This window comes from Psittacula echo, assembly GCF_963264785.1.
Source record: "Psittacula echo genome assembly, chromosome: 3".
NCBI lineage: Eukaryota > Metazoa > Chordata > Aves > Psittaciformes > Psittacidae > Psittacula > Psittacula echo.
The window spans coordinates 116,845,172-116,916,366 of NC_137736.1; the positions used below are offsets into that span (position 1 = coordinate 116,845,172).

Genomic DNA, 71,195 nt, shown 5'->3' on the forward strand with positions numbered 1-71,195 from the left:
ATGTTGTTGGCTCAGGGAAAGAGAGGAACGTCTCACAGTTGGGAAACCTTGAGCGCTGGTGTAGTTAGAAGTGGAGTGAAATACAGTAGTATGAAATGTAAGAGTTATGGGCTTGGCTGTTTGTTACTCATAACTTTTAATAAGAGCAGCTCCTTGGAAGAGGTAAAAGGATGTCGGTGTGCAGGAGGACCGGCAGCTTATTTTCACCCTGCAGGGCAATGCTGGGGGGGAGGAGGGAAACCAGGAAGGAGAGACCCTAATTAAACAGGCTCAGAGGTGAGCTGGGAGAAAGGGAGTATTGATTTTGCGGGACTAGACTAAGAAGAGTTTGCTTTTTTAATCCAGCAGAAACAAAGGCTGAGAGGGGATATGATCCCTGTGTGTAAATACATCCGATGGTAAGAGCCAGCGGGGAGAAATTAGCTCAAGAGAAAATGGATATAAAATGATCATAAATACATTTAGGCTGGAAAATTGAAGTGTCCAGAGGTGTGAGGTTCTGGAAGAGCTTGTTCTAGTTCTGGTGCTGTCATAAAAAGAACTACTTTTAAGATAGAAAAATGGGCAAGTGGCATTAAATGATGCAGTGCTTACAATAGTACTAACCTGAGCTCAGGAGTTGAGGTCATACCCAAAAAAACCCCAAAAAAAGACACACTTTCATTCATTTTATTGTTCTGTGTGGGTGAGTAAGAAAATAACCCAAAAGTGAAGCAAAAATAGTCTAATGTCATGTCTCATAAGCCCGTGTAAGCTAAAATATGTGTCACCATGAGTCATGAAGGTGCATGGAGATGCTGTTACCTGTTCTGTAGAATAAAGAGGCCTTTCAAGGACATCTCAGCTATTTTGAGGAAAGTCAACCTGGTTCAATCTACTCTGAGCATAAGCAGATGAAAATTGCTGTGCCTTTGCTTGGAAAACACCCCAGGTTTTCCACAAGGCAACATCTTCTTATTTGTGAGTTGCATAGTGCAGTTGGGTTTGGAAATCCCAACCAATCTGACTGTCACAGAGAATCTTGTTTTGTAAAATGAAATTATGTCTCCATAGTTTGACCACTCTTAATAATAGTCTCTTCACACTGTACTTGTCTTAATTTACGGCTGCCTAGGTGGCTTTAAATCTCCGATGTGCCTCTTCCTGAAGGAGTTCTCAAAGTGATTTGCAAAGTCTGTCATGAAAACCCAACTGTGTTTGTATTGGTTCTAATTTTAGCAGCTTTCTGTTGTGTAAAACATGGTGTCTGCCTTCAGTGTTTGTGTCTTCCAGTCTCCTGGAGCACTACCATGGTGAATCCAGCTTGGGTTGTTCCTCCATTAACCCCACTTGCGCAGCTGGGGAAGAAAATGAGTATGAGGATCTGAAATCTAAAGCTATAAACCAAAAGCAACAAACCCAGCCTCTTAGGGCAGTTAAGACTGCCTATGGTTTCTGTCCTTCCCCATCTTCTAGAGTCCTGCAGAATATTGTATCTTTTCAGAGATAAAAAGCCTTTTGAAATAATTGTTCTCTCCCCATTCCCCATGTAATTATTGGCTTCGTTACCTGGAATCGGAAGTGTTATTGCTCTTTGCACGTGTGTGATGGTCTTGAGGGTTCCTGGGTTCTTCCACTTTCACCTTAAAAGCTAGTGTAAGATTTTTCCCTTGAACCTTTCTAGTCCTATGGGCTGCAAGTGAGAAGCAGAACTATTACATTTTCATTAGACCTATAATGAGTGGTGTGAGTGAAGCGAACCTCTGGTGAAGGATGCTGTTTTGCAACGGAAAGCTGCAGGATGAGGCCTCATAGGAACCACACTGGTTTAGAATGGTCACCTTTATTTTAAAAAACAAAAGCAAAAAGACAGTCTCCCCTGAATTACAGGCAGGGAGTGGAGGCAAGAAAGGAAAGAAAGTGGAGAGGAGGATTTTCTCCCAAAGAAACTTTGAGGTTTAGCTTTGGGAGTGGGTTCACCAAGCATGGAGGTTGTCCTCTGCTAAGACTGACTGCTGCAGGTAGGAGTGGTGCATTGCATTAGCTGAATCAGAGGCTGTGGTTTGGAGATGTGGACTCTGTGAGCATTTGCTTTAAATGTATGCGTGTTAGTTAATTAGTGCTTCAAATCTCACATCTCTCTAAATGGCGATGTTTTGAAACCTAAAAAAATAGAATATGGTTCGTTGAGCATCCTTGGTTTTTCTTCTCTCGCACATTGGCGAGGGAGCTGTTAATACTTGTTTGGTTATTTGAACCTTTTTATCTGACTAGGGAGATTCCAGCGAGAGAATATAGTGGTAAAATTCTCCCCTGGCTTTGTGTAGCTAAGGGAGTTGATCTGGAGATTTTATGATCATATATCTATTTCCAGGGCTGGAGAATAAGGAGGAATTGCAGTAGTTTGCTTGGCCAGGCTGAATATTGGCGTTTGTCTAAGTGGGTCAGGACAGACTGGGGGGAAAAGGGTTTTTTTCAATAGAAAAAGAAATTCAAATTATCAGGAGAGAGACCTCAGTTAATGAGAAATTGCACCTCATCAGCTTTGGAAAAACCTGTATGGAAATAATTTATGCTGTTTAATTTCTCTGTTCTTTGCAGGTGTTCCTGTTTGTATGCAGAGGTCCTTCCCATTGTTGTCTCTGCTTCCCAGCCTGGTAGTCTGTGTGCTTTAAGCAGAAGCTCTAGGGAGTGTAATGCAGGTGACTCGAATATCTTGTGAAATTCCATTACAGGGAGGTAGGGATATTCTGCACAAACAGTGTTTTTCTGTCTGTGTATCGACCAGTCAGTCCATTTAATGTGTTAGGGGTAGTTTAAGAAATTTTATGAGGTTCTTGGTATGCCACTCTGGGCAAACTGGGGTTATTAATGATAGGGAGGCCATGATCAAGGGGTATTAATTTGAAATGTTTTTCAACCACTGATTTCAAAATTTTATTATAGGATGATCTTAAAGGTTTTTTTTTTTTTTCAAACTAAAAGTTTCTATGATGCTTCTTACTTTTCAGACGTTGGATGACTATCAGTTGGAGCAAAATACCAATGTAGATAGTAGTTAATATTACATGTTTAGAATGCTATTTTGTTCTTGATATAGACTGCATCAACCATTAGTTTGTTCAAGTATCTTCGTTCTCACATCTTATTTAAATTGAAAATAAGGTGTTTTGAAGCAAGTGCTTTCTTCTTCTAGGGTATAGTGCTTGGGACGGCTGAACAGGGTGCAAGTGATGGTGTTCAGGGTAGGAGAGAGAAGTCGGTGCTCTTAATCTAGAAAGATGTCTTAAGTCTTTCCTGAATGTCCCTGGTTACTTGATTTAGAGTAGATAAACAAGCAGATACATCCTCCTGATTGAACAACTACTTTGTTCTTGTTAATGACTTTCATATTTCTCTCAAGGTACGCATCTTGTTTCGTTAGACCAACAAGGGCTATCTCATGGATTCTGAGCTAAGCCTAGTGAACTCGGTAACGGTGTGAGGCTAGCTGCAGTCCCCTTCCTCAGGGGATCAGGTGAATAATAATCATCATGAAGAGGAATATGAAGTATTCCTGGCTTCATGTGTTGTGGGTAGGCTAGAACTGAAGTGATAAGCCTGCGTCACACAAGAAGTTCCTATGAACTTGCTCCATATCGTGTGGTCAGTGTGTAGACCACCCCCTTGCTTGTGGTTTAAGTCTTCCCACATACACAAATGTTAGTTTACCATGTATGGAACCCAGGAGAAATTGCATTCTTGAGCATGTTGTGGAGCCATAGGTCTCTACTGTCTCTTCAAGTGCAGAAGACATTCGGAAGAAAAGCGAAAGGTGACTTTAAAATCATGTTTTCATCTATTCAGAATGAGCAATAAACTCATAAATACAACCAATATGTCACAAATGTGTATCTGTTTTAAAGCATGTTAGATTTTAATTTAGTTTTGACATGAAACTACAAAGAATTGTTAATTGTTTCAGAGTCATTTGATACTTTAAAGGATCCATTAAATTATTCCTTAGGGAGAATGGTTGCTGGTAATGTAACATTTTCACACAAAAAATAACATTAAATGTGACTTGGAGGTTATTTGGGCATGAAGAATTTGTGCTTCTGAGCAATTTCACATAGCCTCAGTAAAACAGAGTTCTGTTGATGATAGTGAAGAAGTACTAGCTGTCTTGGTGTAAGCCATTTGTAGAGCACTACAGAGCTGCTTACTCAAAATCATCTTTCATCTGTCAGGGGCTCTTCATTACTGCGTTGGATTTGATCTGGCTGATACCAACAAACAACTGAATGCCAGCATATGGTCTCTCCTCTGTATGAATTGTGCAGTTAAAAACTACTTAATAAGACAATATCTTAACAGCTTTGAACATAATTTAATAGCATGTGCTTGTAAATATGTTTAATATCTCCTGTTTCAGCATGTGGTGAAGGGAATGTAGTTGCATTATTGGCTAAATGTATCTGGAGGGGTTTGGGCCATATGGTTCTAAATCTGTTTTAATGTAATTATCCCTATTAACTGGAAAAATAAAAACTATTCCCTCTGAGCTGATTGACATTCTCCTCAGTAAAGCACCCTCGTTGCTGATTAGAGGTGTGGAAATAGTAATTTGTTCTAGCATTTGGAAACTTGATTAGACCTCTAGTGAAATGGAGCGCCTACACGCTGTCTAAATATTCTACCTGACACCAGTTGGATCTCATCCAGTGTGGAGGAACACTTGAAATGTTGCTTTACTACATTACGTTTTGTGTCTTGAAATCAGCTGTGCTGCCTGCATGCAAATACCCACTGGCTGCTCAGCGAGCAGAGTGAACCTTGGTCCTCCCTGGAAATCAGCTTCAGGATTTGGTTATTCCACTGAGCACTCATTGCCTGACTGCAATAACTAGCTTAGAGTTAGAAAATCAAGACAGTCATTTATGTGGAAGCACCCATACTCCTCACTCCATAATCTGGACTTTAGAGTGGCTTTGCACATGCATTCTACATAGTATGAAGTGTATATGAGGTAGAAGCATGCTGTTAAAGTTCACAAGTTGTCACTGGTTTTGTGTAGTAATAAGTTGATAACAATGCACTACAAATGAAAATTTAGAGCACCACATTTCTCTCCTTGTCATGAGCTTGTTCTTTCACTCCAAAGGCTAATTGAAACACCCAGTGGATGCCATGGCAGCTGGTTTAGCACCCATGTTCTAAATCCTCTTTAACTCAGTTGGAGCAGTTTTTGCTCAAGAGCACTACTGCTGGAAAACTCTGAATCAGGACTTTCTGTTAGCATCCTGCAGTAGAAACATCCTGCAGTGGAAACTTCCAGGCCCTAGTGGTAGGAAGTGAATTAAAACAACACTTGAGGTGCGTGATGCTCATTAGTCAACAGTTGGTTTTGCTGGTTAGCTTTTCCCTCTGAAACACAGAAGATAAGCTCTAAAGCAGTACTAGAATCCAATGTGGCCTTTTGTCTTCTTCCTCAGAGGATTTTTTATTCTGTTTCTTCACCATATTTGATAATTCTACATTTTGCAGTCACCACATTTAAACAAACAGTGGAAATGCTGAACCAGAAGAACTCTGACTAGTTTATCCTGTATTAACACTCAGGAGAAGTAAGAAATTTTCATCTTCTGTTCCTCCCAGAAAGCTCAAACAAACTGTTCAATAGGATTTGTGTTACTGGGAAGAGATTGGATGAGGCGGTAACATCAGGGCTCATGCAGGTAGAACCTGCTTTGAGATAGGTAACTTTTATGACAGTGGTTTAAGACTTGTCTTGCTTTAATGCTGGTGCTTCACAAGTAGTTAGAAGAAAAGGTGTGTTGGTTGAAAAGGTCAACTCTAACGTAATTAAAGGCTGAAGGAGCCTGCATCCGGCCTTGTAGTTCTTCAGGGGAGACGGAGCTGGGTGCTTGTTACACCTGAGCAGGACAAGTGGAAAGAGAACACTCTGCACGAGGGGAGGGTATGCTGGAGTTGTCTTTCACGCTTTGCTCAGAAGAGCAGACTGGGAGTGGAGGTGGAAGGAAGGTCTCCCACCGTGCCCCTGCTCTTTAGGTCACTCATGCAAAAGGTATTAGATAAAGCTGTAGTTACTTGACCTATTTATCCAACAGAAACTTGCAGTACAAGCAAAAGCAGTTTGACTATCCAGTGCTGCTGCTGTTTTGTATGGGACACTCCTTTGGGTTAAGCTGTGCCTCATGAATACTTCCAGGCAGCATCCAGCCATCCATCATGAGTAATTTGTCTTGTTTGAGGAGCTAGGTCTGCAGCGTTGGTTCTTGTTTCCCAGGAAAGTTGGGATACCCATTGAATGGTCTAACTTCTGTATGTGCAGAGCTAAGATGGGCACAGATAAAGGCTGTAAATGAGTCTCTTAGGAGCTGGGATTACTGTGATGCAAAGGTCTCAGTTTGGGTTTGTGACTTCATTCAGAGAAAGGACAAGTAGACTGGAGCAGCGGAAGGTCTCATTAGACAATGAACATAATCACTCTTCCATAACCACAGAAGTCCTTATTCAGGCAGGGTATAAACTGTATTTATTATTTCTGTAATACTCACTGCTGATTTTTTTGTGGAGTCATTAAGTCACTAAAAGGTAACTAGCAGTCCTCTTAGTAAAAGTGTAGGCATGAATCTAAAGAGACAGTAGTGCCTTCAGCTCCGAGGTTGGAGGTAAATCTGAAGTCCTGCCAGTCTGCTGGCCTGAATGGCTGAAGAGAACAGAAATAGCTGATCTGTCTCTAGACATGTCTATTCACATGCAATAAATCTTCTGTAACAGTTACGAGTCTTCATTTGATAAAATCAGCATCTCTTTTAAGCTCTCTCAGGAAAACACATTTGTACTGTAGGTCTTTGCTGCCACCAGCTCAGCCACATTAAGTCAGTGTGTTTTGGAGATTGTATCTCAGTCGTGACTCACTTTGGTAAGATGTAGTTTAAGAGGCAAAATGTTCTTAAAAAAGAGGAAAAAGAGGAAGAATCTGCCTCACTGCAAGTATTGTTATGGTTGTTCCAGCAAGTTGGTGCTTCCGAGATGAAGCCTTTCCTTCAGCAGTCTCTTGCCCAAACCTCTCCCAGTCTAATCAAACCGGTTAGCATGTCAGCTGCTTGCTCATTGTCAAGCAGTCTCCAGCCTTTGCAAACAAGACTCCTTGGAGGAATAATTTGCTCTAATTGGTGACTATTTTAGGATTTCCTATCAGGTGAAGGATCAAGTGAGCTCACCCGTGGTTTTCCATCTGTGGCCCTAGCACCCATAAGATTTCTCTGGACTTCTTTCAAGGAGACTCTGTATGGAAACTTATTTCAGTAAACTCAGAGGAATGGTGTAGATACCACCTCCTTCTGAAAAATGCTTTTAAAAGTCAACTAATCAAAAAAGGCTTAAACTCCTGGCTTAGACAGCAAGACGCTTGCTCTTGGAAATTGTACCTTTAGGCTAGAGGTAAAAGCGTGTTAGTCAGGGAGATTTTACCTTCTGTCTGGCACGTTATTTCTGTTTGAGTCATCGACCAAAGAAGAACAGTAAAAAAAGGTGCTTCTTTTAAAGCAGGAAGACATTGCTGCTTCTGGATGTCCACAGGGACTGTCCCTTTCCAGGCAGAGCTTTGAGAACAGCATCATCAGCATTCCTTACGTTCTTTGAACTGCAGTAAAGATGCTCAGTGGTCATCAATGATACATGAGCATTTGTCTTAGAAACTTGTGCCAAGGGGGCTTCTCATTTTTTAAAAAGCTTTTCCAATGGATTAATTTTTAAAATTTTAAGTTCCGTTTGCTGCAAACTAGAAACCTTGTATCAGTCTCTTGGTTTAGTATGTTTATGGCAGCTTGAATGTTCATGTGAGCAGCTGAGCTGAAGTTCTTCATGGTGAGGTGGCATAGCCAATGTCTGCTTATATTCTTTCAGGTAGGTACCATCAATCTAAGCAAACATCATCTGCCCATCAGGTAAGTAGGGAGGGTACATATTTATATTGTCTTCGTATTTTAACTCTTAAGAGTTTTTTTGGTCACCTTTTTCAGATCGAAAGTGATGTAACTTCTGATGAGGCACATTCAGAAAGGGAGAAAATAACGTTTCCTTTCTAAAAACAGTATTAGTAAATAATTAAAGTGTAATGAACTCCAGATTAGGAAGTAAATTATATGCTACCTAAATGATATGATAACGCCTGATTTGAACAGAGTGTAGGAATGTGCTCACTCAGGCACTAATGAGCTCCATGATGTGGGCTGCATCTTTTAGCCTGGATTAGCACAATGCTTGTTTCTGCAGTGGTCCAGTTTACATAAAACAGCTCCCTGACTGGGTGATGCCAGTTCCTATCTCTATTAGAAAATAGGGTTCTTTTTTTTAGCATTTATAGACTAAGTAGGATTCTTGAACCAATCTGCTGCAGATATATAGCAGCGATTGAGCAGGTATAGTGGGTCAGATTGCAGCTCAAGTGTCCTGGTCTCTTGACAGTGGCCAAGGGAAGGTATCTAAGGAAAAGGACTTAAAATGGAGCAAGTTCATCATGACACTTCCTCAGCACTGTCTCCCAGTCTTCAAGTATTTGCAACTTGAAAATGTTCTAAGATAGAGGTGTTATATTTAATATGTATACATTTAATAACTGTTATTGCATTCCCCTTCTATAAGCTCCAACAATTAACTTTTAAACACATGCCAGCTTCAGGTGTCCACGGCATCTTACTGCAGGGATTTGCTCAGCATAGTTTCACATTGTGGAAAAGGTTAAGTACCTCTGCTTGAGCTTGTCACCTGCTGGTTGGTTCCTAATCCTTTTATTGGAGGTGGTAAAAGCACACTATGCATGGACTGTGACAGCCAGGAGGCAATCAATTAAAATAGCTTGACATGCTTGTGACAGCAAGCTCAGCAGTTCAGAGCTGCTTTCCAAGACTCAAGCTACTGTGTTTCACAATCCTATGTGAAAAAGATGGCAGAAAGCTGGCTGGGGAAGCTCCAGTACTAAGTTGAGCACATTTCCCTTTCATCTGGGTGAGAGGATTTGATTTTCTGAATTTTGGCAAGTTACTTCCACAACTCTGAAGCTAGTTCCCGCACACGGATTTAAAATAACTGCTATGATCATTGTACATAAATGTGTGGCAAAAGCAGTTTGGAAACCTATGCTTCTGCCATCTGCTTGACTTTCTTATATCTTAGAATAGAATTTGTTTTTATATAGTACCCGGTTAGTGAAAGGTGCTTGGCAGCATGTTTCTGTAGCAGAGTGTTCTGGGACACTATTTATTTGCTCAATAGTAGTTTCTGTTGAGCTGAATACTCTGCAAGGACACAGACTTACCAAGAGGGAGTGTCAGCAGAGACGCGTGGTGAGTTTATTTCTAGAGTCTGGGGCTTCTGTGATTTTGCCTTTTCCTTGAGGTGCAGCAAAGAAGCACCTGTGATATGCTCCAGGTAACAAATGCTCCTGTGCAGCAGATGTGCTGCTTCTCTGCTATAATTCAGACTTTCCTCTTGAACATCCTGGTTCAGTGGTTTTCACCAGTTGGCTGATCAGGGGAGCAGGCAGAGAGCATCGCCTCCTGCATTTTAAGGGAAGGGCTACAAGAAGCGAGCATTGTAACCAGGCAGTGACATTGCACAGTGAAATATTTGGTGACAAGTGGTGGAAGTGCCTGGGAAGCAGGACTGTATGGTCTGAGATCTCATAGCCACAGATCAAACAGCTTTTCACATTGGAAAGTTCCTCAACCTTTGCCACCTGATATTAAACCCTATGGTGGGTTTCCATACTTTGCTAGTAAAACTTTTTCAGTGTTTAGTAGTTAGTAAATGAGTAGTGTTTGACGATAGTTATGAACATGGCTTGACTAACACAGCCAGCAAAATACCTTCAGTATTACTATACATATATATACAATATATGTATATTAATATAGTATATGTATATATACAATATACTATATACCAGGACACCAGTCCAGCCTTGTTGCCTCTGTCATGCAAGTAGTTGAAGCTGGGGAGGAAACAATTTTAGCGAGCTGGTGCAGAGGTCAGAGCCCAGCTTCCTCCCCTGCAACTGCTGTGGAATTGAGATGCTAATCAGAGGAGGATATTGTTATTATTTTTTCCATCAAAGTGCAAAAGTAGGACTCTGTGCCTGCTGTGACCAGATCTCTTCATGCTACTGTTCAGTCTGACCTTTCTAGCTTCATTATTTCAACTGGAAACTCAGCAGTGGCTGGATTAGCGTTTGTCTGGTCTCTCAAGCAGATTGTGCAGCTGAGCTCCATGCTCCCGCCTGACATAGGAACTGTTAACCAAGGACTTCTGTAAAACTCCTGTTAGCCAAGGACTTCTTTAAAGCTAGCTTTCAGTATGTCTAGAAGAGCAGCAGTTGTGCTAGCAGCTATGGTGCAGACGTGACTGTAAAAGTCTTACCCACGGTAAAAGTATAAACCTAAATGTTTTAAGGCATGCTGTGCCTGAATTGTGTCTCTCTCTGCTCTTTGTTATAATGAATATGACAGCAGTGCCAAGGAGGAGAGGTAAGAGAATGTGGCCTCAGTGCCAGTCCCTGGTTAAACAATTCTCCCAGTCTGCTTTTATAGTAACCTGCAGTTAAACGCATCTTCTTCCTATAAACTCTTGGTGATGATGATGTCTGCTGGAATACTGTAGCACTTGAGAATGTTCCAGCATGAATTGCAGTGGAGTCCGTTAAATATATTTATATTTAAATACTCCAAGAATATATTTTAAAGAAAATATATTCTTGGAGTATTTTGCTGTGTACTGCTCTTACATTAATCTAATATTTTGAACATTTACCATTTTGAAATACTTTAAAAAAGCCCCAGAACTAAGCCACTTTCTTCACAGTGAAGGATGCCATTATGCGTTTGCAGCATGCATGAATACCATTCAATTTTCCTTGTTTACAAGGCATGTATTTTCAGACAATACTTCTATTAAAAATTCTGTAGAGCATTCTTGGGAGGCAGTTCTGCCAGAGATACATGATGGATTTACATAACCCTAGGGGGTTTTCTCTCTTTTTTTGTGTGTGTTTTAATATCCACCAGATATGCCTGTCTGATTGGCAGTATGCCCAATAAATCAAATGTGTGTGCCTTTATGAATTGAAGTATTTAACCATTCAATTGCTGTATTGTAAAGAGGCTATGGTCTCAGTAGTTAATACAGGTATTAATTCAGGCCTGTCAAAGCAGCTGCTGGTTTTTCTGTACTTTCTGTCAGATGTTTGTTCTACCTGTTGGCAGTGGTTTGCTGCATGGACCAAATAAGGAAGTTGATACAGTCTCTCTGTAGGAGGATGAAGACCATATGTGTGACCACGGTTGCTGCCCTTCCCATGCTAAGCATGCCTCTGGGCACATGGGACCCTGCTGGCAGAGTGAAACCAGGCTTGGCAAGATGGGCTGTGCTTGGGCAGGATGAAGCAGCTCTCTGCATGGGAAGCTGCGGATTAAAGGATATGCTGTGCTGCTTCAGAGGCTCTTCATTAGCGAGCATTGCTGTCCTGGCTGATGAGGCGGATTAACTCAATGCAGTTTTGCCAATTTAGTGGCTAAAGGCTTATGTTCCCCAAACCAGATAATATAGGTCTGTCTCAGTATGTCAGACTTGGACTAAAGCTGAAGGTGGAAGTGGGCCAAGGTTTGGATAAAACAAGTCCCAGCTTAAACCACTGAAGTTTTCCACTGTAGCTTTTGCTCTTGATACCTGATGCTATTGAAATGTAGAAAACACTCTTCTTCCATGCTTTTGAAGGATTTTAAGTCATCTTGATGATCACAAGATCTCTTGTCCTGAGGGCACTTCTCGGGGACCACGCTAACTTCAGTGTTACTGTTGTGTGTGTGGAGAGGGAAGGAGGTGAGGTTCTCCATGGACTGAGGAGGGAAGCCTTGTTTCTCCCTTTTTCTTTTCCTGAAGGCTGAAGTAGCCCAGAAGACCTTTTGCTGTCTTTTTGGTGTCTTGCCTATCTTCACACCACTGTGTTTGACCTTGTTAGCCATGGATTCCTCTTAGTCTGTGGAGGAAAATGAGGCCTTTCCATGGCACAATTCACAACTGATCTCATCCTGAGTTAGACATCACCTTTCTTTTTCAGTTGTAACCAGGATCCAGCTGGCTAACTGATTTGCACATGTGTGCTTGGTCAGTTGAGTTTCACCCTCAGTATCTGATAAGAACTGGGACATAGAATCATAGAATAGTTGGGGTTGGAAAGGACCTTAAGATCATCTAGTTCCAACCTCCCTGCTGTGAGCAGGGACATGGAGAACTCAGATGTTGAGATTTGGCTTAAATTACATAGAAGTGATTCTCTAGTAATGAGGAAGTAGAAAAGTCACTGTTTGTCTCTCATCCTTTTCATGTTTTAATAATCAATGTCTAGGCTTGACTTAGCATCTGTAGTTGAGGAAAGGTCATCAAGATCTTCCCATTTTTCCAGTCAGAAGTCTCAGCTTTACTTTCTCAGTTAGATGTACTCTGCTTCAGTTACCTTAAGGTTAAGTGTCTTTTACTTGATATATTCAGGACTATTCTGACAAAAACACAAAACACGTTTCAGGCTTCTTGAATAAAGAAGATATCTTTCAAAGATCAAGGAACCGCTGCTGGACTTCTATTGCCTGGTCATCCATCTTGGCTGGGGTAGAAATTGCTGCCCTTTGGTTTCTAATTAGTGTGGATTGTGTTCTTAATAGCTGGTAGAGGGATTGGGAACTTGGGATAGGCTTCCTTTTATTGTGTGAAATCCAAAAGGGCTGTAACCTGTTACCAGAGTAAAAGCTCCCCATCAATTGTACTGTACTGGCTCTCTTCCCAGCTCCTTGCACCACTTCATCAGCTGTTAGGCACAAAGATGCCAGATTCTTCATGTTAAAAGTGACTGGTTTAAGTATTTTGAAATGCTGTTCCATAAAAAAGATTTCCTACTGTTTGACTTCCTCTGCTAATTTTCATCTTTATTGCTTAGTTTGCATCTTTGGAGTTGTACAGTCTGTGAGGAGGAAGAAACCATTGCAAAATCACTTGAAATACCCTTAACAAATGACTGTAGGCTAGGACTTTGCTTTGTGAACTCTTAACATTTTGACATTGTTTGTTCTGAGCATCTCTGTTGCTTCTGGACATAGGTCCTGGGTTTAATTATAAGAATGGGTCAGCCATGAAGTAACTGCACTGTCAGCAAATAAAGTGTTGCGCATCACTCCAGTTATTCCTTTTCACATTTTCTGTTTTGACCTTTGGCTTTTCTTTATGGAAATTGTTTCAAAAAACAGGACACCGAGTTCACCACCCAGTGACAGACTTGACTCAGGTTATTGCCAAAGAAGATAATGTACATTATAAGGAGATAGACCATGAATTTAAATAACAAAGATCCTTCAAGATGCTAGATGGTAGCAAAATTGCTTGTAGATTATAACATAAGAAACAGTGCAATGAATAAGAAATACATACTCATCCCCTTACCCCCCAAAAAAAATCCCTGTTTGTTTAGGAAAAAGAGGTTGTTCCTCAGAAGCAGCTAATTTTGGGATGCCTGTAGGCTTTATAAGTGATCCAGTGCTGTTTATTACCCTGATGTCTTTGTGGTGGTGGCAGGTTTAGTCCGAGTGGTGGCTCTGACCCCCTTTGTGGGTGTTGCCCATTCACTTGCAGCGCTCTGAGAGTTCACAGGGAAGCATTGCCATGGCCACAAAATTCCCTCTTGAGGTGCAAAATGTTTCTTCCCAGTGATTTACACACACACCCCCAAAGTCACAGCCTGACCACCTTGATACTGACTTCAGGATTAAGTAGTTTTTATGTGCCGCGTGTGTTGGAAGCTCCCATACAGAATCACAGAATCACAGAATCCCGAGGGTTGGAAGGGACCTCAAAAGATCATCCAGTCCAACCCCCCTGCAAGAGCAGGGTAACCTAGAGTACATCACACAGGAACTTGTCCAGCCGGGCCTTGAATATCTCCAACATAGGAGACTCCACAACCCCCCTGGGCAACCTCTTCCAGTGCTCTGTCACTCTCACAGTAAAGAAGTTTTTCCTGATGTTCACATGGAACCTCTTATGCTCCAGTTTACACCCATTACCCCTTGTCCTATCACTGGACATCACTGAGAAAAGCCTAGCTCCATCATCCTGACACTCACTCTTTACATATTTGTAAACATTGATGAGGTCACCCCTCAGTCTCCTCTTCTCCAAGCTAAAGAGACCCAGCTCCCTCAGCCTCTCCTCATAAGGGAGATGCTCCACTCCCTTCATCATCTTTGAGGCTCTGCACTGGACTCTCTCCAGCAGGTCCCTGTCCTTCTTGAACTGAGGGGCCCAGAAGTGGACACAATATTCCAGATGCAGCCTCACCAAGGCAGACACCCTCATCAGTGCAACCACTCGCATCTCTCCTGTGCTTTGTGTTCATGGATCCTGAGAAGCACTTCGTAAACCAGCTGTTCCGTCAGCCCCGCCAGCGAGCTGCTCTGTTCTCACATCCAACTGCCTCCTTTTACAGCTCACTAAAAATAGCCATTTCTTTAAAGCCTGAGGACGTGGTGACTCGTGATAGCAAAGAGGAAGAAGAGTTATTTCTTTTGCTGCAGGCTTTGGGAGGAAAGCCACCATGCTGTCCCAGCACCGGCTCATGATTGCTCCCGCTTGTGCTTCATAGCCAAGTGGCTCTGGCATCCCTTCCTTTGCTGCAGCAGCCCGGCAGCTATTTGGGATGCAGGTGCCATGTCCCAGTGCCCGCAGCCTCTTGGCTCTGCAGGGAGGGTGTGCGGTCAGTGCCACAGCTAAATATAAACCCCTGAGATGGCAAGTGGCAGCTTTTGGCTCTCTGGGTTTTGGGCAGAGCTCGCCCAAGGATGAAGGTGTTCCTTGCAAATTATAGACATGCGAATGGGAAATGGTTCTACTTCGTCACTGTTAACGTTCCTACGAAAGCTCCCGACACCATTGCAATTGCAGCTTCAGGACAGAAGGCAAATCACTGATGAAGTGTGCTCAGAGCTGATTCTTCATGGATTCCTGCAGCAGCTCTTCTGTGGTCTGCAAAGGTGTCATTTTGCTGTCCGTCACTGCAGTGTGCTACTGCAAAACCTGCTTCTAGGCTCTTGCTTGCCCTTTTCCCAGTAACCTGCTCAGTTTTCTCTGCTTATCTTTGAAGCTCTTCGTCATCTTTTTCCTTCCAAGGAAGCACCCCCCAAAAAGGCACTAGTCTTAATGTAAATGGAATTGGCTGCAAACCTTTTAAGGTAACTTGCTTATACTCCAACAATGTGTTTCTGGAGGAGTGTGAAGCAGAAGATGGCTGATAATCAGCATTTTAGTTGCTGAGCAACCTGTTTCTTGCTTCAGCCACTTAGCATAAGATCCAATTTCAAATAAGATATTTGGGACCCTGGCTGACTTGGTGGTAGTTAGTGCAACCTGCAAAGACTCGTTGGACAGGAAAACAAACCTGCTTTCTTGTGAAAGAAGCAGCTTTGCAAGAACTTTCTCCATAAAGGACCGTATATCTGCAATGTTACTTTCTAATTCCCATACATAGTTTTTCATATTTGGGTTCTTGGGTAAGCCTTAAATCACTGCTTTAGATAAAGCGTGCCCAGAAACAGTGGTTCTTATCTACAGCTCAACAAAGCCAACGTTATCATTCTTAATGCTTGCAAACTTCCCATGTTTTTATTAATAGCATCCTGAGAACTTGTGCAACCAGATGGCATTTGCTCTTTTTCTTCTGACAAGCTTGTTTTAACCAGTTTTAATAAAATAAAGGCTTTGGCATGAAGGCAAAATAACCTTTTGTGTTGATGGAAGGGAAGAGTATACACTTCTATAATGTAGAATAAAACAGCTCCCTGGAAGTGTGCTGTGATTAGACTCACTGACTTGAATTGCCATGTTTAGGACTTTGGGTGTTTGATTCTTGTTTTGGTGCTTTGCCTGTTTTTTCCAGGTTTGTATTTTTCAGAACTGCCACCACCCAAAAAGAGCTGGGTTTTGTCATTTTTGTAGTTTATTTAACACACCTCATTTTTCATGTCTGACTGGGCTTTCTGTCATCGTTCACAGGAATTGGAGGTACTTGCCTGTGTTCATCCACGCAAGTACCGTTTCCTTCTTTCCTTCTCAGCAGCAGCTTATCTGCACGGTCAATGGCAGTCACGTTGAATGGGGAAACAGCAGAATGGAGCCCAGCTCCTGCTAGAAGTGTATGCACTTTTTTGCCCTGATCTGGCTTTGAGGTTTTCTTTGCAGAGCCTGAAGCAGGGGGGTATAGGTCAGAGAGCAAGATGGGGAAGGCAGTGGTTCAGCTCTGGTTTGGACCTGTGCTCCAGCTAGAGCTGGCAGTCTGCAGCTGTCAAAGTTGCCTCACTCATGCAGGCTGCTTCTTCCAGGTTATTCAGTATGGAATGAAGATTTTAAACTTCATTAAACACATAAAATGCAACCTTAATAGTAATCTTGGAAAGCATTTCTTGTTTTTAATGTTGGCAGGAACGACTGGCTGCTGTCAGGGTTGTGTATTTCAAGCTAGAAGATGTCTTCCTCTGCCTTGTGTAGCTGTGTGAGGAAAGGGTTACATGTGCAGATACTGTTCTCTCTACATCCTGTCTTCTTACCTCAGACTGAGTGCATTTGAAACTTAAGAAGTATTTTATGGGATTTGGGGGCTGCGGCAGCAGGCAGCGATTGCAGTAAGCTGTCTTCTGGCTGCTGGGCTTCATGCAGTAGATCTGGTTTATTTCTGCATCTTTTAGCAGTTAATTATTACAAAGTCACAAATGTAATTGTCCTGCAAGAGTTTGCTTTGGAACATCTTTCCTGAATAATCACTGCTGATTTTTTGCATGTTTTTTCATAATCTAATTTAGAAAGGACAGGATGTTTTTAAAGATGAGGACAATAGTTACGCAGCTCCAATGGCTTCATTTTCCTGTGTGGACATCGGTGGCATGCTCCTTCTGGGACCAGCGCTGCTGTTCGTGCACATGGCAGTTAAGCTTAAGCCCCCCTCATAGAGGTATTTAAGGGCCATTTGTTATGGAAAACCTTGGACTTTTGCATTAGGGGCATGAAATATTTAGTATGCAAGTCCGATACTGCTGTTGATGGATAACTTATTAAGAGTCACGAGTGCTGCAGTGCAGTTAGGGACTTGAGAACGTGTGCAGCCATAGCTCCCAGACAGGTGGAATATAACGGTAAAGAGGAAAAGAAGACGAGAAGCAGCTGCTTTAAATTACCGCAAGGGAAATTCAGGTAGGACATTAGGAAAACTTTCTAACAATCCAAGGAGTTAGTCACTGAAATAAATGACCGAGGGAGATGGAAGAGCCTCTTTAAGAGGAGGTTGGATCAACATTGGTCAGGAATGATATGGAGAGTGCTGGTCCTGCCCCTGGTGAACCAGGGGAGCAGGCAATCTCCCCAGGCCCCCTTCACCTCTCAAGCACAAAATGAAAGCCTCCACAGTTTATCTTAGTTCAGTTTTTTACCACTAATAGATCAAAGAAGTCCTCTGGCCCTTGCTACGCTGTCAGCCTGTTCTGTACTAAATACATTGTTCTCACAGGGCATTTCATGACTTCTAGCTGGGGTTTGCACACCAAGACTTGTGCTGTGGGGGGGGTTCTGGTCTCAGCAGCTAAGCAAGGCAGCTGTTTCAGCAGGTTCCTAGGAGGAGTCTTTAATTTGGTCTTGGGGTTTGCACGGACTGTGATTTTCATGCCAATATCTGGCACGCAAGGTGGTTACACTCTTCTCAACACTGAGGATCTCGTTAGATGCTGATACAAATTCCTGAGTATACCTTTTTTCCCCTTCCACTTTCCAAACTTCCATTCAATCCAGTAAATGACTACTTTTAATATTGTGCCGAATGTTTTATTGCTGCTGCTCATGTATCTTCAAGCTGTCTGTAAACCAGTCAGGATTAGATTTCTGGGGTTTTTTGCCTTACCTTTACCAAAACTGGTGTGCAAAGTACAGAGGTTGCAAAATGGATCTAACCAACGTTGTGTGGTAGCTTCACCTCCTCAGCAGGCTGTAAAACACCCTGGTGGCCTGGGGAAGAGAACCAAATCGAGACCTTGAAGATCATATCTCATGAGATACAGTGAGTTAGTACGTTCTTCCTGACACTGACCCAATTATGTGACTGTTTTGCAGGAAAAAAGAGTACAAGTCTCCCCACCGCTGACAAGAGGACCAAGTGCCTTTATACCAGAGAACGAAGTAAGTTTGCGGTTTAGCTGGGCTGGGCAGGTGGCAACTTTTCAAATAGGAATACTGAAGGGCAGTTTTATGATCCTGCTTGTCCATGGTACTTGGATGAGCTCCTTTGCAAGCAAAAGTGATGGTTTCTCTGGAGCAGGCTCCAGTGGGTAAGAACCACCCTGTCCTTCCACACAAGTAGTGCCAGTTGACATCGTTTCAGTTGCCAGCACTCCTGGCATTGAGAGTGGCTCTGCTATTCTCATGGGGGATGTTCACTTCTCTTAATGCCAGGCTTAAGGGGAGGCCTATCCAGTATGCAGCAATATGATTATATAGCTCTCAGAGCTGTGTCTGACCTTCAGTTTGAGAGAACCTGAAAATATGGCTTAACTCAGACCAAAACTCTGGTTCTTGAGAGAATTTATGGTTGAAAGGTGCAGTTTGACTTCAAATGCAAGATTTCTGCCCACGATTTAATGTTCAGCTTAAGCCTTGGTTTGTAGCTTGCTGCAGTAAGTAGAAGATTTGCTATGGTGCTGTTCTCTGTGATCTCGGTCTTCACAGAATCTTACTTATTGATCAATTAATTATTTGCGATGGCCAGCTGTAAACCTAGGACCTTTTGTTTTGGTTTGAGCAGTTTCTAAAAGCAGATAATTCACATGCTAGAAGGGCCAAAAAGACATTTTGAATGATGGGATAGCTGCTGTTCTCCGAGTCCTTCTCCATTTATACACTGGCAAGTTTTGAGTTTAAAGAAAAACAGAGTGGAAAGGCTGGCAACAAGAAAACATACAGAAGCAAAAAGGAGAAGAGGTCAGAAAGAGTCTTTTAGACTTGGGAAGAGGGGAGCAGAATGAGTTCCAGCCAGCCAAACTTGTGAAGGGGGTTTCTCTCTTGTATGAAATAGGAGATGAAATGGAGAAGTCAAACTTCATAATAACTTAATTTTTTTCAAGAAGTCAATAATTATACAGAAAGTAGAAAAATAAGTGTAGTTAAAATGATAATGTATTATGAAAGAGTTGTTAATGAATTTATTTCATGGCTGATGCACCTGGTGAAGGCACTAGTCAAGGGTGCAGGAGGAATCACTGAGTAGCTCTCAGAAAGGAGTAACCGCAGTAATTACCCAGTACAAGGAGGGAACCTTCACTTGTATGGATAAAAACAGGTATTCAGTGTCACAAACAAATGTGAAATATTGTTTATTAAGCAAAGAAATACCTTTTTCCCCCATTCACTGGCATGAAATAGTACAGTGGAAAGGAAGGATGTAGTTAGAGATTAGTAACACACTGAATATCTCACAAATCTTTATAATAACACTGCTCGTGTCAAAGCCTGCTTTATTGTCATAATGGAAAGAATATGGACAGAGCAATAACAATCTAATTGTAAAGATTCCTGTTAAAGTACCATAAAGCTTTACAAGCTGAATAAAAAAACATGTTTGTAGATCCATGGATGGTAATAAATCCGGAGGAAGTATATACACAGCATGAAGAGGACAGTAATATAGGTGGAGATAAATCTCAGAAGCAATAATGCGGCATATTGCTATACCTAAATAGCAACAATGCAGTCCTACAGGATTATATTTCAATTTTGTCAGCAAAATTTCTTTTTCATAACTTGTACTGTTACAAGAAAGACTCCTGGCAAGCTGGAGAAGATTAGAAACCTTACCAGGGACACTAAAAGTATGATTTCCCCAAGAAACTATGAAATGAGACAAAGATCTCTTAAATACATGGGAGATACACTTGCTGAAGAAGAAGGAGGATTCCTTGGAGTGGAGCAAGGGATGTACAGTGGTGAGATAAAATGATCTCTCATGTGTGACTAAATTTCCAATGGTAAAAAAATTCTTAAGGAAAACTGAGAGGGAATCATTTTGGATACAGAACGAAGAAAAGCTGCCATAGGAAGAGCTAAATGATGGAGCTGCCTAAGTGCATAGCTGCTTCTTCCCTTTCTTTCTGGGCTCACAGATTAAACCAGGCAGCTAAAGTGGTGAGAAATGAAGAAGGTGGCATGTTTCTCATGTTTCTTTGTATGTAACTTCCATATAAGATTTAATGGGAAAATATTTGAGATACGGTCCATTCATCAGCCCATCATAAAGAAGGAAAATACATTGTAAGTAGAATATTTCAGCGAAAGCATTTTGTCTTCTTGGCTTTAGGCCCTTTGTTTCTTCATGTGCAGGAAACCAGCTGAAATGCCTCATCCCATGGTGTGTGCAATAGTAAGCTGGTTAGTTTAATACTGTGCTGTTTCAGAATCAATACTGGTTATTCTCTTCTTGTGCTTGTAACTTCAGTGGTGAACATGTTGAGGATGGCTGTTCTTGGTGATAAACACTGAGTAATAGCACTAATACTGTGTCAGGGCTTGCAGTGAAAGAGCTACTTACTCTTTTGCTGTTTCATTTCATCTCGTGCCCAAGGTTTGGATTGGTTGGAATAATTAAAGACCAGCTTTTGTTTAAAGAAAGCATTAAATTCCTATTCTAAATAATACTTGAATGTTATGGACAAATTAGCATTTGATCTCCTCTTCAATTATACAGGCGCAGAAGGGGTAGATTGCCAGGGCTGTTTCTGTAATTTGGTTACATAGCCCAGTTCCTCTCCATTAATTTTGAAATTGCTTTTAGGGCTGAATGCTGGGGTGGTGTGTGTCTGTACAGCCTGACTTCCATGAAGACTTGACTTTCCATTTAGCTCTTGCTTACTTCCAGCTCTCTGTACAGGTTTGGCGTTAAGCATCTGCAAGTTTAGCTGTTTTGGAAAGATCTACAGAAAATGCCTTTTGGGTTTTGTTGAAACATATTAAAATAACAGAAGTACAGTGTAGAGTGTTGTACAAGTAGCATCTCTGGGCATATTTGCATGCATGCAAGCGTGTATATTTACAAACATATATCTGGGTCTCTAGCATTGCCTTTAAGTTGGTACACAAGTAAACCTTTCATAGTGCAATATGTTCCTCTGCAGGTCTAAAACTAGAGAAAATCTCTTTCTCTGTTAAGTTCTTCCATCTTGTTTTCAAGGTTATGCAAGCAAATGGTTTGGATGAACGTACTAATCTTCTTGTGGAAGAATATTCTACGTCTGGTCGCCTGGACAACATCACACAGGTCATGAGCATCCATACTCAGTACCTGGAGTCTTTCCTGCGCAGCCAGTTCTACATGCTGCGCATGGATGGGCCCCTTCCTTTGCCCTACAGGCACTACATTGCTATAATGGTATGTACCAACTGGCTGTATATTTTCTTCTGTGACCTTGAATTGTGTATTTAAAAGAGAAGAAAAAAGGAAGACTTTAGAAGGGAGAGACTAGGGTGATATTTTGACAAGGGGCAAATTTGTGTAGTTGATTTTCATCAGAATAAAGCATGCCCAGCCAGAAGGTTTTCAATGAGAAGGGAGAATTTGCACTGTACGTTTCCCTGTTTCCCACAGTGATACACTTCTCACATGCCCACTATAGTGAGGTTTTACAGAGTGCAGTTAAAACTGTGTAACCTTATTTCTGGATATTTAACCCTCCATGCACAGCAGTAGGTTGAGATGCAGTGGACTTAAGTCACAGCAAATGCCAGATGGACACTGGGAAAACAGTTTTTACCATGAAGATGTAAACGGGGGCCAGGAGAGGTTGTGTGACCTCCAAGGATGGAGATGTTGTCTGGACAAGGCTCTGAGCAACTTGATCCAAGTCAGCCCTACTGTGAGCAAGGGCTTGGACCAGATCTCCTCTAGAGTTCTCTTCCAACCTAAATTAGATTCTGCAATTCAGAGTAATGTAATGAAATGTATCTTTATTGGAGAATCCTCCATATGTATAGAAATGCAATATAAGATATGGCACTTTGGAATGAAATTGTTTGGGGGGTTGTGTGTCTTCCACCTGCAGCAAAATCAGATTACACACTAATGTGCTGCACTTTTCCCTCTGTTTAACTGTTCCAGGCTGCTGCCAGACATCAGTGTTCCTACCTAATAAATATGCACGTGGATGAGTTTCTGAAGACTGGTGGGATTGCAGAGTGGTTGAACGGTTTGGAATACATTCCCCAAAGACTGAAAAACCTGAATGAAATAAACAAGCTCCTTGCACACCGGCCCTGGCTGATCACAAAAGAGCACATTCAGGTACCTGCCCTGTAACAGTGGTAAATGTCTGGTTATAAGAACTGCTCAGAACCAGGCAAGTGTCCAGTTAGGCTTCATTACCCTGAGTTAAAACATTCAGGGAAGTACTAGAGCATTGAATAAGACAATGAACTCTGTGTGACAAAGCCAGCAGCGTTTACTTTTTAGGAATAGCATTGGCTAAGGAAAAGAGGTGATATATGAGGTGTCTCTTTTTTTAACCGGTGTGAGTTTGTGTGCAAGAAGACTACGGTATTCTTGGAAGAAAGGAATTGATCCCTTTTTAGAAGTGTTTTCTAGGAAAGCTGAGGTCCGAAAGAAATCTTATATTTACACTTTTTTTATTCTCATTTCAGAAACTTGTCAAGACTGGGGAAAATAATTGGTCTCTTCCTGAACTGGTGCATGCTGTTGTCCTGTTGGCACATTATCATGCCTTGGCAAGTTTTGTATTTGGTAGTGGCATTAATCCAGAGAGAGATCCGGATACATCTAATGGAGTCAGACTTATAGCAGTCAACAACTTCTGTGTCTGTGATCTTGCCAATGACAACAACATAGAAAATGCATCCCTCACAAGTAGCAACTTTGGGGTTAGTGTTGCAAGAAGATTCTTTTGCTTGACCCTGTTTTGCATTAGAAAACTTTCTTCCATTCTTTCCTGTTTGAATTTCCGGGTAGTTTGAAAGTTTTTGTCTACTTTACCGGAATGCTTGAGTCTGGTAACTGTTTACATTCACTCCAGCAGTTTTCAGTGTCACTTATAAAAAACCACATTGTAACAGTGGATGATAGTCAGAGCAAGGGGATTTTGATAGTTAATCTCACAACCCACTGGGGAAGACTAAAACTTGGCTTTCAGCTGAAAGCTTAAAGCCCCAGTTTCTTCAGGTAGCATCACTGAGTGAAGCATTGTGTCATCCACATTCCAGACATGTGGAATGGAAAAAGAAATAGGGAAAAAAAAAGAAAAAGAAAAAAGCCCCAACAGAAATAGTAATAATCTTAATAATATTTGCAATAATAACAATGGTAATTTTTACTTCAAGGCCTACAGTCACAAAACAGGTCAAGTCTGAAACGCTTCTATGTAGGAAATGTCTGAAATAAAATGACTTAATTCTTCCTGCTGGTGTTCCAGTCTTGAATCAACCAATAGAGAACATTGATTGCTACCTAATTAACATAAATGTGGGATTTTTTTTCCTGAAAGTGGCTCTATGATGCTTTGAAGACATGTCCTCGAGTTAATGCTGGCTGAGTATTTGACCTCATTGCCTTTGATGGAAGATCAGCATTATGAGTAGAGTCACTAGACAGTAGAATGTGCACATGTGGGTACTCAGTTCACTTGCTGTATCTTACATTTCTAGGCTGTAACACATGCTAGCTCAAACCACAGGGGTGTCTTATTCCCTGTTTGTAGTGGACAAGGGGCTGCTGCTGACTGCACTGCTTGTTGAGCAGTGAGTAGCCTGCCAGGAAACAATTACAGCTATGGGCAGAAAAACAGAATCAAAAGGAAAAGATGGAAAAGAAAACCCAAACAACTTATGAGAAATCTGAATGATAAGTGCAGATCACAGAACCCAAAACCATTTACATGGTGGACTGTGTATTAGAAGCAACTGTGGTTTCCACATTCAAACACCACCTCTTCCACTGTTAATCCCACCACAGGAGATTACTGTGATAGGTTAGATTAACACTTCCCAGCTCTCTTCTCACTGTCCAAAAGCTGTGTGAAGCTGTTTGTCTGTGCTGTATGTGACAAAGTGCATTCTGGCTTGAATTTCTGTGTTTGCTGCTGCTATCTGTTTTTGAGAACGTTTGTTGTCAAGCATGAAATCTGAAGATGACACACGTTGTCTATCTTCTAATTTTGCAGAATGTCATGGTGTTTTTGCAGATTGCAGATTCTTTAAGTGAGCTGGAAGCCTTAATGGAAAGGATGAAGAGGCTACAAGAAGATAAAGAGGATGAAGAAGCCTCTCAGGAAGAAATGGCAACTCGCTTTGAAAAGGAGAAGAAGGAGAGTCTGCTAGTAATTAGTGGAGGTATTTGTGCTTTTCCAGTTCTGTTCTGCTTGTGCTTTGTACGAACTAAACACTTGAAGCCAGTTCAGTGACAACAACTTTCTCTGTCCATGTCTTCCTTCTGTCTTTGTCTAGTAGGAATGTAGTAAAGGTGGTCCTGTCACTTGCTTCATCTGCTTAAGGTTTCTTGATTGGCAAATAACACCACTGGTTTTGCTACTTGAAATTTAGCTTTTGTATATTAACAAAAAAAAAAGGCCTGCATGCTTCTCTAAAAAGCTGGGTGTAATTTTCTCTTTTTTTATATGCCCTGTATCTTCAAATTCATTCATTCATGTAGATATTCAGTAAATATTTCACAGGTTTAGGTTATACAGTGCTTAGAACTTCACTGACACTCATAAGTAGCCTTCAGATACAACATTTAGTTCAGGAAATGGACTGGGAGGAGACTCATCATCTTTACTATTTACTGCCCATCTGGAAACGACACTTCTGACTTGCCATTCTTAATGATGATACCACTGGCCTGTTCCACTGCCTGTTTTGTGTTAGAGATTCTTTGCGGGTATTTTATTCTTAAATGACGTTCAAAATTCTGAGCTGGAAGCTTCTTTTGCAGTATTCTTCATACAGTCTGAAGGCCTTCATCTCTTACACACCCTTCAATTAAATCTGCTTCCTGTAGACAGGAAGGTGGGTTTGTTTTTCCAAAGAAAGTATACAGAAGACAATCAGAATCTCCAGCCATTTCCTCATAGTATTGGCTACTTGCAGATGACGGCTTGTGTCTTTCTAAGAAGTGACCCATAAAATGCTTCACATGTTACTGACACTGTGAATTTAGATCTTGATAGCTTCAGACCAAATGTGTTTGAATGTATCTGGTTTTGTGCACTGAGCCCAAAAGGGAGAAAGACTGTATTGTGGATCGGCACAGAGATTGTTTTGTGGCTCTCAAAATCTCTGAAAGAGGATAAATACAACAATATCATGGCTGGATTTTAAGAAATGGACATTGTCTATTCTTGCTCTTTTTCTTTGGACAGATAATATCAACAGTGCAGATAAACAGACACCCATTGCAGTTTCATTATCAAATCAGGACTTTCATGAGTCTTTGCAACTTCAACTGTATACAGAAGAGGAGTTTGGGACAGAAGGGGCTTTTTGATGGGGTTGCTGATAGTTTTGTTGACTTTCCTCTTTGCCTTTTGCTGGTTTGAGTTAAGGAGTCTGTATGTGTTGGGCCTTTTCTTTCATGGAGGTCAGTCCTTGTCAGGGGAGAGGAGCATTTATGTGCAAGGTTTTTATTCTTCGCTGAGGATTTGCTGTAGCAGATGTTGTGTGAGCTTCCTCCTACACAGTTATGTTTTGATTGTTTAATGAGGCAAAGAGGAGATAAAGCACTTCTGCAATTCTTAGATTAACTGACTTTTCAAGGTGCTCACAGTGGACATATGGCAACTGTTCTGTCAGTGCATGTGGAAGTGAGCCAGGATTTTAACATCAGGGTCAAATGCAGTCAGCTATGCAGTAGTCAACTTCTGCAGAGGTAGTTACACAATCAAGCCACCTGTTTATTTGGGAGGGAAAGATTGATTCCTGATAGAGAACCTGCGCTTGCTTAGTGACATGGTTTGGAGCTCTTTGAAGATGCTTAGTTACTAAAGCTTCTGGCAGAATTTCAGCCTGATGTACTGTAGAGCTCTTTGCTTTCACATAATCTTCAACTGGTATTTACAAGTGAAGTGTTGCATTGCTTGCTGGTTGCTCATACTCCAAGTTATAGAACAGAGCTAGTGTAATTCTTGACATCTTACCTGCTCAGCGTAGCAATCCTGTTGTGAAGGGTATATTTTTTCTGTTTCTTATCCTAGCACAGTGACTTTACCAAAGGGATTCATCTTCCCAATTTAAGATACCTAGCCTCCCTCAGAAGTTAACACAGAGAAAAGCACACCTCCAGACAGAACTTAGCCCTCTCTTCCCCTTTTTTAGAAGTACATTGGATGTTTGGTGTAGACTGACATTTAGTTGGCTCGATGAAAGGGATGGATCCCATGCAAGCAGGTTGGGATTGAACTGTTTCTTTCCTTTGTACCACTCTCTTCCTTTGCACCACTCTCTTCCTTTGCACAACTAAAATTGTTCTCTAGCCCTGTAGTAGGGTGATAGCTGGAAGTCAGCACTAACTCTTGTGCTAGCCTAAAGCAAAGCATTTTGCTGTTTTATTCACAGCATTTGATGATGAAATAGTTTCTACAGATGTCTCCCGCTATATTGAAGATCCTGGATTTGGGTACAAAGACTTCGCAAGGCGAGGAGAAGATCATCTGCCAACATTCAGAGCTCAGGTACTATATCTTTACAGTACATTCACTGAAACAATGTTTGTATATCTCATGACAGGGCAAGTAGCATAAAGTGGTTGTAGTGAGGCATGTTTGTTGCATGCTCCTTTTCTTGTTCTGGTCCATTAAACAACTTCCATAAATCCACTTGAGATGAGCATTTCACTACTCAGTCAAGGGAATATTGAGCTTTCAGTCTTACTGCAATTATTACCACAATTAATGTTTGAAAACCATAAAGTATATCACTAAATCTGCCATAAAAGTGAAAGGTAGAAGAGAAAGAATTTCTTTCCTGTCCCTTCAGTTGTTGTAGAAAAAAATCCACTGGAAGAACTCTTTATTCCTGTCATTTAATCATTATCAAGTATTCTCTGTCCAATGGTTATCAATACCTAGATGTATATATGAGAGCAGTTTGGTGAGTATCATTCTCATATATGCTCCAAATCACTGGACTTTAAAGGTCAGGAAAGAAAAGGAGTTCCTAAATACAGTTACTGAAGTTTATGGCTATATTTGAATACATTTTTTTAGTGCTGTTGGACTTAAAAAAATACTCATTTTAACTGTACTTTTTCTTACATATTGGCATCTTTTTCCATTACCAGACTCGTAAACTTCATAATATATATAACAGGATCGACTTTCTAGGTGCTTCTGTTCCAGCTTATAAAGTAAATAAATCAGCAGTCTGGTAATAAATTGAAAGCAGTGGAAGAAATCTTAAACCAAATCAGAGCATTTCAATTAAAAACACAGTGGGTGCAGGGAAACTCCGTGGTCAGAAGATGTGTCTAAGAATGTAAAATGAAGAATCCATGATCACTCTCAGGGAATGTATTTAGCTATATAGCAGTCTCTGTTGATCTGGTTAATTTATTCTCTGGTCTTTATATGAGCCTGAAGTAGGTAGATACTGCCAAAAAGAATAAGGCAGAGTGAGTGCCTGTAAATCAGACATTCTGCTTAACTACTTTAAGAGCATCAGGCTTCCATGGAAAAAAAGCTCTACAGAAGTTTAAATTGGATCTAAAATATCTCTGCTCTTAAATAAACAGGACAGCTTCTGCCTTCGTTCAGAAGAGTCACCTTGGTAATTTAACTTTATTAGTAAGTCCTACGCTTAGGCAGTTATATGTATATACCCACAGCCTCCCAAAAGCTCTGCTATTAATGTTGTTCAGATTGCAGTAGCATCCCAAAACCTTGCAATAGATCTAATCCCTATTCTGATAAAACAAGACTGCCTTTATCTGTGTGGGTTTAAATTTAGTAATAGAAAAACACTGCAGAATGTCTTTAAACTGGGGTTTTTTTCCCTTTTTCATTGTTAGTATGGATCAACTGCTGTTAGTAAACAGCACTTTTCCCCTCATGGGGCTTCTGGCTTTCAGAGGCTTTTGTGATGCCCCAAGTGTCCTGGACACCTTTACAGGGCTGGTAGGTTCAACATACCTCCAATGAGCCTTACAGTCTTTTGGACTGGCAGCTGGAGACCAAATATGATGTGATACATTTCAGACATCACTGAATGCCTCTGTTAGGCAGTTGAATACTGTCCTACCTACTCTTCCCCGCTATCCTCATCAAAGGACCAGTCTCTAAAGCACCTGGGTGAGGACCCTTGCCCAACAGTAACATTTGAAACCAGCCAGACACAGGAAGGTTGTGGAGATGATGCCCTTGATTGTAAAGATAGCATCAGTTATTGAATGATTGAGCACTTGCCAAGGATGTGGGCAAACTAACATGTTCTGTGTAACCGCAGCATGGAAAGTGGTTGCACACTGCTCTGAAAAAAGGTCATTCTCCCTGCTGATGCTGGGCCATCACTCTGCAAAGATTTCCCATTCTTGATAAGAGCAGGCAAGCTTTTACCCTTGCAATCTGGGTGCTTGTCTAAGACCAAAGAGGCCTGGATTTTATTAGTTTGCTCAAGGATGGTTTAGCACTTTACTCAATGATTGTACATCCTGGCTGGAAGCAAATACTCCGTCTCTGCTCAGAGCAGCCTCCAAGAAGATCAAGTTTTTAAACTTACAGGCCCTCCAGCATAGAATGGCACTGGTTGGAGTGGCACAGCAGACAGTGGAAAATTGCCTCAGCATTTCAGGAGAAGTTTGGGTTTTTTCTTCTGTAGGGTCATGATATCCAGCTGAGGTGGGGTGTTGCGATTTGATATTCACTGCCAGCAAACCTGAGGGAATGGAGCAGGTGATATGGATGAAGGATTCAAAATGCAAATCTTCTGAAATGAATAAAGTTATAACTAGCAGACAACAAAACTATTGAGCTATAGAGAGGATCAGATAGGGATTTCATTTGTACATTTATGTATTTCCTTCTCTTTCTGCAGGATTATACTTGGGAAAATCATGGCTTTTCCCTTGTAAACAGGCTTTATTCTGATATTGGGCATCTCCTCGATGAGAAGTTTCGGATGGTATATAACCTCACGTATAACACTATGGCAACACATGAAGATGTTGATACAACTACGCTACGAAGAGCTTTATTTAACTATGTCCACTGTATGTATGGAATCAGGTATGGACAAAAATCCTGTGGCTTTAGGAGTACATTTTAAACTGTGTAAACAGAATGAAGACTGAATCCTGTGAAAAGCACGATTTTAGACTCCAGGTGTTAAAGTGGAGATAGTACCTGAGTCTGGAAGTAAGAGTGGTTTTGCTGACATATCAGTATAGCTTCCACTTCCAGTGGAGAAACTTATTTTGCATATGGATGGAAATTTGACAGAACTACCTTTCTGAAGCCAGCATGTATCCTTTGTTCAGGAAAGACAGCATCCTAGTACTAAGCCTTTGAGATCCTCTGTTAGCGGGGGGGGGGGGTTGTAGTGTGTATAATAAACGCTCCAATTCCCAAACATAAAAACATAATGCTGCAAAAGACCATGCTTTTAAAAACTTATGTCCAACAGACTGCTTGCCTGTGTTATTTAGGTATGATGACTATGATTATGGAGAAGTTAATCAGTTACTTGAACGCAGCCTGAAGGTTTACATAAAGACAGTGACCTGCTACCCAGAGAGAACTACCAAGCGCATGTACGATAGTTACTGGCGTCAGTTCAAGCACTCGGAGAAGGTACGGATTTCAAAGCCAAACTGGCTTCATGGAAACCCCCATGCTGTTTAAGAATTAAAGTATAGCGACACCTTAGCGTACAGTATCTGTCAAATAAGCTGGTTTTACCCAGAAAAAGACAATTGAGATTAATTCATTGAATGTTAGATACCAATTTTACAGAAATACTTCTTAGTGTACTGGAAATGCCAATTCTATTATTTTGAGTGATCTCTACATAAAATTGAACTGACTGCTGTGAAAGAGAACTGGATAAACTTGGGAATGCAGAAGCAGTCAACTATGCCAATACTTGGGATTTGGAGATCAAAAAGGACATTAACTCATATATAGAGTTAATCCTCATGGTGTTTTTCATCACTAAAAATGTCAACATGCCTTCACGTATCCAAGTTAAATGCTTCCTGACAAGAGTCAGTGCCTGCATGCCTGATAACCTATCTGTAATGTAAACCATTCCTTAGTCTGTGCTCCTATACAGCGATCACAGGTAAAGAAAGCAAAATATAATTCATAGAGAACTAATGCCATTAGGACACAAAAATGGTTTTATTGGGACTTCTGAGATGGAAGATTGCTCGAAGCAGCAGCTGGGGCTAGTTCCTTGCAGTCTTGTGGTGTGGTCTGGTATTGGCATATAGCACAGCTGTTTGCAGAGGAACTGGAATCCTGCAGCAGGGTACAGACAGAAAGGACGTAGTTTCTTGCAGTGATACTTTACTAAAGTCTATACATTTTAACCTAAATGAACAAATAATGATGCATTCAGAGGTGAACTAAATGGCTGATTTAATTTCTAACAGGTTCATGTCAATCTACTTCTAATGGAAGCTCGTATGCAAGCGGAACTTCTGTATGCCCTTCGTGCCATAACTCGTCACTTAACCTGAAGCATCCGCTGGGCAGGAGTAAAGGAGTTTTACTGAGTATGTAAAGACCTTTTGAAATAGATACACACCAGAAGCTGTTTGTGATGTAGCATCAGGTTATTCAATTCTCTAGTGTCAAAGTTTAGCCGTGCTTCTTGGCGGCTGTAATGTGCAATGACGTGTTTTATTTTCTTGATGCTTAACATTACTAATGATAACAAAAGTAACACTGAGGAGCACTACTCTGCATTGTTTCCGGCTGGATTTCTGCGCAGTGGTCAGGATCCTGAAACTGGTTTTGTTATATCAAATCCTAGCGCTTTGTTCTTTAAGCACCAGAGTGAAGTGCTTAGAGACTTCTTTTTCCAAGCAATCATTTTTCAGATTAGTGGAGTCCAGCAGGAGATGGGTTCTGCCTGTCCTGAGAACACACCACCACGTCATGACTTGTGACGGAGACATGCGGGCTGCGTTGCATCGAATTGCCCACTGGATTCTCCTGTGTCTCCTGGAGATGGCTTGCCAGTCACTGTCTTACTACAGCAATTGAAGTGATGCGAGATGTGGGTGTGAACATTGAGCACACTGTAATGTGAAATGAATCATGATAAATCCTACAGCATGCTACTGAAGTGCAAAATTCATCTGCTTTGTAGTGCCCCTTCCCAAGAGAAGAGGCCTCACAATTTCCCATTTCAGCCACACTTACTGTGTTTCAATCATGCATAATCTTGTTTTACTGACAGTCACCCTCAGTTGTCCGTACGATATCCATGTTCATCACACGTTGCAATTTGTTTAATTGGCACCTATAAAGTTAATATACAGGCTGACCAAAAACAGGGTGGTGGGTTTTTTTGCACTCGCTTCTTTCTCAATGTTCTACCTAAGGAAAGTAAAGGAAGGCTAACATATCTGTTCTTTCATATTGGATGTGTAGAAATTTATTTCCCATAACTTTTTCATAGCATGAAATTTTAATACTTAAAGAAGTTTCTATGCATTAGTGTGAGTGAACAAAAGAAAAGTGCAATATTTAAAAAGAAAGCAAGCTTTTTTCCCTCTCATGCCACTGCTAAAGTGTCCTTCTTATATAGCCATAAAGAAATTTTAAAACCAAATTTCTTTATTGTCTAAGGCCTAGCAGTTTTGTTTTAGCTTTTATGGCTTCAGACAACCTGATACTGAGATGCCAAAGCATCCCCAAAACAAAGCATTCTTGGACAACCAGTAATATTGGGGAAGGGAAGAAATAAGCTGCCAAAAATGTCACACACTTTTGTGCTGTTTTCTGTTGCTTTCAGCTAATTTCTAAGAGCACAAAATGTTGATATTTATAGCTTTATTTTGTATTGCATTTAATGAACCAGTGAAGTGCCTAAAGAGATGCTTAAACTTACCCAGTAGGATGCAAGTTGTCACTGCTTCAGCTTCCATCTGTTGGTTTGGGCTTTTCATATTTCTTTGAGGAGGGTGACCTTTATTTCTGTTGCATACATTCAAAACTAAGTGGACAGGTTTATTTTTAATGTGCCATTGGACTGTACAAGTTAATACCAGATTTTTTTCCTTTGGTGATTGCAGAACAGTTTAAAAATCTACTATCAGTAGTATTCTGACACTTTTCATTGACAAAATCATGGACCAGAATGCTCCTAAAGTCAGTTCTCTCTTTTCTTCCCTTTTCCTGAACCTTGTTGTGACTCCACATGTTGGTTTTTTTGCTTTATCTGTCTGTTCCAGATTGGAAGGCTAAATGATTGTACACTTTCCTGCACTTTCAGACTGCAGACTCTGCATGTGAAAACCTTTTGAGGAAGAAATCAGTAATTACGGGGTTTTTTTAATGTAACTTTGGCTGTTTAGCAAACTACCCAATAGAGAGCGTCAGAGAGAGCATTGGGTAAAGCATCACATTTATCTTGTCTAGCTAACTGCAAAGATTTCTCACAAGTATTGAGATGCTCATATATATGAACTTAGGTTAACTTCCTAAGTTGTTAAGGATCCTTTTTGCTCCCTCTTGTGAGTGTAGTTGCCATACCTAATGGCTTTTGTGCATGAAACAGTTCTGCTGAGAGAAGTTTTCATGCAATACTTTTAGTTTTCCTCAAGTGATGGGAACTGTACAGTACTACTTTAAATTCCTTTGCTGTGAGAAGTCAAGTAGTTCTCAAGAAGCACAGTTGAGCTCTGGAAAGGAGGTGAAACTTGATTTGGATAACTAATATGACGGCTTTGTTTCCCTTCAGAAAAGCAAAGACTCTTAGAGTAGATTGAGTTTTACATTTGGAAACATGAGTGCCTTTACTTCTTTCCTTATGATACATACTTGCCAGCTCAAATGCCTTCTGAGCAAAGTACACGAGCAGATTTGAAATACAGAAACCATCAGTGGATTGCTTCATGAAATTTGTAGTAAACCAGTGATTTCTTCTTTTTTTTAAGGTGCCATATCACATCACATATGGGCCTGCAAGACATTCCGCTATAGGAAATGTCATTGTACAACTAGTTTGCTATTTCTCTCTCTTTTTTTTTAATATTAAATGCAAACTTGAAACTTCTGGAAATGTTTTCCACGTGGCATTTTTTTTCCCAAGTATTGCATTTACAACGTAACAATTTATAGCCTAGTTTTTATACTCAAATTTATGATTTTGAATAGGTGTTTGTTCAGAATAGGTGTTTAAAGTCAGACAACTCTGCCATACACTTTATGCACACTTTAGGCTCACACTGTGCCAGATTTCAATGTGCAAGCGTTCTTGAATGTTTCTGCATTTTGAAAGCACTCGTGAATGTGAATCTTTACACTTTGTTTATTAATATTATCCTTATGAGTACCATAATCATTGCAAGTGTAGATATACTCGCCTTCCGTGTTCCTTTTTTGGAATTGGTATTTACCAGCATTAATGTTAGTCCACAAAATGCCAGCCATGACCAACATAAAAACAAGTGTACAGTCTCCTGTCTACAGAAGAGAAAGCTTGGTAGGCACAAATTAACCAGCTACACAGGGAATGCTCTTAAGTAGGAACAGAGGTTTTGAGCATGGACAGCTTCTTATTATTGCAGAATCATTTCAAACTCTGTGCTGGGACAGATACATTCTTGCTGAAATTGCTTTGGTTTTTCGCTAATGAAGAGAAATGGAAAAGATACCGATTGGAGAAAGCATTTGCATTTCCCAGAACACTCCACCTGCAGCTGAACATCAGAAGAGTGGCATCAGACAGGAATAGAAACCATTTTAAACTAGGGAACAGTTTGTGCAGATAGCTACTAAAGCCAGCGCTTTAGTACCCTGAGAGAATTTTGGTGAGCTGTAGATGGATTTATTTTCATCAAGACTGAACTGAAACATAAATTCCGTGTCTTAAAGCCTTCATTGCAATGAAAAGGACATACTTTCAGCTGTAAGAGTTAAAGAATTGCCACTTTCAGCTCTTCCTAGGTATTAAAAAACCTTAAGGACAGGAAAATCAGTGATTGTAAACAATTATAATTGTAAGTCTCTATAAATATAGAACAGATCAGAACAGAACAAAAAGGAAAACATTTTGCTTCTCTGTTGAGTGCAGAAAGTCAAAGCTCCAGATCCCTCAAAGTATTTTTGTTCGTAGTGATACTGATAGATATTTTCATGGGATTTGGAAAAAGCAGGAGTTGCCTAAATTTCAATGGGAATTTAAGCCCTTAGCAAAATCCTACAAGGTGCCCACTTGCATTTTTGAGTCAGGTTTTTAAAGATACTTCGTCACCTAAATCCAACAGAATAAAATCAGTTTCCATAGAGATTAAAGGAATAATGTGTAGCAGACCCACGTGATTCACAGCAATTGTTACTGAAATGGGTTGTTTTGGGGACTTAATATAGGCTTAGAGAAATCTTTCCCAAAGCAGTTAAACTGTAAGCTGCTGCTCTTGCAGAACAGGTTCTCGATGTTTCTCATGCATGTGTGTTTTCCATGAACATAGGCATGCATTTCAGGTTCATGTTCCAGAGTTTGTACTCCCTTTTAGAAGAGCTGGATTGGATTTAGAAGAGTTACTGGTGGTAGCAAGTGAGTACTTGGTAGCTTGTGCCCAGACTAAAAAGTTTTGGCCAAAAAGAAATACTCCAAATCTTGATTTCAAGTGTTCAGTTAATTTCCTTAGAGGTTTGGATCCTTCTCCCATAAATAAGGGGTGATGTTGCACAAAATAAAGGGAGAAAGGAGTGGATTCATTGTAAGTGAACCTTCCCGGAGCCAATCTGAATATAAAGCTGTAAGAGTTGGTTTGCTGCAAGTGGTCATTTGAAGAGCTGGACAAAAATGTCAATTTTCACTATATGAACTCCAGATTCATTCTCCCTAATGTCCCCCAGCACTGTGTTTGTCAGAAGAGATGCACCCAGCAGCTTTTCCACATTTGGGAATTGAGAATGTTTATCTCCAAATTAAACTGAATTTAGCATTCCATCCTTACTGCATAGATCACAGGTGTGGGAGATGGAGAGAACGCAGTAGCATGAGGAAACTTCAGGAGCATCTTGATCAGTGTTAATGCATCCCTCAGAGCACATTTCCTGGCATGTGGTCATGCTGCTGCTCCCACAACTTACATCAGGTCTCTCTTGCAGACATTTAATCCTTTTGCTGCTCAAAAGGGGCAAAAATTGTCATTTTCCAACCTGCCACCACCACCCTGTATCAGGTGCTTCCTTTCTTCCCAACTCACAACCCATCACAATCATGCAGGGGCAGCCTCCTAGCCTTAGCCTTGTAAGACAATGCTAGGTTCCTCTATTGCCATTTGAGTTCAGAGGGACTTTCTCATGTTCAGAAGCAGTCAATTGTTGTATTAGGTTATTTCTGGGCAGGAAAATTCCAAATCTGGTTCAAAAGGATGACAGTCAGTACTCGCTTACAGCATCTAGGTAGCGTTTGCCAGTAGCATGTTAGGTCCCATCTCTGGAGTTACAGTGATAATCCAGTGAATCCAGTAAGGAAATGCTTTCTTTGGCAAGACTCCCCATGCTTGAGCTGTTCAGCCATGCAGGTTTCTTTTGGGGACATCTAATGGGGGATTTGAGGTCCTCTTGTGACAGGCAGCTCCTTGGGTGCCCTGTAGCCGGCCTCTGGAACAAGTGGATTTGGGTTTTTCAGTTATCTATGGGATAAATCCAAATGGACTCCATGGAGGGGCTGCTGGAGACATAGGCAGGGTTGAGTGTTCCTACAGGTACTGAGTATCACCAGTGCTCGTGGAAAATAGAAACCTGGGTTCTACTTTTGTTCCCGACAGTGGTTAGAGGTGGTATTGAAGATGCCAGTTAATACACTGATGGCGGGGAGCAAGCCATGCTGTCAGCATCAGCAGGTACAGACCACAGGGGACACAACCAGTGCAGGAGGAGCTGACACGTTGGCCAGTTGGAGAAGCTTGACCAATGTGCCTGAGAGGTTCTTGTGCTTCTCTCTGCTTAGAGGAGATGGTAGGAGATGCCTCATTCTGAGGTGTCCAAAGGGCTTCTGTAGGACAAGAGCTGGGACCCTTTCCTTGCTCCACAGATGGAGCAGGGGAAGGGAACCATTCACTTCTGCCCAAGAAGAACGTGCTGCCGTTGAACTGCATCTTCTTGCCCTCACCAGATGGGTGAATCCCCAAGCGTTGTGTCTCCAGCTCGGGGCCCTGGGGTGCAGTGACAGCAGCAGGTCCAAGCACCCACAGTCCAGAACTCTTCCTCATTGCCCATTTCACGCTCATGTCGTGCCACCAGACCCAAAGCTCCTCCCTCCAGCCCAGCCGCCATGTGCCCGGGTGGCTGCAGGAGATACTGGCTTTTAGGGGGAAAACAATCCCAGTTAGGCTACAGCCCTTGGACTCGACAAGGCAACGCAGTCAGGAATCCTTTCATGACTGTGACCTGGAACTGGATATAAACTGTAGGTTATAAAAGAAACAGGAACTTTGTAAACTTGAAATCCCTCGGTTTTACCCTTTTCTCCTTTTGCTGGAAAGCCACACGATGAATGTATATGCTTTTCTCTTTCCATATCCAACCTAACTGAGAATCAGACTGCCAACTCCTTGTTTTGTATTAGCCTTTTTTCCTCTTTTTTTTTTAGAGAAAAACAACAAAAAAAAGAGTTTGTGAGCAATATATGTAGCATGCTGTGAACGTCTGTTTTGATCTTTATAGTTACTCTTTAATCCATCAGTATTAACACCAGTTCTTTTTCGTGTTCCCCTTGGTACTTCGTATGCGGTGTAAGCAGAAGCTGTGATCGGCTTTGCAGTCCTGTGCCGTGTTACTGTAACTCCTTGATTCTTTAGGAAGCACCTGACTGTGGGCCACCCTGGCGCAGGCAGCGTGCCCGGACACGACTGCCACTCTTCAAGTCTCTTGTACTATGTATAGTTTTAAGTAGAATAAGCTTTTTAACAGAATATTGATGCGGTTTATGAGTCACGCAGGCTGCAAGCGTCTGGTGTGTGAGAGTCTTTGTATTTATAGTTGTTGGGGTTTGGTTTATTTCTCGTTTTGTTGATGTTTTTTTTAATTCATAAAGTAGCAAACTTGATAAACATAGCCACTTTAAACTGCTCTTGCTAAACAGACCCTGCTGTAGATAAAATACCACTGTAGATACAGGGAGGTGCTCCAGCAGACCCTGGGTGAGCAGAGCCTCTCTTTGCATAAACCATGGTCCGAGCTGCGTGGCCGCCCTGTGTTTGGACACGTTTGGACCCAGATGTGGGGCAGGCTGAGATCTGGGGGTGTTTCATCCCCTGTGCCCATAAGCCCACCGCTGGCATGGTCTGCTCACTGTGCAGGAGGGGAACACGAGCCTTGCTGCCGTACGGAGGGATGGATGGACCAGCCGCTGCACCGAAAACATGGGCATGGCCTTTCTGCAGCCCAAAAGCTTCCGAGCCCCTCTAAGTGCAAGCATTAGCCCTTATTTGCTGTATGCAGACCCCGGCATGGTGGGATAAGGAGCGGCATCAGCTCCCCACGGGCAGCTGTGGCAGGGCAGTGCCCAAGGGGTTGGCATTTGATTGCATCTCCCCCCTCTGACATGGGGTAAGTTGTACCCAGCTTCTTGCCTCCCCTGCCACGGCCCCAGAGGTGTTTTGGGGTGCAGGCTTAAGGACAAAGCTCTGGTCCTGCTGCTCCATCCCACCCCCTGGAAGCGAGGTGGCTCCATGGGTACCACGGTCCCTCCAGGACGCCGCGGGCCTCCCGTTCCTGCCTGCGCTGAGCTCTGGAGACACGCTGCAGACCCCATACAGTCCTAGAGGGTTTGCTGCAAGGTGAGGCTGCTGCTAGGAGCTCCCTGTGGGTCTCCACAGCAGCTTTTACCAGTTACTTGTTCTGTTATCGCTGGTTGGGGTTTTCTTTGTTGGATTCCTTTCTGTTCCCAGAGGACGGGCTGACCTGGCGGGATGGATTTTCTCTTTGTGTGTGACTTGTGTTAGTTTTTAAGTTACCCGACTTGAATTTATATGAACAGATGCAGAAGGAACTCTTTTTTTTTTTTTTTTTTTTTTTTTTAATTTTTTTTTCTTTTTTTGGTGAGTTAAGAGACAAAAAAATGCATTTTTAAACAAAGGAATCGTGTATTAACATTTTAACAGCAATTCATAAATCTGCACTTTTTATGAGGTTTTGAAAAATCTATTTATAGGTACGGAACAATGGGGTTTGTTTAAAACTGTATCGCATTTATACTTGCTGAAATTACTTTCATTGTTATCAGTAGGAATTTCATTGGTTAAATAAAATGGATAAAACCTGTCTCCTCTTGGAGCTGTCATTTGGCACACGCTGGAGAACATGTCTCCGGAGCACAGCATCCTGTGGTTTGGGGTGAGATCCAGTCCTGGAAGCGTCCTTCCCCTCCATGCCCTTGTCCTGGATTCTGATATAGTGTAGAGATTGTTTGATCTGTACACAGATAGGTAATAGACAGTAATTCTGTTTAATCCGTGTGAACATAGGTCCTGGAAAATGGATAGCGCTTGCCTAAAGGCATCACCAGTTAGTGATGAGGAATGGGGTGATCACAGTGTTCACTCTTGATACGGGGCTGGTCACCTTCCCCTTGGAAATCTGATCTGGGAAAACCATACATGATGGGATGCACCAGGGGCTGCTCCCACTTCCAGGGGTGAGAGCCATAAAACCATGCAGGAAATGCAAAGGAGAGCAGAAATGTGTGCTGAGGGTGCTGGCTTGGGGCACTGCCAAGCTGATCTTGAAGCCAAAGTACCCCCAAGCGCCTGCAGTCCTGCCCTCTGCCCCATCCTGCCCCAGGGAAGGTGGCATAGGGCTGGGGATGACCAAGGGGTTTGTCCTGGGAATGATGCTCATCTCCCCTCCAAAGAGACAAAAGTAGCTTACATGAGCCGCAGACCTGGGGTGTTTTGGGTGTGTTACAGAATCCCAGACTGGTTTGGGTTGGAAGGGACCTTAAAGCTCATCCAGTTCCAACCCCCCTGCCATGGGCAGGGACACCTTCCACCAGAGCAGCTTGCTCCAAGCCCCTGTGTCCAACCTGGCCTTGAACACTGCCAGGGATGGGGCAGCCACAGCTTCTCTGGGCACCCTGTGCCAGTGCCTCAGCACCCTCAATGGGAAGAATTTCTGCCTAAGATCTAAGCTCAGTCTCCCCTCTGTCAGTTTAAAGCCATTCCCCTTATCCTGTCACTGCATGCCCTTGTAAAAAGTCCCTCCCCAGCACCAAGTGTGATCTCAGGTGAGCCCAGCCCTGAATTTGGTCCCTGCACCTTCCCCTACTGCATGGTCTGAGTGTGCAATGGGGGACCAGCACGGGTGGGGGGCAGCTGCACTCCCCAGGGACCATGGGTTTACCATACACCATCCTCCCCTCGCTACCTGGTTCCCAGAACGCCAAACGCACTCTGTGTGTTGGTGATAACTCCAGCACATTGTCCTCAGGCCTCTCTGGCTCTGCTCAAAACCCAGCCCATGGCCAGAGGAATGCAGAACCCAAAGGGCAGTGACAGACCAGGGACCATGTCACAGGGATGCTCCTGTGCCCACCTGGCTGCGGGATCCCCCTGCATCCCACAGGTGATCCCCATGGGATGTGGGAAAAGCCCACGCCCAGGTTGAGGGTGTGCAGCCCGGCGCTGCAGCCTGTCCCTGGGGAAACCTGGCTGGGCTGACCCTGGTGTGCTCCATGGCCAGCATCACCTGAGAGCGTGGCCATCCCCAGCCTCCTGGATGCTCCAGCAGGGTGGCTGCAGCAGTGATTGCCATAAGGGCAGGCCGGGTGCCCAGCCATGGCTGGAGCAAGCCTCACCTGTAAGGCTGGATATCAGCTTGTCCTGGGGTCTCCTTGGCCTCTTCCCAGCACCACCTCAGGCCATGGCACTGGGAAGAAGCAGAGACAAGCCCCAGACCCCATAGAGGGCCACGAGCAGATCTTCCTTACCAAGCGTTTGCATTAATGGCTGCTGAAGCGCACCCACCAGCACGAGGCTTGGTTTCAACTCCCTGTGCTACATCAGCTCAATGATAGACCATGTAGGAGCATCCAAACTGCCCCCAATAGCTTTTAATTGGACCATGACAGAGCAATCTGGTGGGACCCGTGGGCAGCACAGCAGAGGCTCTAAAGATCCAGTCTATAGATGTTATAAATAGCATCATGCTAATGGGCTCATGTAAATATCGTTCAGGTTTTGCAGGCTTTTTGGTGTGTGCAAGAAGATAATCACCGGATTTGTGTTTCCTGTGGAAGTAAACCCCCCCCCCCTGCACTCTCCGCTTGTGCTTTTTTGTCCTCAGGCTTTCTTCAGGCCCTTGAAGAAAACCTTGAGCATTTCCAACCTGCAGGAATGTGCTTTTGCAGAAGGGAAGCCCTCCTCCTGCTCCTGCCTGGGGCTCCTGGTGCAGTATCAACACAGCCAGGGAATAAAACGGTGCCAAAAAGCTGGATTTCAGTCAAAACTCGATTGTTTCAGCAGCCATGACCTGCAACACCCAGCGCTGACTTGCCCAGCAATGAGCTCCCCAGCAGTTTGCTGCTGCCGTGTGCGACCCCACAGAGCAGGGTTTAGCTCTGAACTGTTCTCCTCATGGGCTGGTGCCTCTTGCGATGCGCTGAGGGCACCAGGAGGAGCGCAGGGCTGGGAGGTGATGCTGCCTGAGCACACACCTTTAATCAGGGCTGCTGAATCACCTTGCTAATCCCTCCTGGGCAACCAGTGGGGAGATGGGGAGACTCCAGCAGAGGGTAACAGCCACCCGGAGCCGTGCCCTGGGGGAGCCTGACCCAGCTCCACCGTGCACATCAGGGCAAACACAGCTGGGGTGCAGCGTGCGGCTCGCAGGGCATTAAACTGCAGCTGCCATCTGCAGTACAGCAGAGTGATACAGGAATCACAGAATCCCAAGGGTTGGAAGGGACCTCAAAAGATCATCCAGTCCAACCCCCCTGCAAGAGCAGGGTAACCTAGAGTACATCACACAGGAACTTGTCCAGCCGGGCCTTGAATATCTCCAACGGAGACTCCACAACCCCCCTGGGCAACCTCTTCCAGTGCTCTGTCACTCTCACAGTAAAGAAGTTTTTCCTGATGTTCACATGGAACCTCTTATGCTCCAGTTTACACCCATTACCCCTTGTCCTATCACTGGACATCACTGAGAAAAGCCTAGCTCCATCATCCTGACACTCACCCTTTACATATGTGTAAACATTGATGAGGTCACCCCTCAGTCTCCTCCAAGGTAAAGAGACCCAGCTCCCTCAGCCTCTCCTCATAAGGGAGATGTTCCACTCCCTTAATCATCTTTGTCGCCCTGCGCTGGACTCTCTCCAGCAGGTCCCTGTCCTTCTTGAACTGAGGGGCCCAGAACTGGACACAATATTCCAGATGCGGTCTCACCAGGGCAGAGTAGAGGGGAAGGAGGACCTCTCTCGACCTACTGACCACCCCCCTTCTAATGCACCCCAGGATGCCATTGGCCTTCTTGGCCACAAGGGCACATTGCTGGCTCATGGTCATCCTCTCATCCACCAGGACCCCCAGGTCCCTTTCCCCTTCACTACTTTCCAGCAGGTCAGCCCCCAACCTGTACTGGTACATGGGGTTGTTCCTCCAGCTGGAAACGTTTCTATGAGATTGAAGCCAACCCCGAGGGGATTTTCCTTTCAGCTTTTCCTGCTGGAAGAGGAAAACAAAGTGAGGAAAGTGCTGTCTTTGCAAAAAGAAATCCAGGAGCAGAAGTGGCTCAGCTGAGGCATCGTTACCAGCTCTATTTGTAGACCTGAGTGCAAATCACCCCCATCACAGTGGTCCAGAACCTCAGCGCTGTGTCCCAGCAGTGCCAGCAGGAATGTGCTTGGTGCTGAGCACCTGCGTCTGCTCACAGCTGGGAATGGGATGGAGAAAGAGTGGGACTGGAATAAACTCATGGTAGGCATAAAGGACAGGTAGCAGGTTCCCAAACCTCCCTCTGACTGGGCCTGCAGGGATGATCTGTGTCATGTGGGGATGGACAAAACCATCCTCCATCCTTGGAGCCTGAGCGCCCGTTCCCTAGTCCTTAATGCCACCCAGCATCGGAGTTGTCACCCTTTCTCCTGGTGGGATGGTGAGCCTCAGGGATCACCTGCACCTCTCTGCATCAGCCCCTGGTATCATTGCTACCTGCATGGATGGACAAGAGACTGTGGGAAAGACCCCACCTGTACACTCACCTGGGTGAGCCACATCAATAGGTCTCCATAGGTGGGACAAGCACTCTCATCCACCAGCCCCAGTTAAGCTTCATTGACCCCAGCTTTAGGCATCCAGCTGAGGTGCCTGGGTGAAAGCCAAGTGAGATATTTGTACTGGATGGAGAGAGTCCAGTACTGCAGAGAAGGGATTTCACATTTATGCTTGGGGAGCATAAATCCAGATAGCGATGTCCCCCTGCGTCTATTGTGTCATCTCTCTGGAGCTGCTCCACTCATCTCAGCAGCTTGTTGGTGTCAGGACCAAGCAGAGACCATTTCTCAGCCTCTCTGTTCACCATTTACCTACAGGCCACTTAATTTCATAGAATCACAGAATGGTTTGGCTTGAAGGGACCTTTGAAGATCATCCAGTTCCAACCCTCTGCAATGAGCAGGGACACCTTCAACTAGATCTGATTGCCCAGAGCCCACCCAGCCTGGCCTTGGATGTTTCATGGGATGGGGCATCCATCACCTCTCTGGGCAGCCTGTGCCAGGCCTCACCACCCTCATTGTAAGAAACCTCTTCCTTACATCTAGTCTGAAACACCCCATCCATCCACTGCTCTTCTCCTGACAGTGATGAGCTCCCATTGTTCCTCTCCCGCCCATCACCATCATCCTGCACCCCTGCTGCAGCTCCTAGCTTTGGTCCATAACCATCTCCTACCAGCAGACACTGGGAGGCTTGGCAGGGCCCTCAGCATCACAGCAGTAACCACACGGTGACATCTGATCCAAATGTCCATTCTCCTCCATGTTAAATTGGTTTAAAACATCGAGTTATTAAGAAAGATGAGAAACCTGAAGCCACTGCTTCAGCTTAGTGGCTTCAACAGCTTTGCTGCTGGCTCAGTGGAAAACAGCTTTCTGTCTCCCAGGAAATGGGCACAGATCCAGCAGTTTTGGAAAGGAAACAGTTTATTTTCACCCTTACGAATGGAATGAAATGAGACACATGCTGAGATGGGCCATGGCTGTGAGGGCGCTCCTCTGAGATGGATACAGCCACATCCACATGCCAGGCCGGCTTCAGGCAGGAGAGGGTGCTGGATGTCCATGTCCAAACCTCTAACTCAGCCCCTGGGCTGCTCTTGGATGATTCTCTCCTTGTTCCAGCCTGGACCTGGAAAACCTTTTCCACTGGAAACAGCAGATTGCCACAGAAGGAGCCCTGTTTGATAAATCACCCTGTCCTGACGGGATAGACTTCCTTGGAGGAATTCCAGCCAGCTGTAACACTAGCACCGCTGGGAAGCCTGCAGCCTTTCTGCTTGGCTGGAAACAGCAGCTTTGTGGAAATCAATGGCAGATGCTACCCAGTGTGAGATCCATCTCCAAACCAAAGTAAATCCAACAGCATGGGAGGCTGTGCAACAAAGAGGAATGGTCCTATGCTGAACCCCACTTAGACACACATCACGCTCCCTGCTCCCAGGCAATCCTTCCTGCCCAGGCTGGATTATGATTTGTTAGATAAATCACACTGCTGTTTACTTTCCAGTACCTTTTCCATTTACTGGCACTGACTAAGCTGGAGAGATAACCTACGGCCAAGCATGGCTCAGGTCCCTGCCCTGCTGGAGCAGCTCCCTGGCTGGTAGGAGGGACGGAGCTGGAGATGGAGGTGAGCAGCTCCAAAGCCTGCAATGGGAGCAGAGCAGTGGCCCAGAGGACCTGAGCCCAGGCCTGTGACCAAGGGGCCGTGCTGCTGGGGTTGCTGTCATTGCTGCTCAGCCAAAGGGTGAATGCAGCAGAGATAAGGGACACCTCGAGGTGCTCACAGATCCCTCTGTCAAAGTATCTGGTGACCAGGTTGCTCAGAGCCCCGTCCAATGTGATCTTAATCACTGCCCTGATGGGACATCCACAGCTTCTCTGGGCAACCTGTGCCAGTGCCCCCCAGTTCCTGCAGACCTCCGAGGGACACTGGAACCAAAGAGAGGTACCTGCAAAATGCAGATGCCAACATCTGGTTTACTCATCGCAGGACCCCTATACTGTCCCTGGAGGAATGTGGCCACTTTTCTCCCTCTAAAGAAGTTGTGCTAAGACCGGCCAAGGGAACAGCATCACAAGAGGGAGTTTGTCCCCGTCAGCCACGAGCAATCATCCTGTTGGGATCTGATTTCTCTGTATCCACACCAGCCATCATGCTGCACCCCAGGTGCCACTCACCAAAGCAAAGCATCCCCTCTCCCCCTCTCTTCCAGCACACACAGAGCTACGTTCCCTGCCTGCAACCCCCCAGCTTTTACCCGCACACTCTGTAGCTTAATGAATTGACTCTTTCACAGCACCCTGAGAGGAAAGGTGTTTTAAAGCACAAAAGGGCCATTAATATCAGATGTCAAGCTATAACAAAGAACAACTGTGCCACTGGTGCTTTCCTGATTAGTCAGGGCACCGCAGGTTGCATTATCTTGTTTGCAGCGGTGACAGGAACTTGATAGCAGCCCCTCTTTGGAAAAGTAACTTTTATTTTGTGCAAGTCATTTGTTTCCAAGGACAGAGCAAAGCTCAGAAGCCATAAACCATGCCCAGATGCGAATAATCTCAAACAATGGTTAAGTTTGTAGCAGGATGTTGCTTGTTCTGCGATGATTGCTCAGTGCTTGAGGCACACTTCCCATTGCCCGCTCAGACATGCAGCACAGGATCACAATGCCCCGTGCAGGTTTGGAATCTGAGCATGTTTAGACAATGTTAGTGATACTGCTTCACATCAGCCCAAATCCCACGGTGCCACGGCCCCTTAGATCGCAAGGGCTGTCCACTGGTGGCCTGAAGACATGGTGGCAGCACCGGCTAGGCTGGGTAGCGATGGGGATGGGGATGCAGACCTGACGTGCGTCAGCTCTGCTACATCTCAGCCCATGAACTTCCATGTGACTGCGAGCAGGGGTGCACTGGAGACACTGGGATGTGGATCTGGGATGTGGAAGCTGCTGGGTTCAGGTATAGGGAAGCTGCTCTGGGTGCAGGACCCCTCAGAAGTGCATCACCAGCCGCTGCACAGCCAAGATGGGTCAGAGATAACACAGAAGGCGCAAGACAGGAAGCTGGGGGGGGCAGCCATCTCCTGCACAGTGCTTGGGCTGTGCTTGGGAGCTGCTGACACGACAAGTGCCTTCAGAGGCTGCTGGGGACACTGGGTCACCCCACCTTGGTGTCTCCTGAGCTGGCTACTTCCCTGCCTTGGTGGCTGCCATGTAGCCTGTGAGCAGTGCTGGGGTTGGGACAGTCTTGAAGGGGTGGAAGCCAGCTCCACATCTGGTTCTGCAGCAGGGAAGGCACGTGTGAGTAGGCAGAGATGCATCATTTGGTTTGGAGAGCATCCACAGGCTGCTGTCTGTGTGCTGGGAGGAGCAACCTGCACCTTGCCCCTTGCACCCAAAATGCCCAAACCAACAGCTCCAACATGAAGGAGGGACTTGTAAACACCACTGATCTCACCCAGCTATACCCATATTGGCACACGAAAGCTGCCTTTCCTTTCCAATACAGTCAAGCTTGCAGGAGGCTTTTCTCCACAACCTGTCCACGGTCCATGACAAGGAGTCATCCTCTCTCCCCACTCATACCATCGCCTCCCCACTTTATCCCCATTGTTGGCATCTCCATTGATGCCATTAGCATCACTGCTGAACAGAGTGCTTCCTGGTCAGGGTGTGCTGGTCTGGGACATGTACACACAGCTGGTTGTGTTGAACACAGCCCCCAAGCTAAGGAAACAACCCTCTGTCACCACCATGAACCAACCAAATCTTTACCCTCTAAATCTGTCTACCCCCAGCTCAGCCCTGCTGCAGGCAGCATGAGGCAGAGAGGCAAAGCTGCCCTGTTGAGTTAATTGGGCTTTCTTCAACCCAGGACTGGCCAACCCAGCACCGCAGGGTTCCCCATGGGGACAGCAGCACCAGCTTGCACACTCCTAGGACTCCCTATGGATGCTATGGCAGAGCAGGGGTCCAAAACCAACCTGGCACTGTAGGGAGGGACGGAGGAGCAGGTGAAGGGAAGGATCTGTGTATGTAGGACTCCCAGATGCCTCCTGGAGCCCAGCCAGAGCAAACACTGCTGAGACCAAGAGTCTCCCTCCTTCACCAAGAGATCCAGAGCCCTGGGGCAGGCAGCTCCCCTGTGCCCTCCTCCGGCAGCAGTGATGTCCCTGTGCCCCTCATCCCCTGATGGTCCCCTGCAGGCTCCTGTGATCCCCGGTGCCAGTGTTCCAGATGTGGGGGTCCTGGCTCACACCAGTGAGGAGAAGGGGTGAAGAGCAAGCAGAGAGGATGAGTAGCGCAGGAGAGGGGTTGGATCTCCTTCCAACATAAAGGTGCATGGGCTCACAGGTGGGTATTTACCAGTGCTGCAGCCCAGATCAGTCCACAGTCCCCATGGGGAGACAGAGGATGTGAAACTGCTTTTTTCCTTCTCCAGGTATCCAAAAACAGTTAAGGATGGGAAATGCCCAACAAAAGGCTGTTGCTGGGGCTCAGGGTGAGCTTGGCCACGCTGTTTCCTGCAGCTGCAACAGCCACACTGACCTCTCTTCCTCTCACAGGTGGCAAAGGCCTCTTCCATGAGAGCTGCCAAACCTCCAAGTGCAAGTGACTCACCGCAAGTGTCCTGTTCCCTCTGCCTTTCCTCTCTGGATGGCAGGAATACCTTCCTCGATGTCCCTCAGACCAGCTTCACTCCCAGCACAGCACCAAGAGATTTGGGGGTTGTTTACGCTGGAGAAAAGGAGACTCGGGGGGACCTTATTGCTCTCTACAACTATCTGAAAGGAGGTTGTAGTGAGGCGGGGGTCAGTCTCTTCTCCCAGGTAACCAGCTATAGGACAAAAGGAAATGGCCTCAAGCTGTGCCGGGGGGGGGGGGGGTTAGATTGCATATGGGAAAAAATTTCTTCACCGAGAGGGTGCTCAGGCATTGGAACAGGCTGCCCAGGGCAGCGGTGGAGTCAGCACCCCTGGAAGTGTTCAAAAACCATGTAGATGGGCCCCCTAGTGACATGGTTCAGTGTTGGACCTGTCAGTCCTGGGGTAAAGGCTGGACCTGATGATCTTAAAGGTCTTTTCCAACCCAGTTAATTCTGTGATTCTATTCTAAGGGGACCCCCTGCTCGGGGCTGGCTCCTGCCCTGCTCTGACTCTTCCTCCGGGTGGGGGCTATGAAAACACAAAATCACCTCATGTGAAAGCAGCAAAATCCCGCACAATCTCCCCATGCATCTCCTCTGCCATGTCCCCTTCCTACAAGGATATCCCTGCTGCCAGCCCAGGCTGGTGGGAAGGGCAGAGCTGCTTTCTTCTGCCCTAGAGGGACACTCAGGAGGATCATTTTCCCTAGCTCAGAAGGACACCTTGGTGATACCTGTCACCATCGCCATCATCTCATGCTGACCTCACACACCTACACACCACTGCATGCCTGAGGAGCCGGCAGCAACCAAGGGAGGCAGAGCAGGTGGCAACTGATCCAAGCCAAATGCATAATGCCAGGATGCTGCTGTTGGAGCTTATTCAGGGGCTCAGACCTTCAGGGAATGCCATGCCTTGAAGCTGCAGGGCTTAGACCCTCAGTGGTCTCCAGAGAGCTGGGGGAAGATGATCGTGATTATGCTAAGGGAAAATGTTTTCCCACCATGCAAAAGAAGAGGCAGCAGGTCTTTCCTCACAGCAAGATCCATGTGATTCCAGCTGTTTGGAAAGGCCTGAGGACTAAGAGATACACCCAGTCACATCCCCTCCACCAGTGGGATCCCAGTGCAGTGAGCAGTGCAACCAACAGCATGACCTTGCCCCCATCCTTCCCTGCTCATCACTGTTTCCCATCCCCAAATCCTTGCACCTTTCCCTCTTTTCTTTTCTCCAGGTCCTGGAAACCCCTCCATGACTAAAATCCTCACCACCACCTCCTCCCTAGCAGGGATGGGCTCTGCAGAGCTCAATGCCAGTGCATAGGGTTCAGTGTTATCAGAGCTGGAAAGAAATAACCTGGTAGCACATTTAGTGCACACCTCCCCGAGGAAGCATCTTGAGATCTGCAAATCACATGAAGTTTGTGGCCTGCACCAGTGAAACCAGAACACTTTACAGAGACAGAACTTGAGTTACAGTGGTGGTGGCCCTCAGCAACGTCACTTCAGCCTTCCCTGTTACTCCCCAGCGGTTCATTATTATTAATGTCACTACAATAAATACCAGAACAAAATGGACAGCGCTTGGCCACGAATCTTAAAGCATTGCCCCACTCCCTCCTTTACTCCATGTCTTTGCAGCCTTGGTTTCCATCCGTATCAGTCATCAGAGGAGGCTTTAGGGACAAAGCGTTTGACTATGTGACAAGCCAGGTAATAGAAGCCATGCAGAATGGTGGCTGTGGCATCAATGACCAGGGAGAAGGTGCCCCCGATCCCATTGGCCATGTCTTTGAGGACAGAGGGAATGGCACAGATGGAGTGGTAAGGGAAAGCAGCGAGGTGAAGGACAAACCCCACAGGGATGCGCAGGATCCGGTAGGTGAGGGACACCACATCTTCAACAATTTGCAGGAAGCCCATGAAGATGTTGACGATGACCCTCCCCACATCATAAGGGATGCTGATGAGCACCATGGTGATGTTTTTAAGGTAGGACACCACCCCGTTCCACAGGTTGCAGACTCCATCCAGAACTGTACCACCAACCCGCTTGATAACAAGCCACAGAAAATAGAACACATATTTCACCAGCTCCACAAGCACACAGATGAGGAGTTCCAGAAGTTTGATGAAAGGGGTAGCAATGATGCCAGCCACTTTCCTCACCAACCCGCTCTCCTTGGCATCCTGGCTGTCACTTGCTCTCACTTGCTCTCCAGAACGGACCTGACTGACAGCTTGCAGTATTGCTCTTGTTTTCTCCTGGCTTTGGTTGTCTTCCCCACAGCTGCCCTTGAACAAGTGAACTCCTGTTAGAAGCTTCTTCTCCAGCTCTCTTACTGTGAGGTCTGCCAAGCTGTTGTCATCATTCGTGTTTTTCACTATTCCCAGGGACCATCCCTCTGGAGCATCACAGCAGGCTGCCAGCCACAGTGTCTCTGGCACTGACAGCTTGCCTTTAACCCGGGCTCTGGAAGGAATTGCCCCTGCAAGGAGATACAGGTGATCCTTCTTGGAGCAGTGAGGGACCAGAGCTTGCTCCACTACCTTCCCAATGTCTCTGTGCCAGCTTTTGCTCACAGATGGGCTCAGAGGGACGGCGTTTGTGAGGGTGTAAGTGGCCATCTGGAAATCCTCTTCATTGAGCAGGCTGGGATTGAGCAGTCCTCTCTCATAGCCAGAGCCCACATAGTCTGAGGTCAGGGCTTGGTTTGCACCAAGGTTGGCCACAGTGCCAGCAATATCGGCTTCATGCACCATCTCCTGCAGGTCATTTTCTGGGTCATCTATCTGAAACAGCAGAGAGAAGAGTTACCGGGTGCAATTTGCCTACTTAGAAAGTGATGTGTAAAATGGACCTTTAAGTATATTTTCCATTATGACTGCTACTACATATTATGCCTTGGGCCACATCCTGCTCTCCCTCCTTACTTTCCCTGTGGCACTTCAGATGAGCACATGCTCTACTTAGCTGCCCTGGCAAACACATTAGTTTAAGCTGCAAGGGATCCTTGCAGCTCTGCAGCCTGGTCTGCAACACAGCCTCAGAAACCCATCAGCCACCACGCACCAAGCCTCTAACTTGTGCAAAGAGGTTTTTAAGACCAATAGATGCTTGGTTTAGGGCCTTGTTCTCACCTCCTATGGTGGTGGTACCTCGGGTTCATGTAAGCACCTATGGCACCTTAATTCAGTCCCTCTGAACCATTAAATTCAAACCATGAAGTAAAAAACCCATGGTTATCAGACACCTACCAAAGGCATTTACCTCTCACCACTGTGTAAGACGCCAGAATGAAGGCAGGCACCATGGCAGGTGACCTCAACTTCCCTGCCTTGAACACAGACACAGCAGAGAGCTCCCAGGGCTCTCTCAGGCAGGTCATTAGCAGTCTGAACCTCATCCTTAATGAATGCACAGCTCCTGGCATAACATGGGTGAGGACACCATCAGCGCAGGTCCTTGGTGCTACCAGCTCGTGTCTGCCATTCCCAAGCTTCGGAGCCACAGGTGGCAATTGCAGCAGCAGGAATTCTTCCTGGAGCCATGCACAGAGCCATGCTCAGGGAGGTAACACCCAGTGAGAGCAGGAGCACTAAATGCCAGGGCACACTCAGGTCTTTCCTGGGTGGTCAGGACACTGCTCCTTACTCACCCCTGTTGACACTGCCTGCAGCAGCGCTGGAGGTGTGCCAGATGATTGTCATTTTCCTCCCCAAATTAGAGGGTGAGTGTGTTGGTACAAGCTCGGGGGTGACAGACAGTCTCTGGCCTCAGAGCCTCCTGTAGTCTCTGTTTCAGAGGCTGTGGCCCTCAGCTGCCAGCACCGTGCTGGCCCAATTAAACCTGCACTCTTTGCTCCTGGCCTATAAACTGTTTACTGTGCTATATAATATGTACTTTGGAGACGTGTGGCAGATTGTTCATAGTCTACCTTGAACCACTCCCCAGTCATCCTTCCTCATCCCTTGGCCATCCTGCAGTGCACTTGGGCAGATGTCCAGCTGTGTCCTAACAACCTTACCCAGTGTTTGTATCCCCTTAGTGCCGCATTGCCTGCTCACAGCTCTGTGCCAGCCTGTGCTGAGAGTCAGTGTGACAGGCCCAGTGCCAGTGAGTGTCAGCAGCTATCCATCACTGAGCTCTGGCTGGCCTCCTGCATCAGCCAAACCCCTGCGGTCCTGGCCCAGGGCTCTCTCTGCACCAAGGCTGGTTACAGTGCCATTGCAGAGGGCTGCATTAACCCAACCTCCTGCTAAGGAGGTTTCTTGAAACGTCTGATGCTTATTGCTTCAGGACTGGAAGGATCACTGTGAGCCCTATGTGCTGATGCACAAGTCGTAGCTTTTTATAAATACACCACTTAAAAAGACTTATCCTGCTCTGCTTCTGCTTTATTCTGCTCCTCTTGCTCAGACATCCCAAACTCACAGGCTGCAACTGGCTGAGGAGGCCAGACAACGCGTTCCACAAAATCACTGTCCCTTCCTGCCCCCCCAGCTGCTTCTCCCGGTTCTGATGAGATGATGGTGTTGTGCCATGGGACAAGGGATGCACCTGCTGTGTTTAACCCTGCAGCACCATGAGGGGAGAGCAGGCAAAATGCAAGGCTGTGCCCTGGAACTGCCCTCCCTCCTATGGCACTTCCAAGCTTGACACCCTCACTCACACCCTCTCGCTCCCATAGCATTGCTGCCATACCACAAGGACACGTCAAGACAGGTCAGCCCTGCCCCGTGGCAGAGATTCCCAGCCTACAGGAAGCATATGGTATAAACTTAAATTTCTCTCTTTATGAGCTGATGCACGCAAACCTTGAGGTGCCTATCAGGAAAATATGTCTCTGGTTACCTGTTCAGCTGCAGGCTTTTGCACATACCATTGGGGTTGTTTAGGTGCAATTAAAAAAGAATATGATAAAAATGCCATTCATGTGTAAGGCTCTGACATCACCCAGTTGTGTTCATAATAACTCACATAATGGTTTGTAATAACTCCTGTGTAACTGAGGTTTTCATGCCTCCCCCAGCTCAGCCCCAGAGCCAAGCTGCCTTCAGCACCCCATCTAATCTGCATCGCAAGCTACCTTTCCTCACTGCTTCAAAAAGCTTTTGGGTTGTGTCACTGCCAAAGCACATCTTCATTCAGGGAGTCAGCCATGAGACCATCTGTCCAAACAACCTGGAACAGCCAAGGGCAAGATCCAAGCAGACAGGTAAACACCTCATTCACTGCATGGGATGTAGAAATGAATTATGTATCTGAGCACCTGTATGGATGTGAGCACCTAACTCATACATCAATGTGTTTCACAAAGTAGGGGTTGCAGTTCTCAGGCAGAGTATAAGAAGGATTTAAAGTATGGCAACACACAGTTATTAGGGCAGGCAGTTTCTATCAGGTTTGGTCACAGGACCAAGGCAGGACGCTGCTACCTCCCACCTTCCCTACACTAGTACTTAGGATCCCAGGTGAACTTCAGCACCCCACTGCCCTCACTACTGCCTCAGGCATGCTTACACCTTTGATTGCAGTGGAAATATTTCACCCAGCCTTAGTGTAGAACTCATTTCTCAGGGAGGAGGCACAGTGCCTCTTACACCAAGGTTTCTGTGGTAGGACATTCACATGGGTGGCTCTAGAAGTACCTGTTTGTCTTGACTGTCTACCAAGAAAGATGGCAAGAGCAGCTCAGAGGTAGCTATACCGTATATAGCTGGGCAATGTAAGTCCCACCTTGGTCATCTGGCTGGTGGTGGTCATCTGGCTGGTGGTAATCATCAACCAAACCAAAGCACGAAGTGATTCATGCAGCCCCTTATACATTAGGGCAGAAAAGGCAACTCCAGAGTTTTCCACCTCTCTCTAAAGCTGCAGAGCCAAACCCACAGGTTTTCAGGCAGCCAAAATGAGATGCGGTGAAAGCCACCTGAGGGACTTGCTCTCAACCCCTAGGAAACGTGTGGCAAAGCAGGTTTCCACACCTGAGCCTGGGAGAGTCCTGTGAGTACCCTGCTCATCAGCCTGCCCTTCCTGTCACTAATTGCTGAATTAATCGGCTGTTTCCAGCTGCCGATGGGCAGTGGGTGACACTGGCATTCCTCACCCTCCTCACCCAATTACTGCCTCAGTGCTACATTTGGCATTCGCTCCTCAGGCAGACATTCCTGAGGAGGCAGCACGCAGGGGGGTGAGACGGTGCCCTCACCACTGACATCACTACCCCAAAAACAGCATGTGACAATCCTGAGGGCCTCATCGAAGTGCTGAGAGTGGTTTACAGTGATTTCTCTCTGCTTGCTCTGTTTCTGCATCTCCGTGTGCATGCACATAGGTGTAAGCACAAAGGGTATTGGTTGGACTTGATGATCTTAAAGGTCTTTTCCAAGCTAGTTGATTCTGTGATCTCCTATCTTTATTGCCTGCAACCTCACGGCCTTAGCACCTCATCACCCCACACAAGGAGGAAAATGATCACGGCAGCCATTCTCCTGGGACAGGGGTAAGCTTTGACTCCCACAGCATCCAGCACCCGAGATCCCAACACACTGCTCTGATACTGCAACCACTCCTGCCCTGACAAAGTGCCCTCGGATGCTGCCAATCTTCCCTGAGCTCAGCAGATAGGGGTAACTTGAAGTTTGCTACAGAATTCCCCATGACCACTGCTGAAAAACAAGGAAAAAAGAAAGAAAAAAGAGAGGTGAAGTGTACCTGTTCTCTTAGGGCACTAGCAACTTTTTAAGGATTTCCCTGAAATATAACAGCTTGAAGGACTTGCTTAAACTTACCAGGTTTTGCCAAGGGGAGACAAAAACTACTGAGACTCTGGCAAAGTTAACTTTATACCGCACACTTCTGACTCCAGGTTAGGGCAACTCATTTCCCTACCGGAGTCTGCAGCACAAGGGACGCAACAAAAAGCTGCAGCATCAATTTGGTGAACTGCAGATGGATGTTTTATCCCTGTGCAGTGAAGCTAAAGAACTCTTATCAACACATAAATAACTCCTATCAACACAGAAAGAACTCTTATCAACACTGCAGTCACACTGGCAACAGAACAAACTTCCACTTGACACTGTGATGGTTAATCCTGCTGCCCACCAGCAGTGCTCCTGCCCGTGATGAGCTGGTGTCAAAGAGACTTTCCTCTTTCCTGGCATCGCATGTCACATGCAGCAGCCTCCCAGCTTTTATTGGAACTAAATGATCTTAAAGTCCTTTCCAACCCTAAGTATTCTATGGTTCTATGATTATAAGCCCTGTGGGACAAGGAACTATTTGTTTGCTCAGTTCCAAGCACAAAAATAAGTTCTGCTTGTGTTAAATTCCTATCAAAAGAAGTTAAACAAGCAGAGCTCCCGCCTCCTTTGCAAAATCCTCTCTTCAGCTTCACCCCAGAGGAAAATGTTCCCTAGGAAACATTTGCTTTACAGGGACGGAAAAGCTGACTTACCTGAGGTTCGACCAGCCAGCTCTCCTCCTCGCTTGGGGCTGGCTTTGTGTACTTAAAAGCTGAATAAAGAGGAATTTTGTCCTTAGTGCTGTAAAGGGTTGCAAAGCGCGGCTCTTTGTTGTACTGCTGACAGATTTTCACGTGGAACGGCTGTGTAAACCCTTCGGGTGGGACTTGTCCAGGGAAGAACACATTACACTCAGCAAAGCCAGCTTCATCCCTTCCGACCACTCTGCCCTGGGAAAAGCCTGGGAAAACCGAGATGCAAAGCAAAAACACAACTGGCGTCTTCATGGTGCACTCCCTGGAGCCGAGGGGAGCCCCGTCTGCCTCCGCTGGGTACGGCAAGGGACCTGTGCTCTGAGTCCATGCAGCAGCCAAGCCAGAGAGCGTCTGGAATCCGGGTGTAGCGTGCGAGGGAAACGAAACGCGCAACCACAGCCGATCCCTGCGGGGAGCCGGCGCGTTGTGAAACCGAACGTGCGCCGCGCTGCGTTGACACACGCCAAGGGCCCGCAGGAGGGAATGCCGAGCAACCTGGAATCATCGGGGCTCGTTGGGAAGAGGAGGAGGGCAGCGCATGGCGGCCGGGGCTGTGCTGGGCTCGGCGGGCGGGGTGTGCCGTGCTGCATTGCAGCACAGTCCCCGGCAGGGATTTTGGCTGACGCAGGCAGAAGCGCTCCCGGGGCTGCCAAGGGGGATGCTGCAAAGTCAGGCTTACCTCCTCCCGCAAGGTGTTAGCTGTCCGTCTTCACTGCGAGCCTGGACCAACGTGAGCGAGAGGAGGAAGAGAGGTGGCAGGATACTGGAACTGCTCCTTTTTGGGATGTCTGTCATCGGTATTGCTGCTGAGGTGCATGGGAAAGGTGTTCTCCTCCCGTCTCTACTGGAGGGCAGTATGTATGGGGCATCCAAAACCCCTGCGGTATCACCTCACCTGGGCAGATTGTCCCTTAAAAGAGATTAACGAAAGGTAGAAGGATGCAGATCCTTAGATCACACACCCCTGATGAACACCCACCTCTGAATATTTTGACCAAACCTATAGAAGTAAAGACAAAGAAAAAAGACTAAGAAAAGGAGAAGGAAAAGAAAAATCTACCTAAAGGAAATGAAACTGCTCCTCTGAGTTTATCACCATCTGCCCAGTGGCCAGCTGCCCATGATACCTCGGCTACGGCTGGGTAAAAGGCTGTATTCTTTCAGTGACAGGGAAAATCATAGAATAGTTATGGTTGGAAAGGACCTTAAGATCATCTAGTTCCAACCCCCCTGCCATGGGCAGGGACACCTCACACTAAACCATGTCACCCAAGGCTCTGTCCAACCTGGCCTTGAACAATGCAAGGGATGGAGCATTCACAGCTTCCCTGGGCAACCCATTCCAGTGCCTCACCACCATCTCAGTAAAGAATTTCTTCCTTAGATCCAATCTAAAATTCTCCTGTTTAGTTTTGTTTGAACCCATTACCCCTTGTCCTGTCACTGCAGTCCCTAATGAAGAGTCCCTCCCCAGCATCCTTGTAGGCCCCCTTCAGATACTGGAAGGCTGCTATGAGGTCTCCACGCAGCCTTCTCTTCTCCAGGCTGAACAGCCCCAACTTTCTCAGCCTGTCTCCATACAGGAGGTGCTCCAGTCCCTGATCATCCTCGTGGCCTCCTCTGGACTTGTTCCAACAGTTCCATGTCCTTTTTATGTTGAGGACACCAGAACTGCACACAATACTCCAAGTGAGGTCTCACGAGAGCAGAGTAGAGGCGCAGGATGACTTCATTCGACCTGCTGGTCACGGTCCATGAATGCTTTCAGAGTAGTGGGGATGGAGACCACAGAGCAGTCTCCTCAGTGTCAAGAAAATAAGCATTTTTCCACGCAAGAAGTTAGATGTGATCAGCTCTGCTGCCAACAACTTAAACATCCTGGTGCCGATAAGGAACGGGTCCCTTGTGATTTCCAACCAAAAATATGCAAGTGCTACCAACCCACCAGTGCTTTGCAAAGTAGGAGCAGTCCATACAGCAGATGATGAGATGGGACAGCACGTGGCTAAAGTGCCTGCCCAAGGTCAGAGAACAAGCATGTAAAAGCACTAAAAATAGACCGGACTCTAAGACTATCATTCCTCTATTCAATACTTAATACTTCTAGAAGTATTAAGGCATGGAAATACGTCAGCATCTCTTGATGTAGTGTAATCATCTGGGGGAGACAGGCAGGCTGGGGAGCAACAGGAAATGTATAAAGTGGGCTTGGTTTTGGTCCAGGCAGAAGCCTGGTCACCCAGCCCTGACACAAAGAGTCATGTTCAGGAAAGATGATGTAAATGAAAGCACAGCCTGACCTTAACACAGCAGCTCCAAAAGTTAAGCTTAAAATTTCATACTCCTGGATGGCAGAAGGCTCCTGGGAAATCAAGAGCAGAAGCCAAACCTCAGCTATGAGATGTTGTTTCCTATCCCAGGCTTGCAATTACCTGGGAAGCAGAAGAAAATATTTGCACGAGCATGGTGAACCCTGCTCCCCAGCTCACCCAGGCCTTTAAACACCGCACTCCAAGACTGGCGTGCATCACCCCAGGATAGGCATGATCCCAGCTCAACGAAAAGGCAGCATGAGGTTTCTCAGGATCGGTATAACAGTGACCGGCATGCTGACTTCCACCAGGAAACATTCTGCTTCTGTCCTGGACCTGTGCATCAACCTCCTGCCTCAAAGCAGCACATCTGTCTCTTTGGGTGCACACTCCCTAAGCTGTCTTCTGAACATCAAGGGGTTTTTACCTGCTTTTTGGGAACTCTGAGTATCTCTTTCCTTTAGGGCCGTGAGAGTGGGATCTGCCTCTTTAGCTCTGTATTTACCAGCAAACAGATAACCCTTGAGTGAGCCTGAAGAGCAAGAGCCTGGGGCTCTCGTCTCCCAGAAAGAGCATCAGTGTGAAAGCCAGTATGGAGTTCCACCCCTCCAATCCCAATCCCATTTTCTCTCCAAGTAAGGCCCCTGTCCAGTTTCTATTTAATTTAAGATAGCTGTTGTGACCCTTGAATGTGGAGTTGTATAATTTTTTATGTTGCTAACATCACTATTACTAAAGAGACTAGTGCCATCATCATGGTATGGCACTCATTGTGATGAGAAGACAAAGGCCAAAGGACTGTCCTTGCCTCAGGAAGATCACATTCTCAGCCAAGGGACCACTGACAGCCAAAAGAGCCAAACATAGTGGTCAGAGGTTTTGACAATTCAGTGCTCCAGTAGCTTATCTGCTACCACACACTTTTATAGGCATCACAATTGCCTATAGGCAGTGATAAGGAGTGATGCCTATAGGGACTGCTGCACAAGGGAGAATTAAGATCAGATCCAAACCAAGGACCCTAAGGCTGTTGATGGGAGCAGCAGGGCTCTGGCAAAATGGGATTGGAATTGGGCAGTGTGAGCTGGTGGCAGCAGCGTGGCCTTGCAGGAGCTGGGGCTGCCTGTCCAAACTCACTGAGGGGTAACACTGCACAAACCCAGCAGTGCAGGCAAGTCCCTGAGGTTTAACATGAGAGAGCCCAGGGAGGATGCAGAGGCAAGTGATGTGGTCAGAGGGATGTGAGAAGAGTGATATCCTAGCAGCAGAGAGTGTATGGGAAGACAGGAGAGGCTGTAGGCAATAGGCTGTATGGACACAGAGTTTGCAAGGAATACCGGAGATGAAGTGTGTCAGGGGAAAAAGAAATTAAAGGCAGATTGAAGAAAGGGAAGGGCAAGAAAAGAGGTTAGGATCCAAAAAATGCTGTTGAACAGGAGGGAAAGAAGAATACTGAGTAAAAATTAGAGTTGAGGAGGGTCTGAATTCCTTAAAAACTAGGGAAATAAGGGAAGATTAAGGAGGAAAATGAGTGGAAATAGGTGTGAGGAAACCCAGGAGGTGGATTATGATAGGTCAAGTGAGGAGATGAGAGCAAGCTGAGGAAATCTTTCTCCTTCGCTGGTAAGAAAATGAAGAGAAAACATTAGGGGGGGAAAGGGGGAAAGGAGAATGAAAGGAGGTTTTCATCCCTATTCATTGACCTGACATAATGACCAGTCCTCCTCTTCCCTAAGGGTCTCAAGCACCAATGTCTCAAAGAAAATAGTACCTCCCTGCAAAACAAACATGAGAAGCATGCCAGCATCCAAACCCTTTAGTTACAGAGAAGCTGCCGGGCTTGTTTGCCTGCTTTCCTAACACTGTGCCTCCAGCCCTGTCTGTTCACAGAGCTGACACTGGGTTTGCTACAAATAGCATATTTTTCTTGCCACATTCCTGACCCCTCTGGTCTGGTCTTTCAAAACATTCTTGATTCCAAATATTTTCCAGGCTGGATCTCCTGTCTCCTACCATGAACTCTGTCCAGGGCCCTGTTGCTTTCTGTATGTCACTGTCCCATTCGCCTGAGAAGGAAAAGAAGAGGAAAGTGTCTCCAAAAGCAACCAGCCCCACTGGAGAGACACCATTTGATTCAGTGGAGATACCAAGGATTGGGCTTGGAGCATGGCAGTGCCAGCGGACGTGCCATGGCATGTCAGAGAGCACATCAGCCTCCTCACTGTCTCATGGGGAAACAGCCTCTTATTAAAATTAGCTTAAAAACTCCCTCTGGGAAAGGAGCCCAGTGTTGAGCTGGGGAGAAAAGCAGGAGTGAAACGATTTTCCTGTTAAAACTAAGATATTCAAGGGATGGGGGGCAAAAAGACAATAAACTCTTTGAGGAAGAACTTAGCAACACGCTGTGGGGATTTTGATTCCCACCTTAAACCAAGTCTTGATGTCAATCTCTGCTGCATACTTGTTAGGTATTCAGACAGACAACTTCATGCCTTCCCCCTTGTGCTGGTGAGGAATGGCCCACCACCAACGGTGCTGCTTGGTGCTTGCTTCTGCTGAGATGCTCACAAGCAGGGGTGGGCAAGAGAGGGACCACTACCCATCCAAAATTGCCAGGGATGCTGATCTGGCTCCTCTGCTGCCTCACTTGCCTTTTCTTTTGGCCACTCTCGCAGCCACCAACCACAGCAGCCAGTGGATGCCTTGAAGTGGTGAAATCAGAAGAGAAAAAGATGTGGAAGTTTAAAGCATAAAATTATGGAGGAGGTTGTGTGTGGTGCCCATTCAGAGGAGAGGGTAACAATTGGGAATGGTGAAGCAGCTCTCTGGGTGATAACACCATTAGGAGAGGGACCAGTTCTGGATTTCTATTAAAACTTGCACAGAGCAAGTCCAAAACAGGGACCTTGTAAACTGTGAAGTACAAATGCACTGCATAAATACTGGATAAAATGAACAAATTCCAGAGCCCACATCCTTCAGCACTTTACCACAGCCTTCATGTTCAATGGATCTCTGTTAATCTTCAGGCTGTTAGAAACTAGCACAACCACAATCCCATGCTTGACAGGAGTAGGATAAATTTGGATTAGCAGTACAAGGAAACATTCTTAATAGTGCAAATGGTTAACTATCAAAACAAGCCATTTAGAGATGCACTAAAAGCTCCAACACTTTCATTCTTTAAATCAAGAAATGCTTTTTAACACAAAACCAACTACAATAAATGAATTGATGTAATGAAGTTGTTTTACAGCCTTTGTTTTACAGATTGTCAGTTGGTCAGAAACACAGCAGCTCTTTTCCACCTTAAATCTGTTTTGGACAGGCAAGTTATCCATTTGCATGCTTTTCTTCTAGGTATTATTACTGGCTTTTTATTATTTGTTAGATTTTGTGCTACGTGTAATGTGATCCAGTCAATGCTGAGAGCTCTCTGTGCTAGGTGCTGCCTAAAAACAAGGTGCAAGACAGCTCCTGACAGTCTGCATTGACAGGAGGCTGATGAGTGGGAGCAAAATTAGAGGTACAGACTTGCTAGGCTTGCATCACCTTTGAAGAGGGAATGTGCAAGCCGTAATCCTTGAGAAAGCTAAACCTGCTGGCAGAATCCAGAAGCTTTCATCAAGAGGCAAGATAGCAGCCGCACCCAGGACTGCATGTCTCCAGCACCACTGTGTTTTAGAACCAAGGAGTGGGAGCACTGAGATGTTCTCCATTAAGGGTTGATGGAGGTGGGGTTCCAGCTGCTTCAGGCTCTGATGCCATCTGTGCCACTCAGATCAGCAGTGGAGTTGCCCACACAGAGTCCAGTTATCCCAACAGACAAAGCAGAGACGTAGGCATCACAAGTGTGACTTGCACACCAGATGTGCTCTGTCTCTGCACCAGATGTAAAGTAAGCCCAGGATGTCTACAGCTGGTTAGACAAACCTTGGGCAGGACCTAACGTACTCGTGTCACAGCAGGGATTTAGCCCATGAAAATCAAGTGGGTTGGCTGTGTGAAGGACAAGCAAGCAGGTCTTTCTCCATGCTCGTTTCAGGCCTTTGCTACTGAAATACCTATTGTAACTGCTGCTAGGCGTTAACGTTGGATCATATTTTCCACATATGTTGTGTCTTGGCCACTGCTGCCTGGGGGAAGATTCAGATGTGAAAAACGCAAACACCACACCCAGGGTCCTGTCATTCCATGAGTACAGGGCACAGCTCCTGCCCTTAGAGTTCACAGAACAGCATCAGTGTATGACAGCCAGGACAAAGTGTTTCCTCTAAAAAACAAAAGCAGCAGTGCTTTTAGTCACACAAACTGACAGCAGGGTGGAAGGAAGTACTAGCCTTAAGTCAGTGCTTTAAATAAGCGGGTGGCTGGTTGGGACTGCAGGTTAGATTACAAAAACCCAAAGCCTTTAGAGAGCAGACCTGGAAGCCTCCTGATTTCAAGAACAGCTCAGAATAAGAGAAGAACTGGACTTTGCAGTGTCTCTGCTGCATAACTGCATGACTTGACTTGCCTGGGAGATGGTATGAGCTTGTCTGTGTCTGTGCAACACTTGTCATACACCAGGCTGGGGAGCAGCCAGTGCCCACACACATGGTTCACCAGGTGATATGCAGGGTGCACTCAGCATCAGTGCTGTAGTGTCTCACATCTAGATCTCCTTCCACGCAGTAAAACTCAAGACCTTGGCATAGGCGCTATGGCTCCCTAGAAATCATAGAAGCCAACACATTACACAGGGACCCTCATAAGCTAGACAGTCACTAAGGACAATACAAGGCTTTGGCACTGCTTTGCAAACAGAATGAAAAGCCTCAATATCCTCAAGACTTGTAACCATGAACCCTCTCCCGGCTGCAGGCACTCAAGGAGAGATAACTTTGTTCTCTTTCTCTTAAGCTTAGTATCAGCATCTGGGAGATCAGCATCTAAACTAAACCTTGAAGACCAGGTTCTAGTCTTACCTCCATCAGGACATAGGAGAGGTTTGGGGTCAACTGTCTCGCTTCCATATGAGTGCTTCAGTCCCTGTCCTGCTTGCTATTGGACTTCGCATAATCATCTATTCATGAAATCAGAAGGTGCAACACCTTCTGCCCTTCAGTTCTGTAGTGAAAGCGCAAGAGCCTTATGGTCCAGCCCATGCCATGACACGGTGCTCTCAATCACCTCTGTGCATCACCCAAGTGAAGCAGAACTGGAGGGCACCCCAGCTCTTTACCCTTCCTCCAGTACAAGGCAGTGCATAACCACTCCGTGTTTCTAACTGAACATCCTTTACCCCTGATGGGAAGTGCTTTGAAGTCTACCTAGGACAGATTATAGAGCTCATAGCTGGTGAAGACAGCAGGAGTTGGAGTTGGAGTAGGCAGGCTTGAAGGGGGGGACATATGAATAGTTCAGAAAGCACATTCATCACACGCCAAGCATTCCTGTGCAAGCCCTACCCCCACAGGCACCAGCTCCACCAGTGCTTCCCTCTACAGCTGCCCACTGAACTGTGGTGCTGCGGTGGGACTCCCCACCAGTGGGACACAGCATCTTGCACAGAACCAGGACTCTTCCCTCTAAATTTTACCTACAAGGACAACACAACAAAGTTGCTAAGGGCACAATAAAGTAGTACTGGACAGGAGTGATCAGGTCAAACTGCTTCTCTTGCGTGTTTCTGCAAGGACAGAAGACAGATGTGGCTCTTGCACCATGCTCATGAGAGACAACAAGCGGAGGAGAACAGGATAGGAGGGAGGAGAGTGCCAAGTTCGGTTTCAGTTACTAATCCTTGGCATCAATGATACATAAACAGGCAGAGTCTTGCCAAGACAAGGCATGTCTGCAGATGTGTTTGCAGCACACACCTTCTCATTGTGCCCCTAGTCTGCAGGGAAGCATGAAACACCCTGTCCAAAAGGCCTCCTGCTTCTGCAGGTAGGGCTTTTCTTACACCCACCGTAGCACTTCATGCTCAGCTGAAGGAACTGGCCACCATGAATTCTAAGACAATCAGCTCTGCTAATCAGGCTTTGATACTCCTAATCAGCACTAACTGCTTAAACCTCATCTGAACAACTCCTACCCCTCTGCCAAGACCCCAAAACAGAGATCAAAGCCCAGGAAGGGAACTTTTGCCTGGCTTATCTTATCAAGGAAGGGCTTCAGTCATGATCTTGCACAAGTCTGCTGCATCCCTAGTCTGTGTCCCACAGCTCAGATGTACAAAGACTCGGTGTACAACTCTAGCTCAAATAGAGGTGATGATTGTTCTCATAGTAAAATAATGCAGCAAAACCCTCTGGGCTTTGTAATACAGGAAATCAAATTTCATAACCTGCTCTCACATGGGATATTGTAGCTACAGATTGTAAAGCAAAAGCCTTTGGTCTATTATCTGTGGGTTTAGAAGGAAGGAAATGCACAGGACTTGGGGAAAGGGGTTACTTTTTCAATATCCCAAGGCTAGTGGCAGTGCTGAGAAGAAAATATCAGCTTCCTGAGTGCCAGCCCTCTCCATTGACACAGCCCCACATAAGCAAAAGCCTCCTTTGAGACCTTAGCAGTTAAAATACTGTGAATTTACAATTGAGAGCTAAGGGAAAATCAACGTTGTTGATCCCATTTGTGGGTCAAGAGTTCATTGTTTTCCAAGCTGATCTTTGTTTTCATCTGAATCAGAGTAAACTCGCTTCTGCCCACGTCTGAAAGAAACAATGCAAGTGGTTAAAACCCTTCTGTAGCCAGAATTGCCTCACTACTAGGCGAACCCTTTGTGCAATGTGTTACTGCAGTAACTGAAGCATAGCTAAGGATAACTAAGGGTTATCACAGTGGTTAGAAGAACTCACTGCTGAGTGATACCAGCTAGAATCCTCTTGGGTAGGAAAACGTGACATGTTCATATGGCATCTTTGGAGGAGGTAAGGACTGATCCTATGGCTGACCTTTACAATGAGTTTCAGGACTGCATTACTGAGATATTGCTGCAAAGGAACCTGAATTGTATTTTACCTTGGTTGGGATGACACATCATAGAATCAGAGAATGGTTTGAGTTAAAGATCATTCAGTTCCAACCCCCTGCCATGGCCAGAGTCATCTTTCACAAGACCAGGTTGCTCTAAGCCCCTTCCAACCTCGCCTTGAACACTACCAGGGATGGTGCATCCACAACTTCTCTGGAGAACCTGTGCCAGTGCCTCAGCACCCTCACAGTAAAGAAATTCTTACTAATAGCTAATCTAAATCTACCCCCTTTCAGTTTAAAGCCATCTAACTTAACCTCATCTCTGGAACAAAACTACTTAGTCTGTTTTACCTTCTTCTGCCTGCCTTGATAACACACTAATGAAATACGGGGCAGGATTTTCTGAGATTGCTCAAGACAAGTAAGTGAAATCACCTTCCAGAGGAAACAGTCATTGTCCACTGAACAGAGAAGGAGCTTTAAAGATTTGCCAAGACTAGGTACCTCACTTACCTGGAGCCCTGTGAAAGCAAGTCTCAAGTTAAGGGACAGTAGCCCATTAACTGGCTGGCCCAGGCAGAAAACACTGATAAAGAGCTAAAACTGAGAAACAATTTATAGAACAATATAGGTACCAGCCTGATGCTCTTGCATTATAGCCACAGCTGGCTCTTAAAGAGACGAGTGCATTTCCACTCCTTCTGCCTGACAAGCTCACTTGTGGAACACTTCACTGTTTCTTTGTTTCACGCACACACATAGAAGACAGTGGAAAAGCAAGAAGGTCCAGAGCCAGTGGGTGGACGCCAGCGGGTGGACAGCCAGCCCTTCCTTCTGCCTAACACCAGTTTTGCGAGCCTGGGCACTGTGCTATGAACTCCTCCCAGTGAGACTGAGTCATCATCAGCCAGCAGTAAGAAAAGGATAAATTTAGCTCTGCTATTAGCAGAAATGTTTGGCTAATAAATAAAACAGTGGGACATTTTTGTTTAACAGTGGATGCAACCGTAGACAGAGGTATGTCCTGGCTGCTCGCCTGCATGTAAATACTGCATGGCTAAAATTATTTGCTTTGTCCAATCTCAATTAAAGTCAACTCAATGGAAACAAGAGAGCTTCCATGGAGCTGAGCATGTGCCTAAGACTGAGAGGCCAGGAAGCATGAGCTGTGTGTGTCTCAGGGCGTCACTCTTTCCTCCAGCACACTCGCCCCATGTTCCCAAGTGCCTTTTGGTTGACATCATGTCTCACGTTGAAAGAGCACTGGGATCTCAGTGGAGAGCCCCGCATGGGGAAGCAGACACTGTAAACACAACATGCATTCAAGTACAGCATATTGGACCTGCAGCACTGGTCTAGCTTGTTTCACGACATCACAGTCTGCAGTGTGTGATAGAGGTTATCACTGCCCTGGGCAGAATCTGGATCAGGTCCTCATCCTGTGCCTTTTTTTGCAGTGAATTCTTGCAGACTCCCAGGATTTTCCCTCTATTGTGAACAAATAGATCACAAGGTCTCTCCCTTGCTGTAGAGCAGGAGCTCACACCCACTAAATCCACCCAGCACTGAAGGCACAACAGGAGACAGCAGCCATGGGGATGGAGCTGAGAAGCAGGAAGTTGGTGAACGTGCAGTGGGAGGTGGTAGGGAAGAGGTTAAAGACCAGGATAACTTTGTGAACACAGAGAAGCAGCAGCACAAGGTCTTTACTGACCCATGGCAGCAGGGAGGGTGTGACAGTGCTAAACAGCACAGGATAGCCTCACTGGAAAGCAGACCCTGCTGACTCACTGGCTGAGTCACAGCCTTACCCGGCCTCTCTTCTTTTCCCAATCAAGGAAACAGCACTTCCCACAAGCTTCTTTTAAGGCTACCGTTTGGATGCTGAGCATTCCTGCACCAAGCCTCCACTCTCAACAATCCCCTGTTGAGCCCTCCCATGTCCACAACCCGGCAGGAGGCACGATCCTTCAAAGTACATGATGTCCTTAGGGAAGAAATGTGCTGCAGCCTTTCCAAAGCAGAACGGGATTTACTGCGGGTCGGACCCGGATAGCAAAAGACAGGCTCCTTCAGGAAGGGAGGCAAGGGGAAAATTCCAGCCGGGAGATTTCCATTCTGGCACTGAATCTCTGCCCTGCTGGGTGACAGTGCTCATGGTCATAGTACCACGCTGCTTTGAAAGAGGAGACTGCATTGGATTTTAAGGGTGGGCAGAAAATAGCTCCAGAGTCCACAGTAAGAGACCCAAAAAATCAGGAAATGAAAATTGCCTCAACTAAATTCCCGTCTAGATTCAGAAACAATCAGTGGAAAGCAACAATTAAGAGAAATGTTAAAGATGGAAGAAAGGAGAACCAGATAACAAAGAGTATGCATGAGAAGTGTTAAATAACAGAAAACCACAGGAAATGGGGAAAAAATCCCTGCATTGGCAAGGCTAAGAGGGAGTTTTTAAAGTCCATGAGGAACATAAACAATCTTCATAGTGCTACAGGCCAAGAAGTAGAAAACATTAACAAGGTTCCAAACATGCACAAGATTTCTAGAGATGTTTCTGTTCTCTTTCAGGAGGTGATGACTTCTGCAGTCTTGCAGTAATCTCAGAGAAGGGCCAGCACTTCGTAGAGACCTGCCTCTGAGAGCACTGAGATAACCAAAGAATATTGGTCTCCCGGTGTGATCCACAAGCAGATGTAAAATTGCACCGAGAATATGTACAGGTACCATAAAGAATCTGGGACAGTAACCAAGCAGCCATGCCAGTGACACCAGCAAAGCATTTCTTTTCCAGACAGATGCCTTTAAGACAGTCAAACATGTTTATTTGTCTCAGCTCAAAGACTACATGGAATTCTTTAACTTGGAAAGCAACAACCCTGAGGATTCGGGAGTCACCACACCGGACTCAAGCACCCAGGGTAGTGGTGTGGGTAAAAAGGCCAATGTGATCCTCAGATAGATAAATAACCCTGTAGAAAGCTGGGGGAGGAAAGTGATTTTATCTCTTTAGTTCCTATTAGTGGAGCTGATGTTGAAATGGTTCTTATGGTTTTGATGTTATAAATTGGATAGAGAACAAGAAGCAACCTAGTCTAGTGGAAGGTGTCCCTGCTTGTGACAGGGGCTTGGAACTGGATGATATTTAAGGTCCCTTCCAACCTAAACCATTCCATGATTCTATGAAAAAGACCTCAAATAATTGATGGGAGGAAGGAGACAATTCTAAGACACTAGAAAAGCCCAGCCTGCTTACTTTATCCAAAGGCAGTTGCAAGTCTAGACTACAAAGTACAAATACCTGGAGAGAAAACAGGCTTTTAAAATTACCAGAGAAAGGCACAACAGGCACCCATGGCTGGGAATAAAGCCAACTGAAATTAAAACTAAGGTGCAGTTCTCAACTGTGAGGATAATTAGTCACTGGAGGAAATGATCAAGGGAAGTGGTGACTTCTGCATTTCATGTTTTCCATGCAGTACGCAATAGCTTTCTAAGGGCTTCCACAGCAGAGGAATAACTGAGGGTGCATCCTAGGTGTCAATTACTGTGTGCAAAGAGATCCAAGGCTTAGCAGGCCACAGGAAAAAAGATACCTTCAGCCTTGAGCTGTTTTGTGATTAGAGCAGCCATGGAACAGGGAAGACCTGGGTTTTGTCATTGTCTGGTTGTTTAGGTTGTCTGATGACATTTTAATGTATAACCATGGAATTCAGGAATTCCTGCTTGCCACCTGTACCATTGAACTTGACTGGTGCTCCCTTCTACATACATGCTCTCTTTCTCAATGTATCTTTAATTCCTTCCCTTACACTCAATTAGTCAGCTTCAAAAACGCAGGGAGAACATCCCTAAATATCAAAGCAGCCTACAGCTGCCTGACTGATGGGGCAATGATTCTCCACATGTGGAGCCAGTCCTGCTTGGGAAAGAGCTATAGGATGTGCCCCGGAGGGGCTGAGAGACTGACAGTGATATCCATAAGTGCTGGACATGCACTAAGAATAATTAATGCATGAAAACTTTCTAAGGACTTGAGCTGGGAGATAAACCTGTTATGCCATTGTGAAAGCATGATGCTGAACTTCCTAGTCCTAAACTACGTCCAGACAAGTTCAAAATTGGTAAAACTCTATGTTTAGAGGTCTTAAAACCCCAAAGTTGTGAGCCTGTGAAGGCTGGGCTCCTGTGCAACAAGCCTAAGTTTGGATATTCGGGAGTCTGGACTCAGGCACCTCTGTACCACCATCCTTCTTGAGTGCCTAAGTCTTCTAAGGAAACCAAACCCTTGAGCATAAATCACATCTGTAGCTATTTGTACTGCACATTGATACACACAAGTTGAGGTAAAGGGAAGCACCTTGGGGTTGTGGGGAACACTTCTGGCCAAAGACATTAAGCCATGCCTTTCCTATGGCTTAAGAAGAATTGTTGTATCTGTTCAGAGCAGAAACTGTGCCAGTTTTTTTGGATCTCATCTTTAATTAATCCTCCACACAGGGAATGCTTGCCATTAACTCAAACCCAAGAGCAGGAGAAGTCTCTTCAGTTCTTGAAGTCTTTAATCAAGACTTGATCCCTTCTGCCAGATTGATATTACAACTGAACAGTAGGCACTGCCTTCAGAACAGGTTACTGAGCAAATCATAGCATTCTGCTGCACCACGACGGTCAAATTAGCAGAACAGCTCCTCCTGGTTTCAAGCCCACAGGTTTATAATCTGTAACACCTACCATCACAGGACGCTGCGCTGATTTCAGCTGCTGTCATCTGTAGCCCAGTACTGGATTCCCGAGCTCCCACTGGAAAACCAGGCCCCTCTGTGAGTCTAAACTGCCTGTAGTGACAGAAAACGTAAACCCATTTCACATGGTGCAGGCTGAAGCTTGCAGATAACAGAATGCAGTGCCAGGGATACATGGTTACTGACAGGAGTTGCTCTTAGGAAAGGACACAATAATTATTGTTACTGTTTACCTGACTTCTGAGTGAAGCTTAACATTTATGACAAGTTGCATAAATAACCGGTTTCTTTGTATACCACTCCTTCCAGGTGCTTTCCTTGCTGGCTCGCTGATTCGAAGGGTGTAACTTACATGTTGCTGTAGCTCTCTGGATAGCAGCATCGTTGAGGACCTCTTGTGGGCTCTCCCCTAAACTGCATGCGGGATGAAAAGAGCACAGGAAAGCGTTTCCGTGCTGACTTGTAAACACATCAGAGCCTTTTACTTCACACGCCTTCGTGTGGATTCGCTTTATAATAAAGTGTGTCTAAAAGCAACATAAAATACGAGAGAGCTGCATCTTAAGAAGGCGAATCTAATCTCTAAGTGATGCTCATTCAAGCTTTGGCTTCTTTACAGCATCAACAGTGAAGATAGACCATGTAAAGTTCTTTGTAAGGGGATGGGAAGGAAGGAATGTGCTGACTGACAGCTGGGCTTAGTCTGACCTTGCTTACACATGTTGCTAGTCATGTGAGGCATTCCCTTCTCCGTCTGCCATTGTTCCTATCTTTCCCCGTCATCCCTACAAGGCATTGTCACAGGGTGCCCAGAGAAGCTGTGGCTGCCCCATCCCTAGCAGTGTTCGAGGCCCGGTTAGATGAGGCTTGGAGCAACCTGGTCTAGTGGAAGATGTCCCTGCTTGCAGCAGGGAATTGGGACTGGATGAGCTTTAAGGTCCCTTCCAACCCAATCCAGTCTGGGGTTCTCTGAGGGCGAGGAGAAAGAGGAGCAGCCTGCCACTGCTCCGCAGGCATCACCACCGCTTCAGGGCCCACTTCCGCCTCGGTAGCCATCATGGCGGACACACTCACCTCCCTCAAGTGACAGTCCGCCAGCCCTCTCTATGGTAAGTCCTCCTCCGGCGGCGGCTTCCTTACGTTATGTCCGGTCCCCGCGCGGTGCATTGTGGGTGCTTGGCGGAATGATGGTGGTGGCGTAGGGCCTGTCTGACGCGAGGTGGGAGAAGGTTGCTCTGTGAGTATTTGGGCAGGCGGCAGGCTGGCGAAGGGCAGGGTCCCTGAAGGGAAACAGGGCGGCTTTGGGGCACAGAGTGTTGGGGGCTGCGGCACGGTCGCGGGGCCGAGGCAGGACAGGGCCCCTGGGCGGACAAGGGGCAGCGTTTCTGAGTAGAGCCGGGAGGGTGACGGGGTCGGTCAGGGGGTGAAGGGGCCGCCGGCGGGCACTGGCTCTCGGCCTGGACTGCCCGTGAAGGCGGTCGGGAGGGTCTGGCTGTGGGCAGTTCAGCTCCAGGCCGAGCCCGGGCACTGTCTCTCGGGTGTTAACCTCGGCGTGGCCGGTCCTGTCTCAGTGTAGCGCTATCCAGGATTCTGCAGGGCTGCGTTTCTGAAACCCAGGAAGCTGTGTGACGGTCTCTGAGTGGTTTCAAGTCGAGTTCGGGTCCTTTAAAGCTGAGCTGAATGCAAACTGACTTATGGAAAACAGGGACAGTTTCCGGAGGATTTCTTAATGCTTCATGCAGTTATGCAGCCACACTGGATCTTACTCTTCACCTGAATTCATGGATCCCCTGGTTGCATCTAATTAACAGGGATAATTCTGAGAGCAAGTGGCTTTCTTGGATCGTGGGGCTGCAGAGCTAAAGTGTCTTGCTGAGCCGCAGCTGACTTGGACTGTGTCACTGAAAGATGTCAGTGAGCCAAGGCTGGGTACTGCCTCAGTGAGTTCAATGGTAGTAACTGTTCTGCCCAATGGGATGTCATTTTGAGCAACAAATTATTTTATCATTTTAACACTGAAGTCGTATTTTGTGATCTCATTGAAAGTGAAAAAAATCAACAATGCAAGCAGAGCATTAATAACTTTTATTTGTGTATCACAAAAGCATATGAAGCAATAGGATGTTTTCTTTGCATTTTGACGTTCGTTAGTATGTTCTTTTGTCATACATGCATACATCTGCAGATGTGTCTCTCTTGTGTCTTATCTTCAGTCTGTGGCTAATGGATGTGTGTATCTTGGTGAAGCAGGAATGAGCGTAGTTTCAGATAGTAGATTGAAGATGTCACTGGTTCATCATGTTGGGTTTTTTGGCATTGACTAAATAGCTTAAAACCCTCATCTTAACATCTTAAATACCTTAAAACTGAGGCCCTCAGTGACATGGTTTAGTGGTGGTCTTGGCAGTCCTGAGGTAATGGTTGGACTTGATGATCTTGAAGTTCTTTTCCAACCTGTTTGATTCTGTGGTTCTTGGCACAGTGGTTTGGGATTGCAGGGTCCCCAGCTCCTG

At 45.4% G+C, this 71,195-nt stretch overlaps 3 protein-coding genes across 4 annotated transcripts in view; 2 read left to right on the top strand and 1 right to left on the bottom strand.

The window, feature by feature from the left end:
• Nucleotides 1-21,358: 21,358 nt before the first annotated feature.
• On the top strand, nt 21,359-30,795 carry SESN3 (sestrin 3; the record flags this gene model as incomplete). 2 transcript variants are annotated; one of them, XM_080612627.1, is made up of 8 exons in its annotated part: nt 21,359-21,481; nt 22,208-22,390; nt 22,747-22,983; nt 24,300-24,447; nt 26,641-26,783; nt 29,140-29,330; nt 29,750-29,894; nt 30,698-30,795. In XM_080612627.1, 8 exons carry the CDS (start codon nt 21,374-21,376, stop codon nt 30,782-30,784), a joined length of 1,242 nt encoding a protein of 413 aa, XP_080468753.1. In that variant the 3' UTR covers nt 30,785-30,795. The 2 variants fall into 2 exon arrangements, with proteins under 2 accessions (XP_080468753.1, XP_080468752.1); XM_080612626.1 differs by lacking the exon at nt 22,208-22,390 and having other exon boundaries at nt 21,374-21,481.
• Nucleotides 30,796-48,515: 17,720 nt separating this feature from the next.
• ENDOD1 (endonuclease domain containing 1) lies at nt 48,516-54,968 on the bottom strand. The gene is made up of 2 exons (XM_080613462.1): nt 54,621-54,968; nt 48,516-49,950 (listed from the first exon to the last, which is right to left on the bottom strand). The coding sequence occupies exons 1-2, from the start codon at nt 54,912-54,914 to the stop codon at nt 48,817-48,819; spliced, it is 1,428 nt and encodes a 475-aa protein (XP_080469588.1). The 5' UTR covers nt 54,915-54,968; the 3' UTR covers nt 48,516-48,816.
• A 14,868-nt stretch (nt 54,969-69,836) lies between these two features.
• Nucleotides 69,837-71,195, top strand: part of CWC15 (CWC15 spliceosome associated protein homolog) — a 15,329-nt gene continuing 13,970 nt past the window's right edge. The window contains exon 1 of the mRNA XM_080614219.1: nt 69,837-69,919. The gene's annotated coding sequence lies outside the window, so the exon portion shown is untranslated. The remainder of the gene's footprint in view (nt 69,920-71,195) is intronic.

Coding starts and splice junctions, on each gene's coding strand:
- ENDOD1 (XM_080613462.1), bottom strand. CDS start 54,914: ATGAAGACGCCAGTTGTGTTTTTGCTTTGCATCTCGGTTTTCCCAGGC. Junction 49,951..54,620: donor GCTGGCTGGTCGAACCTCAG/GTAAGTCAGCTT, acceptor CTGCTGTTTCAG/ATAGATGACCCAGAAAATGA.